The 72,089-nt window shown below is 38.6% G+C and overlaps 1 protein-coding gene across 1 annotated transcript; it reads right to left on the bottom strand.

The window, feature by feature from the left end:
• Nucleotides 1–4,639: 4,639 nt before the first annotated feature.
• Kcnv1 (potassium voltage-gated channel modifier subfamily V member 1) lies at nt 4,640–12,912 on the bottom strand. The gene is made up of 4 exons (XM_052747785.1): nt 12,590–12,912; nt 10,973–12,196; nt 9,541–10,070; nt 4,640–6,338 (listed from the first exon to the last, which is right to left on the bottom strand). Exons 2-4 carry the CDS (start codon nt 11,440–11,442, stop codon nt 5,827–5,829), a joined length of 1,512 nt encoding a protein of 503 aa, XP_052603745.1. The 5' UTR covers nt 11,443–12,196; nt 12,590–12,912; the 3' UTR covers nt 4,640–5,826.
• Nucleotides 12,913–72,089: the final 59,177 nt, after the last annotated feature.

Genomic DNA, 72,089 nt, shown 5'->3' on the forward strand with positions numbered 1-72,089 from the left:
AATCCAAATGGGATTGCTGACACGAATGTAAAGAAGGGCAGGCTACAGCATTGACTTTCTGTAGAGGGACAGATACAACTAGGCTTTGGAATGGATTGAACTGGGATGGAGCATCCCTGATTGAATGTTAGAAAAGCAGGTCAGTGGAAGTGAGGGAGAGAATTAAGAACTGACTATAATATGTGTGAAGTTAGGAAAAGGGAAGTGTCAGTATCCATCACTTTTCAAGTATTCCATGTAAATAATTGCCTATGGGGCTAATTGCTAAAGTTATTCTTGTAAGTTTTTCTTACATATATAATCATGGTTTACAAAGTGGATTGGGGATACTTTGTAAATGACAGTCATTAAGGGAGGCATTGGAACACAGCATTTGTCAACCAGTTCTTGGACTGAAATTGAAGACCTGATAAGATAAAAATTAATGCCTGATTTTTCAGAGGACCAGGATTTTCATCTTAATGAAATAAACTTACCCAAAGATAATGTTTTGTTTAGACATCTTGAGTCAACATATATATTTTCTGTAAGAGCTAGTCAAAGGGTTATGATGAAAATAATACTTTTGTAGAACAAAGATTTTGACCTTCTTGAACTCCTTGTGAATTCTACATTCTGCATATTACTCCCATACATTAAAATAATAAACAAACCATCCCTTGCATATTTGTATGTACATATAGTAGAGAAACAACAAAACAGGAATGTGATATGACTTCTGATAGGGAGTACATTTGCTTTTTAAAATATTTAAACATTTTACTGTGTGCATTCAGACTTTTTGTTGCATTTTATTTAGTGGGGGGGCACAAGAATGACACAGAGGTATTGATGGATATAAGAACACAACCTTTGGGAGTTAGTTCTTTCTTTACATTATCAGAGTCCCAGAGTCTTCAACTTAGGTCATTGGTCTTGGCAGCAGATATCTTTATCTGCTCAGCCATCTTACTCGTCTTTCAAAAGTTTTTAATTTGTGTTCTCCAAATAGCTTAGAGAAAGACAATAATTTATCTATTTTAGATTTCTAAAAAATTCAATATTGCTCTACAACAATAATTCATAAATTTTGAAGAATGCCCAATTTTTTCATAATTATACATATAAAATAGAGTTCTCATTTGGTTAATCTTTAAAGTTAATCGAGTTTGCTTATATGCATATTTATTGAATAAATTCATTGGTATTTTGTGAAATAATAAGTTCACCTAAGCAATTGTATTGTAAAGTATTTCAAACTTTTAAATATTTTTGAAATGTCTGTATCTTGACAAAATTTATATAGTTAATAAATCATACATGTAGAAAATATTTTAGGATGCTTTGTGTTCATGAAAATTGCTGTGTGGACGTATACATATAATTTTTATGATAAAATTTCAACTCTTGATTATTCTAAAGACAGTTTATATTTGTGCTATAAAAGATAAGAGTTCTCCCACAACTGTTTTTGGAACCATGGTCCCACATCTACTTAGGTTTCTTTTAAGGCATAGCGAATGTACAGGAAAAACCTGCTATGTGATTTTAGGGTAATCTTTTTTAAAGTCAGGTAGATTAATGTTTCCTTGACTTTACCATATGATTCCTGTGTGGACTTAGCTAAGTTTTGGTCTCTCAATATCTCATTTTTTTCCTTTGTCTTATCTGCATGTCTTTGGACAGGGTATTAAATACAAGAGAACGGGACTTGTTTTTGATTAGCAAAAGCTCTCTAGTGCTCAATACTCACAGGATTTTAAGTAAATATTTGTTGAATTGATAAATAAGTATAAAATAAGGGACTAGGGGGAAAGATTGGATTTCCCTAGGAAGCCGAAATGGAATAGATAGGTATAGATGGACTGGGTGGGGCAGGAATGGGAGGACCAAATGAAGGGAGGGAGGAAGACCTGACTAGGCATCTTTCATCAGTAAACGAAGACAGAAATGGATTATATCTAATTTAGTTGTTGGCCAAAAGGACCCCATGGGAACCTCCAATAACCCAGGCTATTGCCAGCATTATTGGCTGCTCTCCACAAACTGACAGCAAGTCCATGTTGCTCAAGACAACACCTACACAATTCATTGAACACAGAGAAGTCAAGCTGGTTCCTACCTAGAGCCTTTACCACTATGCACTAGTGTCTGTACTACTGGAAGGTACTCTGTGTACTACCAAAGGAAAAAGGTAAACATCAACCCTTCAATCTACAATGGTGATCGGCCTGCAAGATATGCTAGTGCAATAGTGGCACAAAGCTTATGGGAGTAACCAACCATCTATGATTTGACTTAAAGCCTACTCCATGAGATAGAAGCCATCCCCAACACTGCTTGGTTGGCCAAAAACCATGAGACTCCAGAGCTCAGAGAATTAAGGGGAACACCAAATACTTCCGTTCTGAATAAGGACTGTAGAAAAAAAAGACTCCTAATGATATTCTGCGATATTCATAGATCCATGCCTTGCTCCAATCATCATTAGAAAAACTTCCTCTTGCAATGGTTTGGAACAAATACAGAGACCTACAGTCAGACACATGTGCACAGTGTGAGAGACCTTGCAACACTCAGTCCAAGTTCTGAGTGGGATTTAATGGAGATATCTTATCAAATCCCGCCCCCTTCTCAGGGCTCAGAGAACCACATAGAAACAGGCAGAAAGAGTGTAAGAGCCAGAGGGGATGGAGGAACCGTGGCCCTTTATGCACAGCAGGATTGGTGCACATATGAACTCACAGAGACTGTGACAGCACACACAGAGTCTGCCTGGGTCTGCGCCAGATGAGGTCCCAGAGCCAAGAGGCGAATTTAAAACAAGCCCCATTCCTAACCCAGAAGATATCGCCAGTTGATAACCACTCACAAACGAAAAACCAGTTCTCTCCATTGTAGTCTCACGGGAGATACAAACACAATGCCCAGCAGCAGATAGCTAACACAAAACAAATTCAGTGGTATCTTTGGAGGTTCTTTGTCTCACATTGTCCTGCCAAAGCTTTTTTTTTTTTTTTTTGTAACCTTACAGGTACTTTATGTATATATTTTGGCTTTCATTTTGTGTTTTTATAGGATTCCTGTGTGTGCAAATGTGTGTGTGTGTGTGTGTGTGTGTGTGTGTGTGTGTGTGTGTGTGTGTGTTTGTACATCTGTATGTATTTCCTGTGGGTTTTTTTGGGGGCGCTTATTTTCTTCTGTTTGCTTTATCGTATTCCTGTTGGATTTTTGTTTTTGTTGTTGTTTTTCGAGACAGGGTTTCTCTGTGTAGTTTTGATGCCTGTCCTGAATCTTGCTCTCTAGACCAGGCTGGCCTCAAACTCACAGAGATCCACCTAGCTCTGCCTCCCAAGTGCTGGGATTAAAGGTGTGCACCACCACCACCACCAGGCTTCTTGTTGTTTTTTTCATCTTATTTTATTATTATTCTTCAGATGCCCATTTGTTTTCTAAGGGAGAGCAGAAACGATGTGGAAATGGTGTGAATTTGGACGGAAGGGGAGTGGGAGAATCTCAGAAGAGTTGGGAGAGGGAGAACCATAATCAGAATATATATTATGTGAACAAAATCTACTCTAAAGTAAAATATTTTAGAAGAATATAAGAGTAATTATATAATTGTGATATTTGAGGAAAACTACAGACTATACTCTAGTAAAAATTATTACTGGAGAAATTTCTAGAAAGTCCAGAGTAAATTTGTTTTCTATGTCTGACATCTACTACCCATTCAGACAATGGATAGTTTTATGTTATGGCCAGTGGTGCCCAGACTTTCTTTAGGGTCCATGCCTTTTTGTATGATAAATATTACCATATATGGTGGTGCACAAGTTTAATACTAGCACTTGGGAAGCAGACCTTTATGAGTCTGAGGACAGCCTCATCTGTATTGTGAGTTCCAGGCTAGCTGGGCTACATAGTAAGAACCTGTCATTAAAATAAAGGACATTTATTTTAATATTATTCACTTTTTGTAATTTTCTTAAAATATTTAGGAGAAGTACAAACAAGCCAAGTAAATTTAAGTACCTAAGGATGTAATTTAAAACTCATGCCATGGAAATTTGTTCAGAATTTAAGCATGCACACCAGAAAACAGGAGGTATTTCCTTACTTCTGTGGTCAGTATTAAATTTATATATATATATAAAATAGGAATTTATTTATAATCCATGGCATCTTACAGATGATTGGCACCTTTCTTGCTTGATTGGTAGTTTGTAATATAGTAGGATGCCTTAAATACCTTGGGTGAAATATGTAGCCATATAATAGCATGTTACAAATTATCAAACCATATATTAAGACAAAGGATTATCTTTTTCTTTTTGAGACAGGGTCTTACCCTGCCTTCCAGGTGTCCTTGAACTTGGTATTTGGTCAAAGCTGACCTTGAATGTGCTATGCAGTCTGTGCTGGCCCCAAGCTTATATTTCTCCTCTTTCTGCTTCGCATATGCTGGGATGATGGGATTGCATTTCAATCCCAGGATTTAAAGCAAAAGGTTCTGCAATGCTCATTACCATCTACTTCAGCAAAATAGTGTCTGTTTTTCCTAATTCTATTGCCCACAAAGTTTTGATATTGTAGTTATTCTGTATGTATGCATATGCATTTCATGTATATTTGTTTTATAAATAGGAAGAGTAAGATCTCTGTCTCAGTACCAATTTTATTTTCTTTAGGAACTTTATTGCATACATCAAGAAAGTAGGCAATAAGGGAATCCTTTGTCAGGCGTTTGAAAATATTACTTACTATTATATTAGAACCAGGGTTATTTCTTAACTTTAAAAACTTTTGGCTTTAATTATATACCACAACATTTAGGCTTTGTATTATTACCATAAATACTGTCAAAGTGCCTGCAAAGTCTGAACATTTGTTATTTACCTCAATAATCAGAAAACTTTCCACAATATTTTTTAACAAATAAAAAGATTTTCAAGTTCATCTAATGATGCCATTCAACATATTTTTCACTCATAAAAAGGCTATCTAATCTTTTCAATGAATAAATTTAGGATCTTAACAACTTCACTTTTACATATTCATGGTTTCATGGTTTTGAAGGCATAACTTAAATAGTTCATCCATAATGAGACATTTTACAAACCATCTAATTTTCACAAAGACCTGTGCTGCTTTTTTCTTCACACATCACACTCAGCTGGGATGATGAAGCTGTCTAGGCACTTGAAGCCTCACTTACTGCATCCTTAGCAGTCTGAGGTCACTTGCAACTGGAGTGATGAAGGGCGGAGCTCTGTCCATTTTGGCCCAGTGATTTGCACTTGATGGAAAAAGAGGTACCTTCTAAGACCACAAAGTTTGAGTGTTTGCTTGCAAAGCTTATCATTATACTCAACAGAGTATAATGTCTAATTTATGGAGAAAAAAGTAATTTATTTGGATAATATTTTTAAATAGCAAAATGATGTTTAGTGTATTTTCAAATGTTCACTAATTTTTTCCCTGTGGGCTGTGCAGTTCAACTTCCATTAAAAAAAGTAAACCCAAAGCTGCAAAAACCTAAAAACATTAACACATAAATCTTTAAACTTTTAAAGTTTGAAATTATATTTTGTATGAAATTATATTCATTAATATTTGAAAATTCAGATATGTATTTCTTTTCCCAAATCATTTTGGTTGTATTAATTAGCTATGTTGAAGACATGTGCATCAAAATAATAAGTAGTTGCTATAGCAGATGTTAAATATTCTAGGAAATCGATAGACCAGAAAGAAGATGAGAATCGTTCAAGAAACTCATCATCAATATACAGATATCCATAGTAGCAAGGCTTCATCAATCCAGTCAAATGTACATAGGTAAACTTAAAACCAGAAATCATCTCCACCACTGCTTCTAGTACTTGCTCTTTCCCTGCCCTTTAATCGAAGCATCTCCATGATGCTCCGGGCATAGACATCTCTCAGGTTAACACTGATATATGAGTCAGTGGCTATATTCTTGGTAAGCTTCTTGAGAGCTTCCCGCTGTCTCACGGCTGCTTCCTTGAGTTTCAAAGTGAAGTAGCAAGCAGAGAAGCGATCGTTAATAATGGCAATAGGCAAGGCCAAGACAAGGATTCCTGATAGGATACACATGAAGGCCACAATTTTGCCTGTAGTGGTGTCTGGTCTAATGTCCCCATATCCTACTGTAGTCATGGATGTCGTGGCCCACCACCATGCACAAGGAACACTTGTGAAGGTTGTGTCAGGAATGCTTTGCTCTGCAAAGTATTCTATTGTTGAAAATATAGAAATTCCCACAGATAGAAACAGGAGCAGTAGGCCAACTTCTTCATAGCACTGGGTGATTGTCATCCCGAGAGAGCGCAATCCTGCAAAAGAAGAGCTGCTGTCAGGCATGAGCATCTTTCTTCTGCTTTCCTTCTCTCCTTCCTCTCTCCCTCCTAGAAATCCACCCACAAGCATGTTCTGCATAACTAATATGCCGAGCAATGTTCTGGGGATACAATGAAGACTAAATCATGATCTCTGTTTTCAGGAAGCCTTACAGTCTTGCTGGTGGGGCCAGGTTTGAAAGATAAAGAGAAATGTAACTATATTCATTCATTTACTTGTATAATCCTTGGGTTCATGCTATTTCTGTCTTTTTAATTTGAAAACATGAGACTGAAAGACAGACAGAGACTGTCTTACAGGAGTTTATCACTTCATGTTATCAAAGTCCTTTGCCAGGATGTATGTGGTGGGCTCACATGATCAAAGCTCCTTTTCAATATGTATTTCAGACACTTCTTTTTTTCATTATTTTGATGTTGCTCTCATATATTTTTGCCTCTTATTTTCTGACTCATGATAAAGATTAATACAATCAGAGGCTTCATTGACTGAAATCTAGAGATGAAGAATGTATTCCACGGCAATGAAGTGAAAACACAGAAGTAAGTTAGGCACCAGTAACACCACAGACATCAAATGTATATCCAGAACACATTCTTACTAGTACATAAGAAGGTTCTAGAATTCTCAGAATACCCATTAAAATTCTAGTCCTTATCTCCCTTGACCATATAATGTTTCTGATTCCCTGTAAGAAGATAAAAACTAAGCAATATATTTTTTACATTGCCAAAATGTGTGAACAGAAGAACTAGAGAAATTTACCAACTATGAGGAGATCCACACCTATGGGAGTCCTGTAACACCTGTAAAAAGCCTATGTGCTAAAGAGAGCAGCAAGAACTCATTGTAAACCAGGCTTTGAACTAACCAGTGAGAAACCTTTTCCAAGGTTAGACAAATGTTTCTAAGAGTTTGTCTTTTGAAGTCATACCAACATGACAGCACAAATAAATTGCCTTGAAAGCCCAAATCAATAAAAAGAATACTTTTCATTTTTATTTACCCTTAGAGATTATTTGAAATGCATTATTAGAATACTACCCACAGTCTATTTATGTTGAAGTTTTCTCTTCAAATATTGAGATATTTTGGTCTTATTATCACCTATTTTAAAAGAACAATGCACATTAACTTTGAAGTTTAACTTCAAAAGAATATCCAGAACAACTTTGTAATATCTCATTAGAAAAATTGTCTTTAGTGTGTTTATATAGAATGACAGTTTAGAAATAAATTGACGTAAGTATAGTGTTTAGAACAATTGATTTCACTTAAAATAAAATATTATCCACATAACTAAATTCAGACACTCCTCAAAAATACCATGTGACAGATGCTGCCACTGTTGTGTCACTTTACAGATGAGGAGTTTGACATTCACAGGGTTGGTGTGTCTAGTACATAGCTACAAGACTGGATTTACACCAAGACTGTCAAGGATCCTAACCATTATTATATAGTATCTCTCAACAAATGTTCCAAACATGTGGAGACTCATGTCATATTTTCTAAATGTTATATTTGACATAAAACTATCAAATATTCATGTATTTGTCATATACTTTAAATAAATTAAGGCTTTGTTAATACTTTGTACTTTCTTTCGAATTGAAAAAACTTTTGAAGGTGACAGTGTGGAAATTACTATTATTTCCCTTTTCCTTTCTTTTGGGAAAAAAATGTAGCTCTCAGTGTTTTAGAAATTGAATCCTGGGAAGAGTTTATAAATACTCAAAGAAAGCATCCCATTATCTGTGTCAGGAAACAATGAGTGTTACTTGTAAAAGTTCTTGGAAACCCCATCATCAGATCCCTGGTGTGTAAGACTAGCTAGGAAAATACACAAGTAGAATTTTGTAGGGAGTCTTAATTACAAAGATGTAGGAAAAGAAATTGCAGGTTAATTTCTTCCTACGTTAATAGGCAGACATAGCTACCACCACCCTTACAGTGGTCATTCAGATATATCTTTGTGAACATTCACTGCAGTAGTACTCTGTAAACACATTGTTTGTGTGTATATACATTTGTACTGTATTATTATGCATGTTGCTCCAGAGTTTCTCAAAAACACATGACTCCCCAAATACCTAGCTCAAAAATAATTGCATACCTACTAAAGTGCACGGTCCAGAAAGTAATCCACATACTAAAATTTTACCTTCTGACAGATGGGGTTGAGAATTTACATTTCAACAAACTCAGGCAAATATTCTCATTTTCATTTAAAGTATAACTTTATAACCCTAGAATATTCATTAGTCAGAAAATCAACTGCTGAGCACCATTACTTTCAGAAAATAAAAGTTCTCTTTAATTGCTCTATTCAATTTCCATTGGCATTGGCTCTAATTTTCAAGGTCAGGTTAGTGTGTGTGTGTGTGTGTGTGTGTGTGTGTGTGTGTGTGTGTGTGTTTATGTGTTCTAGAAAATATTCATTTGATCTTTCAAAGTTTAAGAAAATTCTCAATAACTAAGTAAGGCATTTAGTTACTGCCATCTTTTCCTTCCAAAGATTAATGATTCTACTTACTCATCAAAAACTAGAGGAAGGCCATCAACACCTGGCCATCTCTTGTCTGCCATGAATAAGGACGACTCTTCTCTGAGTCAAGAATAAAATTATATATACATTTATTTTTTGGAAGTGGAATACAAAATAGCTAATGGCCCAATGTATAGCATATAATTTATATGCCATTTATGTATGTTGTATGTTTGACCTTTGAGAGGAAAAATGTATTTATGTATGTGTATATATGTGTGTGTGTGTGTGTATATATACACAGCACTGAGTTATAATAAACTGAAGTTAAAAGTTAAAAGATGATCAAATTGTTCCACAATGCCCTGTAAACAGAAAATGTGTGAGAGATAGATCTATGTCTCTGATAACATCTTGAAGATTTTGCTTTCTAGTACTTTTTAAGAGGTGAGGGTTGGGTAAAGCTGGAAGGTGGTGATGTGTTCAACTATCTAAAGCTTGTTTTTTGTTTGTTTGGTTTTTTTTTTTTTCAAGACAGAGTTTCTCTGTGTCCTGGCTGTCCTGGAACTTGCTTTGCAGACCAGGTTGGCCTCAAACTCACAGAGATCCACCTGCCTCTGCCTCCCAAGTGCTGGGATCAAAGCTTTTGAACAAAGGGAAATTAAAAGGCACCAATAAAATAGGAATACCTGTAGAATGCCTTCCCAGTTTTAGCATGCGAAGAGCCCTGAGGAGCCTCAAAACCTGGACCAAGCGCCCCACATTTTCCAGCTCCTGTGTGGTATGGCTGCCACTCAGACTTTCCACCAGAAGAGTTATGTAGAAGGGCAAGATGGCAAGGAGGTCTATTATGTTGGGCACCTTCCTCAGGAAGCGGCACCTGTCCTTCACACACAGGAAGCGCAGGATGAACTCCCCAGTGAACCAGCTGATACACACATATTCCAAGATCTCCAGCAGCTGTAGGTTGAGCCAGCTTAACTCAGCTGACATCAGGGCCATGTTGACGATGGACACTGCCACAAAAATGATGGAGATTACTCCAAAGATCCTGGCTGCTGTGGAAGACCCAGGTTTCTCCAGGATATCCCAGAGCTTTTGGCGGACAGTGGGACAAGGTCCTTGTGAGAAGTCCTGTTCACTCTCATGTTGACTTTCCTGGTCATCTGTGTCCTTCTTAAAGTCAAGCGTTTCACTCAGCTCCTTTCTTCTGAAGTATCTTTCAGGGAAGACAACTTTGTAATTAATTAAGCACACACACACACACACACACACACACACACACACACACACACACAGAGAGAGAGAGAGAGAGAGAGAGAGAGAACTACAAGAGAATTAAATTTGACAAAGAGGTCATACTTACATAGTGATAAAATATAGAAATATATTCATATTTTACCCAGGGTGGTCCCTGCCAGATTTCCCACGTCTGACTTTTTAAATGACAGTTTCCTAGTAGAAATTTATGCAAGCAGGATTTTTTATACATAACTAGGCAATTTTGGATCAATAAACTTTTGTGACTTATTTTCTGGTGACAAGAACATCTGTTTGCCACCTGGAACATTTGTGTGTACAAAAGAAAAACATCCATGAAGGAGTGATAGTAGTGACAGGTCAACAATAAGTCACTGTCAGAGCCTAATAATAATCATCCGAGAAATGAACTCTCCTTAAGGGCCTGAAGAGGTCCTTCAAGCAAGTTTTTCAGAGTTCAAGTTCTGATATGATGAATGATAATAATCCAAACCCTTCCATTCCTGTGTATCTTTTCAGACATAGGTTTTTTTTTTTTTCTTCTGACTCAGCTACTTAATTACCAGGTGTTTACACAAAGTCTGATCAGCCTGGGCTTTCATAAGAAGTCAGAGTATTAGTCTCTGGAAGAAATTGGGCAAGGAGTTTTGTTGTTGTTGTTTTGCTTTTAAAGTTCAATGCACAAGTTGACTTTAGGATTGATTTCTGGCCTCACACAAACACCTTACCTTCCAGTCAAGAGGCGGACACATCTATTCACAAGGCTGGAGTAGGCAAGTTTATACAAAGCCTCAGTCTTTGCCTGTGCCTTCTAATCACCCTCTCCTGCCTTCCCACCCAACTGCCGCGCCCTGTGGGTACCTGTCCCTGCAGCAGGAGTCAATGCTGAGTTCGTCGATGCCCCAATACTGGATCTCCTGAAGAAAGGAGAGAGCGCACAGCTGTTCCATGACGTGCAGGCGGCCGGTGCGGTAGTAGTGCAGGACATAGCGGAACGCCTGGGAGCTGCGGTCGAAGAAGTACTCGTTGTCCACCGGATTGGCATCATCACAAAGCTCCAGGGGACTGGGAGCGGCAGCCAGGGCTCCTAGGCGGCGATAGGAGGCCACCACCACGGCTAGCTTGCCCAGGCGCGTGTGCGGGAAGCAGGACAGAGCCTGCTGCGAGAGCACGAAGCGGCTGCCGCCCACGTTGACCGTGAGGCAGTCCCCCAGAGCCAAGGGTTCCCCTTCGCCCTCGCTGCAGAAGACGCTGGAGTCCAGCGAGGTCAGCGAGGCGCTGTCCAGCGACGACGAGTCCAGCAGCGGCCGGCGGCGGGGTGACAGATCCATCCTGACCACCTTGGGCTAAGAGCACCGCGAAGTTGGGAAGGCTCTGGATGAAAGCTTGGGTTCCCGCGAGGGCGGTGGCACGGCCCCTGCTGGCGGCAGGGATCTCCCAGGCTCCCGAGGGAGAGGCCTCCCACTTGTGCACCCCGACTCTCTCCACCCCCCAGCTTGATGGCTGGTGTCGCTAGGGAGCTGCGAGTGCGCGGTAGAGCGAGGAGGCTGGGAGAGCAGGAGTGGTCGCGCGCACAGGGAACCGGTCATGCAAGCATGGGTCGTCCAGGGAGGAAACAGCCCCAGGACACAGCCTGTCCCGGTGGCTCTTCCTAGATACAGGCAGAGCTTTCTCTCAAGTTTGTAATTGAGACCCCCCAGGCTACACGGTTGTATGGATTGTATATCTGGCGACGCCGGTAGAGGAGCTGGCAAGGGAGGGAATGGGAAGATCTGGAGGGCACAAGCAGAGAGAGGAGGACTCTGTCAGGTGCTAGGAAGCAGGATAGTGACTCTCGCTGTTGCCCAGTTGCAGATTAAAAGTTCTGAAAACAGGCTGTGATAGCAGGATCTGAGTCCCAGCTTGAGCAATTATAACCATCCCTCTTCTATTGTAAGGTATTCAGTCTGCGATGTTCTCTAGGGCTGTGAACATGTGGGGGAACATGTCTGGGGTACCCGACTCAAGATTTCCTCCCACTTCTCTCTGGTTCCCATCTGTCATTCATGCTAGATTTTCTCCTCTCCTCCCTTAGGTTTCCAGCTCCTAGTTGAAAAAAAAAGGCTAGTTAATGCTTCCAGTTGAAGTTCCAGTGGGTCATTAAGAACTGGGGGACTCCAGTCTACCAGGTGCCCTTGAGCACGGGGATACTGCACACTTCTTAAATTTTCTCAGAAGAGGCATTCTAGGCGCGTTCTCCAACACAAAGGGGAGCTCTCACTTTAGGAAAAGGAGGAAGGCAGAAAGACAAGGAATAGAACAAGCGTGGGCTGAGGCAAGGGTTTAAATAACAGCGACCCCACGGTTAAAGGAGAAGCCAAGTTCAGGAGATCAGCTGAGACTGGCTGAGCGCCTACCAGCCTCTTAGAGCTGCGTCCCCTGCCAACCTGTTGGACACAGGGCTGGGAGGGTGGGAAGGAAGGAAGAACAGTGACTCACCTGTAACTTCTGACACTCCTGGGAGTTGCTCAGCCACTGTAGCTGACATTGTAGAGTTCTTTAATCCTTCTGACCTACACGTGAGAATTCTGACTTCACCAGTCAAAAAGGGAAAGCGCCTGCTTTGGCTGCTTCGCTCTGCCTGTACCCACATCCTGGCTCCTGGCCTCAGGATTCTGTTGAGAGTTTCGCCCCGGCCTTGCTCAGTGCTCCTCTGTAACCCGTGTCCTGAGGTGGCCAGCTCCTTAAAGAAGAGTAGAAGGCGAGGAAAGAGGGAGGAAAGGAGTGCTTAGTGACACTGGATGTTGCATCTGTGTGAAGACGCTTCAAGAGTTGTTGCGCTTGATTTTCATTCCTCACCATCTGCGTCTACAAAATGTTGCAACATTTCCAAACCGGTGAAGTGCTGTGTAGCAGGGTTAGGACAGTTATATTTTACTTTCCAAACATGGATAAGGATTTATCATTATGTCTAGCAACCACTTAGGCTCCGTATTTCCCAGTGTTCTCCAGGGAAAGTGAACCGGACTTTTTTTTTTTTAGTAAGTAGTTTCAGAATTTATACAGCTTATTGTAATGAGAAAAGCTTTTCCATAGATGGGACAGACACTTGGTTGTCTAGTTCAGACTTTGCCACCTGACTCTGGGACTCTTCGTTATTATTTACTTTGCAGACCTGAGTGCCTTAGCAAGATATCCAGTGTTAATAAAGATGACCAAAAATTTATTGGCTGCTAACTTTATACCAAGACATTTTGTAGGCACTCTACTATTGCAATATCTTATTTAGTCATAACAACACCACGAGATGTCCATGTGCTCATTTAATGGAAGAAGAAATGGAGACAGGGAAGTTAAATGTTTATACCCATCCAATACATATTCAAGTATAGCAATAAATGTCAAAGGGTGCCTCCATAAGTTAAACGTGGAGACGATCATTTTTGTTGGTTTTCAAATAAATCAAAGTAGGATGTAGCTAGAGTTTTCCTGCCTGACCCATAGTCAGGACAAATCTCTCTCACCTGCCAGTCCCACAGCCACTCAGACCCGACCAAGTAAACACAGAGACTTATATTGGTTACAAACTGTATGGCCGTGGCAGGCTTCTTGCTAACTGTTCTTACAGCTTAAATTAATCCATTTCTATAAATCCATACCTTGCCACGTGGCTCGTGGCTTACCGGCATCTTCACATGCTGTTTCTCATCGTGGCGGCTGGCAGTGTCTCTCGGACTCAGTCTTCCACTTCCCAGCTTTATTCTCCTCCTTGTCCCGCCTATACTTCCTGCCTGGCCACAGGCCAATCAGTGATTTATTTATTGACCAATCAGCAACACATTTGACATACAGACCATCCCACAGCAGTAGGATAACTTTTGTTTTATGTTTCTAATGAAGGGCCAGAGTTAACGATGTGATGAGCATATATTCTAATATAGGCTTAGTATACGCTGGGAAGAAAACAGGTTAGATTGTGGAATGTTCAGCTAGGCAGTGAGAACTGCAGAGCAATTTCACTAAATTCTTTTAACTCTCGTGTTTCTAGGTCATAGTTCTATTCGTAGCTAGCCCTTTGATTACCTTTTACTTCTCTAAAGAACTCTTTCAAGAGAAAATGTACAGACATAATTATCCCAGCAAACAGTTCATCAATATGTTTAGATAATGTGTTTTTTTTGCATGTCCTTTTATATTGAGGATAAAATTTCATTTCAATTATAGATGATGTAGGTATTGAAAGAGGAAAAAAGTTCATAGTTCTGTTAAGCCTTATGATCAGTAGTAAAGGACTACACTAGCCTTATGGATCCTAGCAAGGAAACAGGTAAAATTTTACAGAACTACTATAGATGTGGATAGTGATGGGGTCTTATGGGTGACACTGGCAGATCCCTGACCCTCAGTTGTGATGAATAGTGTTCTATGCAAGTAATTATAATAATAATAACCATCTTTGGGAGTATGAAGGTGTCATTTGGTGGGTAAGAGCACTTGTTGTGCAACCATGAGGACCCGAGCTCAAATTTCTAAAACCCATTTAAAACCCTAAGTTGGTGGCCTGCCTACTCCAATGCTCTACAGGGGCAAAGAAAGAAAGATTATTGGGGCTTGTTGGATGCCAATATAAATCTGGGTTTATAGTAGATCCTCTCTCAAGGGAATAAGCTGGAGGGTGATAGAGCAGAACACGTCAAATTCTCTTCTGGTCCTTTGCCTACATAGGCACATGAACACACACACATGCATATATATCACATATATGCCACACATATACACATATGAATTGTGACTCTTTAAGCATAAAGCCCTTTACTAAGTATCTGAATTCTCAAAGTGCTCATATTGTCATCATGACATACTTCAAATTGTCTCTTTGATGACAATTGTGAAAATAAATAAATGTTAAAAGTCATTTGAAACACGTTGGAAATTCTATTATAAAATAAAACCATGGTTGGCAGCAGTGGCTCATGCCTTTGATCCCAGCACTCAGGAGGCAGAGCCAGGCAGATCTCTATGAGTTCGAGGATAGCCTGGTCTACAGAGCGAGATCCAGGACAGGCACCAAAACTACACAGAGAAACCCTGTCTCGAAAGAAAACAAAATAAATAAATAAATAAATAAATAAAACCATATTTTTATTTTGAAAAATAGTATTATCATATTAATTTTATACTCAACCTATCTGGAGTCCATTTGGGGGACATAATATGATGTGTCTGTGAAATTACTCTTGATATTAGTGTTTCAAAATAATGACAGCACACAGATATGATCTTAAATCATTGAAGTTTTATTTAAGAAAATATATATTCACTATTAATTTATATCCCAAATCCTTTAACTTCATAGTTTTTTATGATTTGATAAGGAAATTTGATGAGAAAGTAATTTGAATAAAAAGCTTTAAAGAAGTCAACTTGGGAAAATTCTACTTTTTCATTTTTAATCCCACCAATCTAGGCTCATATGTTTATGTGAAATCCCCTTAAATTCTATTATTCATTGACAAAGGAGATGGCATTTCATGCAGTGCATGCATCAGTTTGCCTTGTTTTTGATTTCTCAGAGGTTGACAGCTACATAAGTCAGTTATGTGGATATTTAAAAATGCCTTTGTGTATGGATAAAATGATTTTGTTCCCTTTCTCCTCACAGCACTGGGATATGTTGAAAGGGGAAAAAAATTTGATGACTTCTATGTATTCATCTTTCATGTGCCTTCTAGGTGCTTGGAATAAATCCTCCCAACTGTATGACAGCCCACTCTAATGCAGAATTTAGCTTAATGTGGGCTTGTTCTGGATTCCTTCCAAGGGGAGGCAATTATCTTTGGAAGTACCCAAGAGCTCATTTTTATAGCCTAGTCTGCTACAGGGATATCTGCATGTGCTGACAATGGTGGTGGTGACAATAACACCATGGTACAAATGGCTACTCCCTTTATGTGTTTAACTCATGCTCTGTCTTGTATTGGCTGTGTAACCTGAACAAGCTGTCTCATTTTCTTCATCTGTTAAACAGGAACAATGACCGTGCTTTATGCTATTGTTTTAAAATTAAATGAGATATAGAATGTTTCCTGCAGTTCCATGCTTCTTGTTTTTTTATGATACTTTTTAAAAGACATTTTTTAAGTTTTGTGATTATGGCATAATTACATCATTTTCCTTTTCTCTTTCTTTCCCCTAAAACCTCCTGTGTACCCACATTTTTAATGTTTTAGGAGTGCTTTTTCTGATATCCATCTCCTCATACCTCACTAAGAATTTACTATGTGATAGGCACCACACTAAGAACTTGATAACATTATCTTTCATTGTTTATATACTATGGAACCTTTTGGAACAGATAGTATTATTATGTTACAGATATAAAAGAAAGAGGAGATCTTTAAAGTAGTTTCTCATGTGTCACATAGATTGAAGATACAGATTTGACTACGTTTGTTGAATTTAAAGCCTGCATTATTTGAAAATGATTGCTATAAAGTAGCACCTTGCCGGGCGGTGGTGGCGCACGCCTTTAATCCCAGCACTCGGGAGGCAGAGCCAGGCGGATCTCTGTGAGTTCGAGGCCAGCCTGGGCTACCAAGTGAGTTCCAGGAGAGGCGCAAAGCTACACAGAGAAAACCTGTCTCGAAAAACCAAAAAAAAAAAAAAATAAATAAATAAAGTAGCACCTTATTTTGCAGGAATCAATGAAAATCTCTTTACAAATAATTTTAAAAGGAAATATTTACTTTTATGCTCCAAATAATTAAGACATTGGCTGTGTTATTCAGACAATGGCCAAAATAGTGTCTGTTAATTTCACCTTAACAATTGGATTTTTTTCTCTAAACATGCTAGATATAATGCCTGATTGGCTATTTTATGATTTTCATTATGCACTATGATCTTTAAAAGGCATACATCAAATTTTCCTGGATTATCCAGAACATGTCGAGTAGGCACTTACCGTTCACTGATTAACTCCTGTAATTACCCTTCAATTAAACTTTTGTAAACAAGATTTAGAAGCAACAGTGCAGAAGCAGCTCAAGTGCTGTGAGCCTCATACTCACGAACTGTTAATTGAACCCAACATTGAACTTGAATATTCCAATTAAAATCTCCTCCCCCTCCCCCTTCTCCTCCTCCCCCTTCCCCTCCCCCTCCTCCCCTTCCTCCTTCTCCTCCTCCTTCTCCTCCTCCTCCTCCTCCTCCTCCTCCTCCTCCTCCTCCTCCTCCTACTTCTTTTTTGAGACAGGGTTTCTCTGTGTAACCCTGGCTGTCCTAGAACTTGCTCTATAGACCAAGCTGGCCTCAAACTAGATCTGCTTGGAATTCGGCCATGCTCCGGTGAGTAGATGGACAACATAAATGGGACACTTTTTTCTTCATCTTTTTTTGGTGGGGGAAGATCACAAGGGTGGGGAATGGACCTAAGATGACTGGGAAGTGAGTGTGATCGGGATGTGTGATGGGAAATTCCCAAATAATGAATAAAAACATTATGTTGGAAAAATTCTCTCTATCCGGTTTTATCAAATTCCTTTATGTTGAAAAATCAAGAGCCACTAAAAACTGTACTTCTCATTGAATGTATGTGATTTATTGATATTAATAGTAAAACTGCATGTAGATTACTCCTTGTTCCATCCAGTGTTTCATCTCATTATCAAGGAACTCAGCAAATAACATGCAGGAGTTAGAAGAAAACCTTTGTACTTTCTTACATTATGAAGGTTTTCTCATATCGTGTTTCTTTTGTGTCCCCACAATCTACTGAAAGTTGAATAGTTTATTAATTGGCAATTCTATTCTCAGAAATTTATTTCTATAATCTGAGCTTATAGTTATAAATACTATATATGTATATATTTGTATATACCATATATTTCATGTTTCACACACATAGTATGCTCTCTACAGTGCTATAAACACATGTGACACAAACATGAGAAATCAACAATGCAGTGAAATTTACAGTGAATACTAAGTAGATCATATTGTCAATATTTTATGCAAGAGAATAGTAGGAAATCAGAAGCAGCATAAGAACAAAAAGTAGAGATACATGGAGATACACAAAGAGAAATGAAATTTCTTCTTTAAAAAATGGGTATTTGTTATGGTCTTTAGCTCTCTTAGACAGTGTCTTCATAGAATTTAAATGATATAACTAAATAAAAATATCAAGTAACTTTTTAGGTGCATATGCTGACATCTGTGCCTAAATATTTTTTGTTAACTGGATATGACACTATTTAGAACAAGTTATTCTAATACCTAATATCATTATCTTATTTCAGCACATAGTTTACCTCATATTCAGGCTTTAATAAAAGTATTTTCTGTTAAGTTCATTGCACAGAACGGGATGACCACAGTTTTCTGTACACTCAGCCAACACTTTCACAGGGTTTCTCTGTGTAGTTTTAGTGCCTGTCCTGGATCTTGCTCTGTAGACCAGGCTGTCCTCGAACTCATAGGGATCTGCCTGTCAGCCATTGCTTTTTACACTCAGCTCTGTGTTCCACATTTTTGTATCTTTTGACTGTAATAAAGAATGGAAATATGGATTTGGTCAGATTTAATTATTTCTTTAATTTTTTGTGATTATAATTATATTATTTACCTACCCTTTCACTTTCCTCCCTCAAATTTTCCCATATATCCCTCCTTGCTCTCTTTCAAATTCATGGCCTCTTTTTTATTAATTGTTTTTATATGCATGTACATATCTGTGTATATGTGTATATTTCTGAATATAACCTTCTCTGTTTATATAATGTTACTTGTATGTATGTTTTTATGATTGACCCTTTGGTATTAGATAAGCAACTGATGTCCTCTTCCCTGAAGAAGGCTATTTTTTTTTTCTGCTTACAACATTCCTGGGTTGCCTGTAGTTCTTTGTGATTGGATAAGGCCTTGTGGTTTTTCTATTGTCCACTTTGGCCTATATTGATGTCTTTGCTTACCTCATATTCAGGCAGTCATGTCGTGAGATTTCATGAGTGTAGTAGCCTCTGAAATGACTAGGAGGCACAGTCTCACAGCAAACTCTGTGATCTACTTCGCCTTAGAATCCTTCTATTCCCTTTTCCAAAATGTTTCTAGAGCCTTAGGTCCAATTTTGAGACAAGACCTTACACTGTTGTCCAAGTTGATTTCCAGTTCACAGTATTCTCTTGCCTCAGCCTCCCAAATGCTAGGGTTTTAGGTATAAGTAACCATGATCAGCTCATACTAATCTTGTTGATTTCAAAAGAAAGAAAGAAAGAAAGAAAGAAAGAAAGAAAGAAAGAAAGAAAGAAAGAAAGGAAGGAAGGAAGGAAGGAAGGAAGGAAGGAAGGAAGGAAGGAAGGAAGGAAGGAAGGAAGATTGAAGTGAATTCATTTGTTCCAGTGTGTGTTTTCTTTACACAGTAGAGAAAATTGTGATGATAGCAACTGAATGTACAATTTGTCATTCTTCCAACATGGGAAATACAGAGAGCCATATGGCTTCCCTCACCATTGCATCTGATTGACATCTCAGTTTTAGACATGGCCTCACAGTTCTCCCACAAACAGATTTCCCGGAAATCTAAAAGAGTAGGAATCCAGGAGGAAGTCAAAGCATTACAAATTTGTCATATCTGCTCTCATTTTTGTTTGATAAAATTTATCTCCTTTAGTAAGCAACTGATGATGTTTTATTTTTATAATGGCAGACAGCTTTGTTATTACTTAAAATAAAACATCATGGAAATGAAGACAACGCCCCCCCTCTCCTCTGATCTATCAGCGGCAAATAGTTCAGTAGTGAGGCACAAGGCCTCTTGAACCCTTTCTCTGTGTACATCTCTCTACTGAGAGCCCATCTTGTGCAGACCTAGTGCAGGTATCTAAAGCTATGACCTCATATTTGCCATGGCTATCTCACCTAGAAAATGGTTCCATTGGATAGTTCCAATCCAAAGGTTGTACAAATTGTCTACGATAAAAATAAATGGTTCCATGAAAAAAAACTGAAACTTATTAATCTTGGAGAGCCACTGATGGGGTTGTGTGTGTGTGTGTGTGTGTGTGTGTGTGTGTGTGTGTGTGTGTGTGTATTATGGTTGAAAGCAAGATTAGAGAGGGTATAGTGGAGAGAATAATTATATAAATGTCCTTTTTGTCAAATATTGTTAAACTGTCAAAGAACAAACAATAAAAATGTGCCTTTCAAATCATTTGTGAAAGAATGTAAATAAAATAAATAGTAATTTTGAAATGAATTTAGGAAATTGTTAATTGTGTAATATGGTCAAGATTTATAATGCATCAAAATAGCTATATCAGTACCGTATAGGCACAGTGAAAAAAAATGTCTAGGGATAATTAAAACTTTTAATTATCAAGAATATCTCGAAGACCAGCAATAACACAGCACACTTTGAGAACTGTCCCCTCAGGGTCACATGTAGTTTTACAACTTAAACAATAAGCACCCATGTTTACATCTTGTCAGGGATTAAGCAAGTGTGGGAATTTTTGATAAGGTTGCAGTCACATGTTTCCTGTACTGCTTGTATGTTAGAGGCCTGTAAACAGGTGAATGTGAACACATCTTAAACATGCAGGAGAATGTAATGAGTTTATCCCTCGTTCTTCAGCTATTTCTTCTAAATTCCTTCACAATAACAAACACTTTCTGTATTGTGGAACCATGGGGCTGGAGAGATGGCTCAGAGGTTGAGAGCACTTATTGCTCTTGCAGAGGACCTGGGTTTGATTACTAGCACTCACATGACAACTAAAACCTTCTGTAACTCCAGTTTCAGAGAATCCAATTCCCTCTACTTGCCTCCACTGACATTGCATTTATGCAAGCAAAATAAAATAAAATAAACATAAATAAACACAAAATAAAATAAAATAAAAATAAATTAAAAAATAGTTATTGTGGAATCATACATTGAACCTATTCTTTGAACATGCTGAGTAAGTATTGTATTACTCTGCTACAAACTTGGCCCTCTTCTCAATTTTTATTTTGGGACAAGGTATCTCTAACTTTTCCAGCCTGTCCTTGATCTCACTGTGGTGTTTTAAATGAGAACTGTCCCCCATAGGCTCAAGTATTTGAACCCTTGTCTCCTGGTAAATGGCACTGTTTGGGGGAGGTTTAGGAGGTGTTGTTTTGTTAAAAGTATGCCACTGAGGGTAAGCTTTGAGAGTAAAAAGTCTTGTCTACTTCCAGCTTGCCCTCTCTCTTTCATGCTTATAATGGAGGATGTGACCTCTCATGTTTCTGTACCGGCTACTATATCTACTGCTGCTGCCAAGTTTTCCCATCATGGTGAAATCTTATCCTGGAACCATAAACTCAAATAAAGTCTTTCTTCTTTATGAGTTCCCTTGGTCATAGTGTTTTATCATAGCAGTAGAAAAGTAACTAATACACTCAGTGCAGCCCAGACGGGCCTTGAGCTTCTGATCCTCTTCTTTCCAGAGAAATCTGGGATTATAGGTTTGTATCACTAAGCCTTGGTAAACCTTTCTATTATTACAACCAAGAAAACTAAATCTAACACAATGAGTTAAATCTCTCTGTGTAATACATGGTAATTTGGGAAGCAAATGGCCAGTTTGTCAGTTTTATGCTGTCTTTTAACCTTTCTACAAATTCTCAGGGTACAATGGAGGCAAGATTATCTTGACTCTTCTAAGGTGTGTGACTATACCACTGGCTAGTAGCATGGGTTTCTGAACTAATAACTATAACTACCCTGTCCATGAACCAAAGAGGCCGAAGACTGTGTTTGGTCCAAATCCCTTTCCATTTAGCTCAGGTGATAACAGCTTTGCCACACTTCCCCTGCTTCTGATCTCTGTCTCTCCTCATCAGTATAAGAGGGGCTTCTAACTTATTTATCTCAGATTTACCTGTCATCAGCCACTTTACTGCAGCAAAATATCCAAAGCTCCATGTTGACAGTGACTAGACATGGAACACCTGCTCCAGTTTCTCACTAACATGAATAAAAGTGCTCACTCCTATCACTGTCCTCCCTGTAGCATGTAGCTCCTGCCCCTCCTTGCTTGCCAGTGGTCCTTCCTAATCAATGGGCTCAAATATTTATAAAAGATACAAAGGCCCTGTAGCTGATCAACTTGATTTTCCATCTCTCCTATATCCCCTAGTGTTTTCCTATAGCTATTTATGTGTTTACCTTCCTACTGCTAGTCTGGGGTTCCCAGATTCTTTTAGGTTAGTACTCCTCACAGTGATTTGATGAAGGGATGGAGATAGATATTTCACATGTAAAACTCTGCCTTAAGCTTCCAATGTCCCAAACTCTTAAAAAGAAAGTCTCATACTTTAGCTCTGGTCTCCATAACCAAGACAGTTCTAATTACACAGACCTTCCCACAGCACTATAGGTGGATGACTTGGGGTGACTGAAGACACAGGTCATAGCCCCCCCCAAAGGAACAAAACAATGCTATGCCAACTGTATGAAATATGTTAATGTATTAGACATAAAAATTGGTCATCTTTTAAAAATTATCCATTAATATAGACACATTAAGCACAACAATGTGTAGTTACAGATGTGTATTTAAAATGTATACATAAGTAACAGTGGTCTATTGTGATACTTGTTAAGAAGATGAAGATCTGTTGTTCTTAAAACAGGGGTCAGCATGAAGGGGTATCATACACATCACAGAGAAAGCCTGTCATGTGTGTTCCAAGCTGTATTCTCAAGTTTTCTAGAAGACTCAGGGGCCAATGAAATAGTTCTCTTTAATACTTTTGGTCAGCTTGCAATGGAGTCTATCCCAAACACTCTCTTTCCTTGTACACACATGTACAAAAGTCCATAGAAGAGTCTTTACTTTCACGTCTTTGCTCTACTTTTCAAAATCTGAAGTGTTACTCTTAATTATTCTTTATCAATAAAAATTCAGGAGTCAGATATTGGGGTAAGAGCCTGAAAGATCAGAGAAGTCACCAGTCCTTCCTACCTGCTCTGTTCCTTCCTCCAGACCAGAGAGCCAGATCCCTCTCTGCTCTGCCTTACTACTTCCTCTCCTATCTGTCTTCAGTCTTCTAAAACCTCTGTGGTTAATTTTTGTTGACTAGTGTCTGACTCTGCCCTCTGACTGCAAGCAAGCTTTATCTGTCAGAACATGATAAACATATCACACAACAAGGATCCTTCACAAGACCTAATCAACTGGCCTTTTATTAGCTAAATGTCTTCAACTTATGCCCTCATATGGGAGAAAATAGTTTTTATGAAAGGATGACTAAACAGAGTATAAATTATTCATTAAATGCCCTCTATTATTTCTGGAAATGATTTATTTAGAATACTTCAATTTTTGCTCTCAACTTAGAGATATAAACATTAGATGTCTTATAGTCAGACAAAATCCATACAATTTATTTATCAACTTTTAAGCTTAGAATTCAAATTCTCTGTAAACTCTGCAAAGAATTGGAATTCTCTGTAACTTCTGAAAGCTTGATTCTTAAAATAATATACAATATTGAAAGAATCCAGATTATTCTTTCCATGTAACTATCCTTCCTATCAATTACATTTATTTGATTTTGTCATAAAATACCCCCAAATATATTCATTACTAGGAATATTTTAGTCTGACAAGACAAATATACTTAAATTATTTTCTTGTGGCATAAATTAAAGAAAGTTCATGATAAGTATTTGCTGAGTTATGAATTAATGTGAATTCAGAATTAGTGGAAGCTTTAGATAAACTTTCATTTCAGAAGCTGAAAATGATGTGAGTTATCAACCAAGCAGGGTTCAGTCTGCTACATCCTCTTTAATTGTGCTTCCTGCCTGTTATCACAATTAACTAGTGAATTAGCTCTTTGATTGACACCAGTATCAGAAGATACAATCATGTCACGGCTAAAGATTTTTATATTTGGCTGACTTTTCCTATCTAGTTCTTTTGTAAAAGGCCAAATTGAAAATTAAAATAATCTTTGCCAAGACTGACTTATGTTTTTAAATTTGTTTTGAGGTGATATTTCTTTTAAATTTTTTATTTCAACATTAACGGTTTAGGGTGCAGTTGCTCATTTTTTCCCAACTTTAATGAATTTGATAGTATTTTATAAATTATGCTTTTTGTGGCTCAAAGATACTGATAATAATATGGAGTTGCTGGCTTTTTTTTAATGCTCTGAAGTTGTCATCTATAGGAACCAACATTCATTTGCAATATAGAACTAGAGACCATATATTTTATTCTCTGTCATTTACAGGAAAGGACAGATAAGACAGCTGAGAAAGCCAGAAAAACCTTTTAAAAACTCACCAGAAAAGGCAAGACTGTCTGACAGTCGTTCTTGTGTGCACACTGGAAAAGAGCAATCAAGCTAAGCAAGCAGCTGAAATGGTGAAAAGATAATCTTAAATGGGGTGGCATGGTTAGGTTGCTAAGAGACAGCGTTCTCAGAGTTCAAGTACGTTTCCATGCATAGATCCACTGATACGGGTGTGCTTCCCTAGAGCCAAAGAGGAGAAAAGGACAGAGGGCTGAAGTCTGCACACTGGGCTGTCTATTACTTTTATTCAGATGCAGAAGGACTGGTATGTATGAGCACTGGAATAAAAATGGAAGGAGATAATGTGTAAGACAGTTTTTTTAAGTTTCAAGGTTTTCTCACTATTTCATTTCCTGGGCACAAAAGACAAAATGTAGCCACTATTTAACAACTTTCATTTGTGTGTTTGATAAAAATAAAGCACTCATTAAATTTCTCGTTATCATTTCTCTCTGGAGCACATTAGAGGCACCAAAAGCAATCATTTTCTTTGTGATTTCACCCCAATCCCAGGCTGTCTTTCACTAAAATTGATGTGTAGACACAGGAAGAGCCAGCTGGTCTCTGACTGCAGCACACCTGGCAAGCTCAGCCTCTGCTCCTTCTGAGTGTCCGGAGTGTTTTGTTCCTTGCTCAAAGCTGTGCTTCAGCACACCCTGGACCACCAGTGTCCTCACGCTGACATGGCGGCTCAGCTGCAGCTTGATATTGACCCCAGACGTCTAGACAACTTACCACATGGTTATCCTTTGGTTTTGTTTTCCTTCTATTGAAAATAGATTTTTTTTCTCATTCAATATATTCTGATTACACTTTTCCCTTCCTCGATTCCTCCTAGTTCCTTCCCATATAACCCTCCTATCCAGATCAAACCCTTTTCTACCTCTCATTAGAAAACAGACAGGCTTCTAAGGGATAATAATACAATACAATACAATAAGATAATGCAAAAATAAACACACACGTGTCTGACAAAACAAACAGAAGAAAAGGAGCCGAAGAAAAAGCACAAGGAAAAGGCAAAGATGGAGAGGTATATTCATTCATACACTCAGGAATCCCATAAAAACACAAAACTGGAAACCATAATATATATGCAAAGGACCTGTAGGGTACGAGAGAGACAGAGAAAGAGAGAGGGGGGAGAGAGAGAGAGAGAGAGAATAAATTAAATAAAAATACATGAATAAAATAAAATAAAAATAAACAACAAAAAAGTTAAAAAAAACCCAACCACCTTGACATGACATTGTAAGACAAAGAATTTCTGAAGATGCCCTTGAGTTCCTTTTCTGTGGGCTGTCTACTGCTGGACATGCAGCCTACCCTAAAGAGTAGTTTGTTTCCCTAGTAAGACTCTCTTGGAGGAAACTAACTTTTCATTTACAAGTGGTAATCAGTAGAGAAAGCTTCTGGGTTAGGGGTGGGGACATGTGACCACTTCTTTCAGCTCTAGGACCCCATCTGGTGCAGAACCATGCAGGCCCTGTGCATGCTGTCTCAGTCTCTGTGAGAGCTGATAGGTGCATTGGTCCTGTTGATTTAGGGGGCCTCATTTCCTTGGTTTCTTCTATCCCCTCTGACTCTTAGTTTTTTTCTGTATCCTCTATTTTAGGGTTCCCTGAGCTGTGAGGGAAGGATTTGATGGAGACATTTATTTTAGGGTTGAATAATCCAAGGTCTTTCACTCTGTCTATTGTTCAGCTGTGGGTCTCTGTACTTGTTCCCATCTGCTACAGGAGGAAGCTTCCCTGATGATGGCTGAGCAAGGCACTGGTCTATGAGTATGACAGAATGTTATTAGGAGTCATTTTATTGCTATTTTTTTTAAAGTAGAACAGTAGTTGGTTTTTCCCCTTGCTCCTTGAGCTATCTAGTTTCAGGTTCTTGCTCATCCAACCAGTGAGCAGTGTCTAGAAGTTTCCACATCACAGAGTAGACTTTAAGTCAAGTCAGGTATTAGTTATTCTCACAAGCTTTGTGTCACCATTGCCCTAGCATATCCTGCAGGCAGGACAGCATTGTAGATCAAAGGGTTTGTAGCTGGGTTGGTCATTATCTTTCTCCTTTGGTAGCATGCAGAGTACCTTTCAGCACCATGAATGCTAATACATAAGAATGAAAGTTCTAGGTAGGCACAACTTCCACACTCCATGTTCAATGAGTTGTGTAGGTGTGGTCATCAGCAATAAGACCTTGTCTTGAGGTTGAAGGGACTGTAACCTATAATCTTAACAACAGCCTGGGTTGCTTTGTAGTTCCCATGACACCCTCTTTGGCCAACAACTCAATTAGATATAACCCATTCTTGGTCCTGGAAGCTTCATTTGTTGACTATGTGTAGTTGGGAACTGTCTTCCTCATTATTTGGCAATTTCATTTAGATCTCTTTCATATATGTATATATTTGAAGAGGCTTCTGCTATATCAAATTTCTATACTATGCCTGAAATGCCCCTTACTTTTAGCTGTCTTGCCCTGTATTCTCTCCCCAGTTTCCCTCTTCTCTACCCCCTCCACTTGATCTTCCTATTCTAATCCCCAATCATAATTCATCCATAATTATCTGTTCTACTACTCTATTTCCCTTTTCTGGGGGGAATCTATCCGTGCCCTTCCCCCATGCTCCCAAGTCCCATACTCTCTACCTAACTTATGTGGTTCTGATTGTAGCTTAGTTATCATTAATTTAACAGCTAATATTTACATTTAAACAAATACAAATAATATTTGCTTCTCTGGGTCTGGGTAACCTCAAGCAGGATTTTTTTTTTTTTTTTTTGCTAGTTCCAGCCACTTACCTGTGAATTTTATGATTTCATTGTTTTGATGAATGAATAATATTCTATTGTGTAAATGTACCATGTTTTCTTTATCCACTCATCTGTTGAGGAACACTCACTTTGTTTCCAGTTTCTGATTATTATGAATACAGTGACAATAAACAAGGTTGAGCAAGTGTTTCTGTAGTAGGATGAAGTATCCTTTGGGTATATGCTCAAGAGGAGCTGGATCTTGAGGTAAGTAGATTTCCACCTTCCTAAAGAAATGCCACACTGATTTCCATGGTGATTGTATGAGGAGACTAATGGAAGAGAGTTCCTCTTGCTCTACATCCTCACTAGCATGAGCTATCACTTGTTTTGTTAATCTTAGTCATGCTGACAGGTGTAAGATAAAATCTTTTGATTTACATCTTCCAGATGGCTAAGGATATTGAACATTTCTTTATGTGTTTCTCAACAATTTAAGATTTCTCTATTGAGAGTTCTCTGTTTAGATTTGTACCTCATTTTTAATTGGGTTATTTGTTTTCTTGAAATCCAGTTTCTTCAGGTTTTTTATATATATTTTGGGTATTAGTCCTATGTCAAATGTATAGTTGGTAAAAACATTCTTCCAGTCTCTAGGCTGCCACTTTGTCCAAAGACAGTGTCCTTTGCCATACACAAGTTTCTCAGTTTCATGTGGTCCCATTTATTAATTTTTGTTCTTAGTGCTTGTGCTAACAGTATTATGTACAGAAAGTCTTTACCTGTGCCAATGAGTTCAAGGTTATTTCTCCTCCATCAGGTTTACTGTATCTGGTTGAATGTTGAGATCTTTGGTCTATTTGGACTAGCATTTTATGCAGGGAGACAAGTACGGATCTATTTGAATTCTTCTACATGCAGCCATCCAGTTTGACATTTGTTAAAGATGTCTTTTTTCAGTGTACATCTTTGTTCTCTTTATTAAAAAAAATAGGCTTCCATAGGTATGTGTACTTATTTCTGGGTCTTCAGTTCCATTCCATTGTTCAATATGTCTGTTTTTATCCCAATACCATGTTCTTTTTTATTACTATAGCTCTGTAGTACAACTTGAGATCAGGAACAATGAGATCTCCTGCAATTCTTTTATTTTTCAGGATTGTTTTCACTATGCTGAATTATGTGTGTGTGTGTGTGTGTGTGTGTGTGTGTTTCCATATAAAGCTGAAAATTGTCCTTTCAATATCTGCGAAGAATTCTGTTGGAATTTTGATGTGGATTGCATTGAGTCTGTAGATTGCTTTTGGCAGGATGACCATTTTTACTAAATTAATCCTACTGACTCTGAGCATGGGAGGTCTTTCTATTTTCTGATATCTTCATTAATTTCTTTTTCAATGTCTAAATGTTTTATACCATACAAGTATTTCATTTGCATGATTAGACACTGCATGATATTTTATATAATTTGAGACTATTGTGAAATGTGATTTTTCCATGATTTCTTTCTCAGTCTGTTTTTCATTTGTGTATAGGAGGGTGACTGATATTTGTGAGTTATTTTTGTCCTGTTATTTTTCTAAAAGTGTTTATTAGTTTTAGGTGTTTCCTGCTGGAATTTTTAAAGTCACTCATATATACTGTCATATCTGCAAATAAAGATAGTTTGGCTTCTTCTTTTCCAATAGTTATCCCTTGATCTCCTTCAGCTGTCTTATTGGTCTGGGAAAGACTTGAATAGGTATGGAGAGAGTGAACTCGTTCCTGATTTTAGTGGAATTGCCTTGAGTTTCTCTCCATTTAAGTTGATGTTGGCTATGGACTTGCTGTAAATTGCCTTTATTATCTTGAGGTGCATCCCTTGTAATCCTAATCTCTCTAGGACTTTTATCATGAAAGAGTGGTGGATTTTCTCAAAGGCCTTTTGTGTATCTAATGAGATAATCATTTAGTTTTTGTCTTTCAGTTTGATATATTTATCAATTTACTTGGTAGGACGTCAGCATGAATCATAGCTATCAATTTCCTCTTTCTGTAGATCTCACTTTTGTGTGTTTCTGCATGTTCTGTGTATTTGGACATGCATGCATATTCATGTCTGTATGCATAGAAACCTGAGGTCAATCTCAGAAGTTCTTCAGAAGCTGTCCATCTTGCATCCTGAGGTAAGATCTCTAACTGGGACAGAGTTCTCTGACTAGGCAAGAATGTCTGTCCAGTAGACCCAGGATGCACTTATCTCTGCCTTTCAAGTGCTGGGATTACAAGATCACTTACAATGTCCCTAGTTCTTTTTTCACTTTTATTTATAATATTTTTTGAAAAATTTAATACAATTGCATCATTTCCCCAACTTCAACTCCTCCCACACACTCTTTACTCTCTCTCTCTTTCAAATTTATACTTCTTTTTCATTAATTGTTGTGAGATACACACATATACATACACACACACATTCCTAATAATCATTCCTCTCTGTAGTACACTGCAGACACAAAAGGCAATCATTTTTTTTTCATGATTCATTCCCAATCACAGTCTGTCTTTTTCTAAAATTGATGTGTAGAAAAAAAGCACCAGTTTGTTTTTAATTACTGCATACCTAGCATGCTCTCTCTCTATTCTTAAATATATAAATACTACCCACTCAGTCTGTATCGTTACCTATGTGAATATGATGTCAGGGATGATTACTTCATATTGAAGTTTAAGTGGGTTCCATGGGGATTCTCAGCATTCCTAATTTGCTGGTAGTTCTTGTTTCATGATTGAGAACCCACAGCTTTCTCCCTTACATGTTAGCATGTCCATTCATTTTTGTCTTTGTTTTGGAAGCTGTGTTGATGAGACTTCATGTGTGTAGGCTCTCTGCCATTTCTAGGAGAAACAATCTCCCATTAAATTTCCTGTTCCTCTAGTTCTTACAAATATTCCACCACTTCTGTTGCCTGGAGCATTAGGTGCAGGAATTATGTTGTAGACTCATCAGTTGAGACTATGGGCCACACAGTCTCTTATCCTCTGTATTTTGTTTCATTGTGCTTTTCTGAAATTTCCTTGATGAGGGGGGGTGAAAGCTTTACTTTTCTGTGAGTAAAAGGATAAATATTTAGAAGGTAGTTAGGAATTATACTGGTTTAACAAAATGGAAGCTGTAGGTTCTCCAAGATCCATTGACTTCATTGCCTCTGGTGGTTAGCTGGGGTTCCAGTATCAGGCATAATTTCCCTCTTGTTAAGAAGGCCTTAAGTCTAATTAGAGATCTGTTAGTTACCATAAAGGTATGTGTGCCACTATGGCACTCTTAGGATTATGTAATGTTGATCATTTGTAGGAGTTCATAGACATCATATCTGGGTAGGACTATTGCTTGCTTTACTCCCTTGAAAAATTGCATGGTGTCTTTTTGTATCATGAAACCCTTTCCTCAGGGAGGAGGGTTTCAGATCAGATCCAGTTTTGATCCTCTGGATCTTGTGTCTTAAGTTCATGGTATCTTCAGCACTAGAAAGTTATCTTCTACATCTGAGAGGCAACTGAGGGCAATAGTAATATCTCATAATGGTTTGGATTGTCTTGGACAACCCTAACCAACCCAAAGGGGGCTTTTCATACCTGATGTTGCCCTTTTTGTTGTTGTTGTTGTTGTTGTTAGTCTAAGGTTCTTGTGGTGTGCATTGCCAGCCTAGATGAGAGAAATTCCTTTAAACTATATATGGTTATGTATATGAAGACATATGCATTATGTGTAAATTTAGGTAGATAATAATATGATTCCTTATGATCTTACCAGACATTCTTACTGACCTTTTTTCAACCATTTTCCTTCTTGTATTTATCTCCTTCCCCACTCCCTAATTAAAATGACCCTCTTCCCCACATTCCTCTCAAATCAGTTGTACCCTGTCATTTCTCTCTATTATTCCTCACCATGACCCTTATTTCACTTCCCTCACTTTTGCAGTGACTCCAGGGTATATACTCATATCTGAAGACTTGGAGCTGGGAACAGCAGATGAGACAGAACATGCAACATTTTTCTTTCTGGGTCTGTGTTATCTCACTTGACATGATCTTTTCTAGTTCCAACACTTTACCTGCAAATGTCATGTTTTCATTTTTTATTACAATAGCATTCCACTGTGTATACATAACACATTTCATTATCTATTCATAAGTTAAAGGACATTTATGTTGTTTCCATTTTCAAGCTATTGTTAATAGAGCAGCAATGAACTGAGGAAGTGCTTGTGGAGTGAGATGTTGAGTCCTTTGGCATGCTCTGTTTTTAATTTTTATGCTTATAATTTTTTGAGAAAGGATCTCTCTATGTAGTCTTATTTTTCCTGAAGCTCACTATGTAGACCAGGCAGGTTTTGAATTCACAGAGATCCTCCTGCCCCTCCTTCCTGAGTTCTGGGATTACAGGGGAATGCCACCATGCCTATTTGCACTTTCCTTTTTTTTGGTGTCGTACAGAAGGATTATTTTTTTTTTAATTTTATAATTTGATTTAACTTTACATATCAGCCACGGATTCCCCTGTCCTCCCTCCTCCCATACCCCCTCCCTCCATCCCACCCCCCATTCCCATCTCCTCCAGGGCAAGGACTCCCCTGGGGGCTCCTCAGCTATTGGTTCATAGTTCATGTGTTTCCACTAGTTTGGCTATTTGTCCCTGTGCTTTTTCCAATCTTGGTCTTAACAATTCTTGCTCATACAATCCCTCCTCTTTCTCTCCGATTGGATTCCTGGAGCTCCACCTGGGGCCTGGCTGTGGATCTCTGCATCCTCTTCCATCAGTCATTGGATGAGATTTCTAGCATGACAGTTAGGGTGTTTGGCCATCCTATCACCAGAGTAGGTCAGTTTGGGCTTTCTTTCGACCATTGCAAGTAGTCTATTGTGGAGGTTTCTTTGTGGATTTCTGGGGACTCTCTAGCACTTTGCTTCTTCCTATTTTCATGTGGTCTTCATTTACCATGGTCTCTTTTTCCTTGTTCTCCCTCTCTGTTCTTGATCCAGCTGGGATCTCCTACTCTCTTTCCCTTGACCCTTGCCCTTCATTACCCCCACTCATGTCCAGTTTGCTCATGTAGAGCTCATCCATTTCTCTGTCACTGGGTGATCCCTGTGTCTTTCTTAGGGTCCTGTTTTCTAGGTAGCCTCCCTGGAGTTGTGAGTAGTAGTCTAGTCATATTTTGTTTTACATCTAGTATCCTCCTATGAGTGAGTACATATTGCTGTGGGATGGTCTGTATGTGCTCTGATTGGTCAATAAATAAAACACTGGCCAGTGGCCAGGCAGGAAGTATAGGCGGGACTAACAGAGAGGAGAATTGAGAGAACAGGAGGTAGGGGGGGAGACACTGCCAGCCGCCGCCATGACAAGCAGCATGTGAAGATGCCGGTAAGCTACGAGCCACGTGGCAAGGTATAGATTTATAGAAATGGATTAATTTAAGATATAAGAACAGTTAGCAAGAAGCCTGCCATGGCCATAGAGTTTGTAAGCAATATAAGTCTCTGTGTTTACTTGGTTGGGTCTGAGTGGCTATGGGACTGGCGGGTGACAGAGATTTGTCCTGACTGTGGGCCAGACAGGAAAACTCTAGCTACAACATATCATGTTTGTCTTTCTGAGTCTGGATTACCTCACTCAGGATGAATTTTTCTAGATCCATCCATTTGCCTGCAAACCTCATGATGTCATTTTTTTTCTCTGCTGAGTAGTACTCCATTGTGTGTATCTACCACATTTTATTTATCCATTCTTCAATTGAAGGGCATCTAGGTTGTTTCCAGGTTCTGGCTATTACAAACAATGCTGCTATGAACATAGCTGAGCATGTGCCCTTGTGGTATGATTGAGCATTTCTTGGGTATATGCCCAAGAGTGGTATAGCTGGGTCTTGGGGTAGATTGACTCTCAATTTTCTAAGAAAGCGCCATATTGATTTCCAAAGTGGCTGTACAAGCTTGCGTTCTATTTGCACTGTTTTTTTAATGTGAGTTCCACTTCAGGTCCTCATGCTTGATAAATACCTCTTAATCTCAATTCTCTCTCTCTCTCTCTCTCTCTCTCTCTCTCTCTCTCTCTCTCTCTCTCTCTCTCTCTCTCTTTCTCTAATTTTTTGGTTGTTATTTTTGGGACATAGTCCCCAATATGTTACTCAGTCTGGCCTTGGACTTGTGATTTTCCTGCTTCTTGTATCCTAGGATTACAGACATATGAATAATATCCAGCTCAATTTCTCATTTCAGAATTAGATCATATAGATCATTTTATTAGATACAGAGTGGACTCTCAGAATGGCTAGCTCTTCCTGCTTGACTTTGGTGGTTATGGTATATGGGAGATATAATATGAAAGAAATGTTCCCATCAACTTTTTCTGATCTCTGGAACTCTCCCATTCTACAAAGAAGTGTTTTGCAAATGGTATTTTTTTAAAATTAAATACATTTGTATTTTTTTTAAAAGTAATGAGGTTTATTTTATATCAAAACTTTTAAAATTTATTTCTCCTCTGCATCCTCACTATTATTCTACTTAGATCTGCAGCTTGTAGTGCTCATCACATGCTTCCTTTTCTCTTTGTTTCTACTTCTGATTTTTCTAGGCTCTACCATGACATTTAAGCAACTTACATCATATAACACTCATTTCTTCTTAAAAGTCTCAAATCCTCTTTTACTGCATACAGAATAAAATTTAAATGTCTTTTCATGGCCGTCAAATCTTCTGCCCTTTCCAGTGACTTCTCCCACACCTCATTTGTGAGTATACAGGCTGTGCATCTCAAACTGCTGTTGCCTGTCTTCTGTGTCTTACTTAACATCAGTTGTGGGGGCGAGGAGTGTGGGTTTGCAGCTCTTTATTCTCATCTGTCTTCAGGATAGCCACGTGCAGTCCTCAGGACAGTGGTCTTGTTCTTTATTACACATTACTTCATTCTCAGGGACTAATTTGGGGCTTATTATATAACTTAAATCCAATAAAATGTTTACTAGTTATGTAAACATGTATTATCTTACCATGATACTGTAAAATATAAAAGTCCTCAAACTTTAATTTAGAAATACATTCATACATAAATAAAAATGTCTATGCTATCCAAGTTTCTGTACATTTTCTATAAATTAAAACTTGAACTGAGGCTGTTGCCTTCTTGTCGATGGACTGATGTTGGGACTTCTTCACAGAATATTTTTTAAAAGATGTGACATCTTACCTCTGTCTGGTAATACTGACTTTGGTGATACCTATGAGCTTTAGACACAGGCTTTATATTTCATCTCTTTCCAGAGAGAATAGACTCCAGGCTAGACTTCTTTGTCTTTTCTTAACCTTTTATTGAAAAAAAATTTTTCCTCACATAATACATTGTAATTGTAGTTTCCCCTCTCTCTTCTCTTCCCAGCTCCTACCCATGTCTCCTCCCATAAGGATCGACTCCCTTTCTGTCTCTCACTAAGAAACAAACAAATAAGATAAAATAAAATATAATATAATGAGATAAAACAAAATCTAACACATTTCAATGGAAAAAAATCAAACCAACAGAAGGAAAAGAGCTAAGAGAAGGCACAAGAATATGAGACCCACTCGTTCACACACTCAGGAATCCCATAAAAAATATTAAACTGGAAGCCCTAATATATATGTAGAGAACCTGATGCAGAGGCATCCAGGCACTGTGCATGCTGCCTCAGTCTTTATAAGTTCATATGAACTTTGATGACATTTTAATTTTTAGGGCCTTGTTTTCTTGGTAACTTCTATGCCCTCTGGCTCTTACACTCTTTCTGCCTTCTCCTCTTCAGAGTTTCCTGAACTCTGAGGGGAGGGATTTGATGGATTCATTCCATTTTGTGCCAAGTGTTGCTGCCACATACTGGGAAACATATTTGTGTTTTGTGTAAAAGTTATTCAACACTTCAAACATGCATTTATTTAAGTGTGTATGTGAATGTGTGTGTGTGTGTGTGTGTGTGTGTGTGTGTGTGTGTGTGTGTGTGTGTGTGTGTATAGACTTGCAAGAGTTTGTGTGTACCACATGCATGCTGGAGCCTGTGGAGACCAGAAGAGGGCATCAGATCCCCAGGAATTGAAGTTAAAGACAGTTGTGATCAATCATTTTGGTGCTGGGAACCAAACCTAAGTTCAGCACAAGAGCAGCAAGTGCTCTTAACTGAACTTTCTCTCTTGAATCTAAATTTTATACTTTAATCTAGTCAGTCAATTACCCAGATATTCACTAGGATTGTGCTAGATTGTCAAATATTGTCCTTTACTTTTAGCTGAATTGAATTTTGATGTGTCTTTTCTGAATAATGTCAATGGACCATCTAAGAAATAGCCTTCTACATATTACTTTTGCATTTATTTAAAAGTCATTATTGAGCATGATATGTTCTTGTCATAGAGATCTTTACTATGAAATGTTCTTTACTTTCCATTAGAGGAAAAATTGGCATCAGTTGATTTATTTTACACATGGACCTCAGAGTATAGAGGATTTATTTACATACTGTTCTAGGGAAACATTGAAGTTAAAATCATTAAAATTTGTCAAGGAATAACTATGGGCATAAACTATATTTTTCTATGCTATGTGGTATACTCCACTCAATTTTTCCAACCATATGTTGTGGTAGCTATAAAAAAAAAAATAGGATCCCTAGCATCATGTATTTGAACCCTCAGTCCCGAGACAGTGGTGCTGCTTGGGAAAGTTATGTAACTTTTGAGAGATGGAGGCTTGCTGGAGAAAGTCCATCACTGGGAGTATGGATGGACTTTGAGGTTTTATAGACTGGCGCCACACGTCCAATTGTCTTTCTGTTGTCTCTCTGTGGATGGAGTATGAACTCTCTGCTTCCTGACTCCCAAGCCAGCCTCATGCTCTTGTTTCCATGCTCTCTTCTGCAATGAAGGTTGTATTCCTCCCAAAACGGTGAGCCAAAATAAAACTTTTTCTTCCTAACTTGCTTTTTTGTCAGGTTATATCACACCAAACAGAAAAATAACTAATCTGCTCTAGGCTTTAGCTATTTTTATTATTCTAATTTAAAATGAAAAAAAAAACTGGAAGAGAATGGCTAATTACTCAGGGTTCTACAAGTAGAAAATATTGGAGTCAACTTCCGAACACAGCTTAACATCAGTAAATAACTGATGTTTCTATCAACATCTGCTCCTGTCAAAATCTTATTTGTCTCCTTTGTTGTATTTTAATCTGCTCAAGGGATCTTAAGTGATTTGGAAAAAAAAAACATGAAACATAATAAAATTAAAAATAAGATATAAATATGCTTTTACTAATGCCTTGACCTGTCAAAGAACCCTAATATGTGTTGGCAAGATGTCAAATAGAAAGTATTAGAAATGTATTTGTGTTATATAGTAAACTGTTCAATAGTCTTTATTCTTTTTTTAGAAGAATGACTTATATAAATTTTAACCATTTGTCTCTCTCTGTGTGGGGGAGGGCCTATGTGTGCTTGATTACAAGAGACCACAGAGGCCAGAGCCTTGAAGCTATAATTATAGTTGGCCGTGAACTGTCTGATGTGGGTGCTGGGAACAAAACTCAGGATCTTTGCAAGAGCAAAATGCATTCTATCCATTGAGCCATGTTTCCAGTCTAATGATATATTTTAAATGTGTATTTCATCGAGGACTATTTCATAAATTAACTTTCATTTCTCTTGGGTTATTTTCTAAAACTATATCCATAGGAAAACTAATTTGTTACATTAATGATGACTAATGGTATCTTATAGTCTTTTATATTCAGTAAATTATGATACATGGTAGGCTATTTTATAGACTTTATTTAAATCAACAATAAGTAACAATATACTCTAAAAAGATAATTATCTTTTCAATTTATATTTACAATTAGGCCCTGCATCCAACATTTAGGATTTCTTATTTTTACGAGTATACAAGTCACAAATTTTAATTACATGCATTACATATGTAATTTGGTTCTAAAACAGTTTGTGATATGAAAGTAATACATAAAATACACAAATAACTGTAGTTCCAATTCCCTAAATTGCTGCTAGAAAGCTTCTTTAAATTGTCAATAAAGCAACTGCTGCTTAAACTTTTAAAAGGTCCATTTACATAAAAATTCCACCAAAATTCTTATTAGCTATAATGTATTGAATCTTCATATTATTTTAATAAAAAAACAAATGTCAGCTCACAGATAGATTATGTCTGACTAAAACAATCATGAAAGCAGTAATATAAAATTAAGAAAAGGAAGAGTAAATTTCTCTCCATTCTACCACCCATTGTCAACCATCTGTGTTAAGATTCTACTATATCTTCCATGGAGTATTGTGAATCTCCTAATAATTTCTTCATTCAAAATCTCAAATCTCAGTTATTTCTCATTTCCATGACATTTTTTAGTAGCTTGAGTGATCTTTGTCAATAGCTCATTTGCCTTTGACCTTCAAAGTCTGTTTCTAAGTTCTTTCTGAGGCTATTTCTATCCACAACCATTCCTGCTTCTGAGAATGAGGCCCCTTTCTCTTGTATTCATGTCTTCACACTCTTTTATTTATAACATCTTTCCCACTCAGTTTAATTTGCTATAATCTACCACATCTTTTTGAGATTCTGTCTAGGTATTTTCTCTATAGAGTTAAATTTGGATTCTATCCCTTTGTTGTACCATGGCTCCTCAGAGTTTATTTTACTAGTTTTCCTATTTGTCCATTCATTGTTCCCATGGGAAAGTACAACCCTCACTTGTGAGAAACAGTATTTTCAGCTCATCATCTTGCTCTCTGTCCTAACCTTAGCAGTCTGTCTTTAATAGACATTCAGCAGGCCTTCAGCATTTTTCAATAACTGAGTATTTTCTGATATTACAAATATATCATTTTATAACTTTTTGTTTTTAATACATCAGATTCTTAAAATAGCTCACAATTTTTCTATATCAACATGAGTTCAAATTTAATTCCCTATTTAGTATCTGAGTGTCTTTGGACAAATTAAGTAAAGCTTTAGTGTTCCCATTTTAAAATTTGAAAAGTAGTTTTATAACAGGATTTCAATGAATAGTACTTGAGATAAAGCACAAAACACTTTGTATAGTGCTTGAAACTAAGCACTTCTTATTACTGTGTACTTTGATAGCACCAAATTTTTGTGAAACCAAAACTCAAGAGTGATGGACAGCTCAACTAAAATGCTGCTGTGGATATCGCTCTATATAAATAAAACACTGATTGGCCAGTAGCCAGACAGGAAGTATAGGTGGGACTAACAGAGAGGAGAATTGAGGGAACAGGAAGGCAGAGGGAGACACTGCCAGCCACCGCCATGACAAGAAGCATGTGAAGATGCTGGTAAGCCACGAGCCACGTGGCAAGGTATAGATTTATAGAAATGGATTAATTTAAGATGTAAGAACTAGATAGCTAGAAGCCTGAGCCATTAAGCCAAACAGTTTAAATAATATAAGCATCTGTGTGTTTATTTTATAAGTGGGCTGTCGAACTGCCGGGGCATGGTGGGACCCAGAAAGAAAACTCTCCAGTTACAAAATGATGTTTCAAGACCTCACAGATGCTAGCTATTATAAGAAAATACTACGTTCTGTGACAAGATCTTACAACTGCCAGCCACAGAAAGAGGGAGCAGCTGTCAAACACCTGGAGAACTGACTTAGAACATGTTTAAAATAAATGTTGTGAAAGCAAGGTGTTGTGAAGCCAGCTTAAGATATCACAAAGCTTCTGTAGTAAAGCTTCCTCAAAGACAAGTCTGTTGCCTCTGGAGTCACTGGACTGAGCTGACTGGGAAAATTAAAATGATGTCAGCCTCCTAGCCCCTATGATGGGATTCAAGTCAAGGTTTCAACATGAACTGCCTTTCTGTTGTTTTACTGTTGCCTTCAGCTGTTGAATCAGTTCCCTTATCACTTCCTCTTCTTCAGCTCTCTCGTCTTTTCAATCAATTTTAGGATGTCTAAGTATATTTTCTTTATCATAGTGCATATAACTTAGCAAAGGCCATAGAACTCTCACTTTGGAGACTATGTGAACTTAAATTCTCACATGGCCTCCCTTAATATGTGACCTTTGAGAGTTATTTCCCTTTTTAAAAGTAAAATGATGATGATGATGATGATGATGATGATGATGATGATGATAATGATGATACCATAACAGATTGCTCTGAGGCTTCAAAAGATAATATAAATAAAGCCTTAACATATTGCCTTATGTACAGTGGCAGTTTAATAAATGCTCAGGCTATTCACTGAGGTCAGTCTATGCCTGTCCTTAGTTTCTCTATATTGTGTGAAACAATAATTTTTAGGTGTACTTTGCCATGAAAGACTACATTTTGAGACTGGACAATGATTTGTTCCTGGTGACATGCGAGCAGCATCACCTCATGGCACTGTACACCCAGCACAGACTCATAAAAGATTTATTCCAAGAAATAGAAGGGAGTTCATGCTATAAAATTGATTGGAGTAAATTAAGACAGTGGAGATACATGGATATATTGAAATCGTATCAGCAAAATCAGCCTGAGAACTTATAAGACATGTCAAAGGAAGGAAAGGGCACTGATCGCTCATTTGGACCCCATCGAGAGAAGGACACCTGGCACTGAAGTGGCAGTGATGAGGACCTTCCACCAACCTGTCATCTGACTACTCAGTATCTGTATCAGAGGATCCACAAGATGAGAAACATTGATAGTCACTGACTCTTCGTTTTGGCTCAATGCCCACTGCTGTTGCTGCCTACTCAAATGGCCTTCTGTTTGTCCTGCTCAGCCACCTGGACCTGCTGTTCATAATCCATTCACTCACCTGGACTTGGTCCTAGTCTTGGCTGCATCTCACTCCTTAAGCTCCTTTCTGACCCAAGCCTGGCTTCCGAAGACCAGTCAAGGCTTCTCTAGCAAGACCCCCAACTCACTTATTCTCTGTTTTATTTTATATCTATCAGTATAGACTCTTGCATTTCTATCAGCTTCCCAGTTTCTCTGGACTTCTGAAAACTCTTAAACTTTTCTGTGGCATTTTAAAACTTCAGAGTCATTTTGTAACATCCCTAATTTCCATTAAAGACATACATATGTTTACTGTGTAGTGCACACTATTATCTGTGGATTGATATTAGTAATTAAGATTGTAATAAAAGAATTGACATTCACTTTGGCCAGGGCTACCAAGAAAAGTGAGAATAGCTAAGAAAATGCTTTCACTGAAGCTGCCATATCTTGTGTACCTACTGTTATTCAATAAATTCTGACATTGTAAAAAGAAGCATACCTATTCATCATTGTTTCTGACTGTTCGCTGAAATTGTAGATATAGTTTAAAAATATCACTCATTTTTGAATTCTAATCATCAGAGTTTTCTGTTGGTGTCTTATTGTAGTGTATTTAATGTGCTTAAAAACATCCCAAGAAGCCCTCTTGTTCATTGTCACTGGACAATAGCAATTTGAAACAGGGGTATGCTAGAAACAGAAGCAAGCAAGTTAGAAGGTTTTAGTTTTAGAATGTGTGGACATTTCAAATGAAGAAGAACATACTTCATGATGTCTCAGAAAATAGAGTTAAGAGCTGAGAAAGAAATGCACTAAAGCTGATCAGTCAAGGCACAAGGATAAATTTAACCTGGTTTTTAATTGTAGCCATGCTGGACCTTGGGTTTAACTGTGGTGCTAACAAAAGGAAACAGAAAATGAACAAAACAAAACCCCAAACATTTATTGTTTAAGTAAGCTAACTATCTGAATTCCCAAGAACAAGATAGTTTGGTAAAGGGGCCAGGATCATTCATTTCATTTTATTTTTTTCGGATCTGAGGTCTATCTGCATAGACCAGAGACCCAGAGGAATATGCATTAATTAGTAAGCTTCCAGAGTTAAATTGCTGCTAATTTGGGTCTTGTAATTGAAAGGAGCTAGCAGACAGAATGGTACTGACAGCACTCTGGGAGAGGAGGAAATTTAAAACAGCTCTTCTGTAACTCATCTTCCTGTGATAAGAGACAGTCTATTTCACTTGACTGAACTAATTTTGTGACTTGAACCTACTGTCTCTCCTTAAAAATGACAATTTTGTGTGAGATGAAAGGGAATGAGAGCTCTTCACAAAGTTCCCTTTTGGATGCTCCTTATGTGTAAGTGGTTTACAAGAATGCAAAATACTTTCAAATATTACAGGCAGGTGAAAGCTGATGGTTTTGTTTATTTAATGTTGCCTGATATGAAAATTGAAATATTTCTTGACGTTAAGGCCAAAATGCCTGCCAGAATCCAAGCACAGCCAAAAGTTCAGAAGTAAAGAGAATAGCCCAGTAAGTCTCTCTCCTTTTCTTGATTGTTGATATGTCTGGTCTTTGTAGGTCAAGTGCAGGTCACTTCAGTTGATGTGAGTTAATGATTTTTGTATCCATCTGTAGAGTGGAACTTTGTAGATGTTACCCTATTTTCTAGCTTTTAAACACTCCCTCCCTTCTCTTCCATAAGGTTCCCTGAGCTTTGTAGAAGGTGGTGTAAGTCACTTGTTTAGGGTTAGGACCACACCCAAAGCTTCTTTTCTGTATCTTCAGCAGCTGTGAGTGTCTGCATGGATAAGGAAATGCTTCTCTGATTAGCATAAGGAGGTGCTTTTGTCTATGGGTGTAAGAAGAGTTATTTAAAAGTTTGCGGCTCTATTCGTTTAATTAACCATCAGAAATGCACTCCACAAATGGGCCTACTACATCCTCAGACCTAGGTTATCAACCAGATTACAGTCCTAGCCACTGGTCCTGGGACCTCATGGAAAGGTCTTGAATCCATTCAGAAGACCACTGTCTACCCACACCTTGCACCACACATCAGGTAAGTCGCTATTGCAAAGGTGGCCACATCCTGTTTTCCATGTTGATTTTTCATTCTCTCTTCATCCCAGTTAAAATTCACCGGTCTCATACCCTCAGCTTCCTAATCTCCCTCCTCCCTTCCTTTAACATTTCTATTGACAGTATTCTCCTTCTTTACTTTTTTTAAATCTCTGCTCTATACCTTTCCTAAGGTAACTCTTCTGGTGGAAGATCCACCTCAATTCCCCTCCCCCATCTCTTTCCCCAAACCTGACTGTCAAAGCCCGACAAACAGAGCTCCTCCCCCAGAGAGGCTCAAGACCACTCCCACAGGGTATTTAAGCTGCATCCCAGAAAACAGACATGTGGTTTTCTGGTCTCTTGTCCCCACCTCCTCTCTAGGGGGCTGGAAATGCTTTACCCATTAACCCAGGGCTTTTCCTAATTTGGTCTGATTTGGATTGCTGTGTCAGCAGAGAGGCTTATTGGGGTGCAAAAACTTATCATTTGGAGGTCCCATCAAGCGGGAGTTGAATTTTCCCCCACTGGCCTGAGGCCACATGGTAGAAAAACACTCCTCTCCCCCACACCTGGTCTCCACCAGACTAAGATTGGCTTTTGGCTGGGTAAGTTGTCCTTTCCAAGTCATTGCCTTAGAGGCCCAGGGCCTCCCTCAATTTTTGGGGTGTCCTGCCAAAGATGCGGCCACACCAGTCCCCCCCATTCCAGAGCAAACAGGTGCCTTTGTTCCATGGGACCCCTTCTCCAGAAGACCTTCTGTTGAAGGGAATTTCCCACATACCCCCATTTTTTTTTGACCCAAGGCCACAGTGGATGCATTGTGCTAGGCTTCAGGTTCCCAGCATGGACTTGTGAAATGGGCACTTGCCATTCAAAGCCTGATCCCCAAACACCCCTGCAGTGTTCCAAAATCTATTCAAATTGGGGCTATCTAATACCATCTGTAAGGCCTGGCCACAGTATGCTCTCGATAACCCATCAAGTTGGCTTCCTGAGGATAACCTTAGAATTTTCCATCCTCTGCAATCTTGAAAATTTTTGTCAGCTTGGAGATAATTGGACAGAACTGCCCTATATCCATGGGTTTGGGGTTCTGTATTCTTGCCCTCCCTACAGCACCAGTCTTGTTGGCTAGGGTCATGGCACCTCCAGATTCCCACCTATCTGGGAACTGGGACCCTGAAAATTCCACTCTGACCATGCTGCAGGGACACTGACCCCTCTCCCACTCCCCCAACCCTCTCTACCCACCCCCCTACACTGCCACATGCTCCATTCAGTGGCCAGCATTCCTCACATTCCTCCCTCTACCCACCCCTCCCCACTTCTTCCCCTGGGGGGAATACCAAATTCCTCCTCCTCACCCCTTTCCTGCTCTCCCCCTCCTACCACTCCTGCTCCTCCATCCCCCAATGCCTCAACCTACATCCAGGTGCCCTTCTTTCTACACACTGGACTAATGCCCCGAATTTTCCCTAGTTTCTTCTCATTCTTGGTTTCACCAGTCTCCTGCCCTCTCCAAGAGGTAGCTGGAACTGATGGAATTGTCCAAGTCCACACACCCTTCTCCCTTCAGGACCTCTCACATATAGAAAAGTGATTGGGTTCCTTCTCTGTTAATCCTTCCATTTATATCAAGGAGTTCCGTTATCTGTCCCAGGCCTACGATTTGACCTGGTATGACCTTTATGTGATCCAGGCCTCCACTCTCACTCTCAAGGAATGAACTTGAGTTCAGGCATCAGCTAGGCAGCATGCAGACCAAACCCATCTAGTGTACAATACAGTCCCTGTGGATGAGGTGGCAGCTACAGAGCCCCACTGGGATTACCAACCAGGTCAAAGGGCTACCAGAGAAGAGAACTCGTGGCTTGTTGCCTCTCCCGAGGTATGGAAATGGTCTCGGGGAAAAAAAATGTTAATTCTGATAAACTCTGAGAGATTACATAGCTAGCTGACAAAAACCCAGCTATTTTTCTAAGCCGGTTACAAGAAACCATGGTTCAGTACACTTGCCTTGACTCAGCCCCCTCAGCAGAAGTCATGGTCCTGGCCACCCATTTCATTTCTCAGTCAACATCAGATATTAGAAAAGAAATTTTAAAAGGCTAAGGAGGGTCCTCAAACTCCCCTACCGGGATTGATGAAAATGGCTTTTCAAGTTTTTAATGCTTGAGAAGAGATAAATGAGTCATTCTGACAGACAAGGCTACAACAGAAGGCTATGACCCAAGCCCAAACTTTAGCAGCTGCCCTGAGACCACCTGATACCCCACAAGGGGGACAAGGGAAGTCAACCACAAGGCTCCATGCCTTGGGAACTCAGCCCAAGTTGCCTCCGCCAGAAACCTGCTTCAAATTCGGCAATCAGGGCTACTGGTCATGGTATTACCCTGACCCCCAGCCACCCAGGAGGCCATGCCCTCTCTGCCAACAGCCTGGGCACTGGAAATCAGAATGTCTCCCATGCAGGCTGGTCCTCTATGCCACTCCATGAAGGTCCAGCCTCACTGACACCAGCAACTGAGACTCTGTCAGCCTTTGAACTCCTCAGCCTGGTGGAGGACTGATGCAGCCTAGACTTGCTGTTTCCCATTGCCCTCTCTGAGCCTAGGGTAATGCTGCAGGTAGCGGGTAAGTCTATTGACTTTCTTTTGGACACGGGAGCTACCTATTCTGTTTTGACATCTCACTCAGGTCCTATAGTTCTCTCACCGATTTCTGTCACTGGGGGCATGGACTGGACCCCTTCCTCTCCACTTAAGACCCTGACACTTCCCTGCATTCTTATAGGGCAATTCTTCTCACACCCTTTTTCTAGTCATACCTGCTTGCCTTGCACCTCTGCTTGGTCGCAATATTCTCAGCCACTTTGGGGTCACACTCACCTTGGCCACCACACTCTCTCCTGAGTATTTCACAGGTCCATTCACAGGGGGCACTCCAGATATGTCAGCCTCTGCACCAGCTTTGAGGACACCAACCCCACAAGGATTAGCAATGTCATGGAGCACCTGTTGGATGCTCTCAACATTTCCTGGAAGCTCCACATTCCCTATTACCTACAATCCTCCGGAAACATTGAGAAAGTCAATGGACTCATCAAATAGCTCACCAAGCTCTCCACTGAACTCAGGTTATCATGGCCCTCCCTTCTCCTCATTGCCCTTACCTGCCTCTGGGCCACCCCATTCTCTCCTTCAGGCTTGAGCCCTTTTGAGCTCCTTTACAGAAGGTCCTTCCTCCTTAATCACCAACTTCCCAGCCCAAACTCCCCCACTGGCCAGGTACTTCCCCTATCTCTCTCTTCTGAGGTCCCTTCTCCATTCAAATGCTGACAGCTATCTCCCTGCCCCCACACCAATAGACCCATCTGCCCTGGAGCTGTCACACTCTCCCCAGGGGACGGCGGCGTACTCTGCAAACAGCTAGCTCCTAAGTCTCTGGAGCCCTGATGGGCAGGACCTTATACTGTAATCCTCACACCCCCTCGGCTGCCAAGCTCCTGGAACATCCATGCTGGTACCATCTCTCCAGGCTCAAGTGGACACCCATTCAGGATACATGGTCTGTCCAGAAGCTGGGACCCTCCACCCTCTGGTTTCCCAAGATGTCCCAATGAAGGGCCTATCTGCTCTTCTGTCCTGTGCATTCATCTTTGCAGTACAGCTAAGGCAGATGTTAATAATCTATTTTTTTCCTAGAAACTTGCCTTCTTTGCTTCCTCAAGAAACAGATACCTGAGGTCTCCAGGATGACAATTAACTGGATGTTTCTCCACTCATACCTCCTGCTGAATGTAAGCCCACCGACTCCCCTTTTCTCATGTGGCCCCATGCCCGCAGGAAGTAGCCAGACTTGAACCAGCACCCCTATACCCATAGACTTTGGAATGTTTTGGTGGGAGCTCTACCTCAACCCCTGGCACCTTGGCACCCATATACCCAAAGAGTCTGGAATGTTCTGGTGGAAGATCCACTTCAACTCCCCTCCCCCATCTCTTTCCCCAAACCCACCCCTCCAAAGCCAGCCAAACACAGCTCCTCACCAGAGAGGCTCAAGACCACTCCTACAGGGTTTTTAAACTGCATCCCAGAAAACAGTCATATGATTTTCTTGTCAATTGTCCCTATCTCCTCTCTAGGAAGCCAGAGAATCACCTGGGAATGCTTTAACCGTTAAACTGGGGCTTTTTCTAATTTGGTCTGATTTGGATTATTCCTTCGGCAGAGAGGCCTATCAGGGTGCAAAAAACTTATCAGTAACCTCCCCTCTCTCTTCCTGTTCTTTCCTTGTTTCCTGACTTCTACACTACTCCCTGTTAGTCACCATATTCATAAGTCCAAGGTTGCATCAGGACCAGGCAATAGGAGATGGACACATACAAGCCCTTCCAGAGCTGTTTGCTCCGGGTGGGGAGGAGAGACCAAGGGCCTGCCCAGTGTCCAGAGCCATTATGGTGAGCAAAGATATGGTGGGGTGTGGGAGAAAGAGGGAGGCAGAGTGGCTCATGTCCCTTGGAGAGAGGCAAATCTGGAGAGGCAAAGGCAATGAGAAATAGGCTGATGTGGGAGGCCTGCTTGCCAATGGGGCCCTGGTGCCATCCAGTCCTGGGCTGGTGCAAAATGCTATGTCTGGGTCTACAGTCCTGCAGCAGCTGTCTGTGTTCAAGAACCATGGGGATGTCCGTGGTCTGGGCCACCACATGTGGCCATGTTGGTGCGAGAGGGCCATGCCACCACAGGGGTCATCCTGATCTGAATGACCTGAGCTTCCTCCCAGGGCCATAGAGATGTCTAGGCATAAGCTGCAGCCAAGCACTACATCTAGGTCCATGGTCTTACCACAGCCAAGATCTGTGTTGATATCCATGGCATCTTACACCATCAAAGGTCCTGTGGATGCCTGGGGTCTACACCTCTGCCTTGGGCCATGTTGTCTGAGGTCCACCTTGCAGCCAGGGCAAATGCCAATTTGAGTGGCCTACATAGCCACCCTAGGCCATGGTGACATCTGGGTTCAGGATGCTATCAAGGACCATGTCTGAGTCTGTGATCCTACTTCAGCTGAGGTCTGTGTTGATGTTCATGGCCTGTGTTACCACCAAAGGTCACAAAGGATGCCCAGATTCTGGGCTGCCACCTGTGGCCAGGTTGGGGTCTAAGGGATGTGTGCCACTACTGAATGGCCTGTGCTGCCACTCATGGCCACAGAATGATTTTGGCCCAAGCTGCTGCCAAGGCCCATGTCTGGGTCCATGACTCTTCTGTAGCCAGAGTTTGTGTTGAGGTCCGTGGTTCCTGTTTCTAGCAAAGGCAGTGTGACTGCCTGGGGTCTGAGTTGCTGCCCGGGGCCATGTTGTTATTGAGGTCCATCTTGCAGTCAGGGTGATACAGATCCCCCAGTGACTTCAGCATCTCTCTGAGACACAGAATCTGACAGCTCTGATTGTACTAAGAGTGATTTCCTGAGACACAGACACAGTAAGGACAGATTGGACCAAGAACAGCTCCCTCAGACAAAGACACCTCTTACACCAGCTGGAGGAAGAGATGGGTAGACACCAGTGCAAAAATACAGTCAACAACATAAAGAGCAATATGACACCACAATAAAACACCTAGTGGTTCTATAAAAGCAAGACATGAACATCATAACGTAGAAGAAGCAGAAGTAAGTGGCCTTAAAAATAACTTTATGGAGATGATAGAGGTCTTTAAAAATGAAATGAAAATTTCCTTTAAAGAAATTGAGGAAAAGACAAACAAAAATTGGAAGAAATCAATAAATCCTTAAAGAGAGCTTAGAAAACTAAGAAAAAGCAATTAAACAGATGAAAGAAACAGTTCAAGACCTGATAATTGAAATAGAAACACTGGAGAAGATACAAACTGAGGGAATGCTGGAAATAAAAAAAAGAAATAAGAGTAAATGAATAGGAACTACAGATGCAAGCATAACCAACAGAGTACAAGATATGGAAGAGAGAATCTCTGGCATGGAAGATACAATAGAGGAAATAGATTCATCAGTCAAAGAAAACACTAAAGCCAAAAAAGTTACAACAAAAAAAATATCCAGGAAATCTGGGACACCATGAAAAGGCCAAACCTAAGAATAATAAGAATAGAAAAAGAAAAAGAATACCAATTCAAAGGCATAGAAAATATATTCAATAAAATCATAGAAGAAAATTTCCCCAACTTAAAGAAGGAAATACCTATAAAGATATAAGAAGCTTATGGACACCAAACAGACTAGACCCCCCAAAAAAGTCCCCTTGCCACATAATAATCAAACCACTAAACATACAGGATAAAGAAAAAAAATATTAAGAGCAGCAAAGGAAAAAAGCCAAGTGACTTATAAAGGCAGACCCATCAGAATAACCCCAGATTTCTCAATGGAGACTCTGAAAGCCTGGATAGATGTAATGCAGACACCAAGAGACCAAAGATGTCAGTTCAAACTACTATACCCAGCAAAACTTTCAATCACCATAGACAAAGGCAACAAGATATTCCAAGACAAAACCAGATTTAAACAATACCTATCCACAAATCCAGCCCTACAGAAGGCACTCGAAGGAAAACCTAAGGAATTTAGATGCACCCATGAAAACACAAGCAATAGATAACACCACAACAGCAAATAACAAAGAAAGGAAATACACACTCACACTACCACTAAAAGATAGCAGGAATTAACAATCACTGATCATTAATATTCTTTAAAATCAATGGACTCAATTCACCTATAAAAAGATACAGTAACAGAATGGATAGGAAAACAGGATCCATCCTTCTGCTGCATACAAGAAACACACCTCAACTTCAAAGACAGGCACTACCTCAGAGTAAAAGGCTAGGAAAAGACTTTTAAATCAAATGGACTCAAGAAGTAAGCTGGTGTAACTAGCTTAATATCTAACAAAACAGACTTCAAACTAAAATCAATTAAAAGAGATTGGGAAGGACATTGCATATTCATCACAGGAAAAATTCACCAAGATGAAGTCTTAATTATGAACACTTATGCCCCAAATACAAGGGCACCCACATATATAAAAGAAACATTACTAAAGCTTAAATCACACATCAAACCCCACACACTAGTAGTGAGAGACTTCAACACCCCACTCTCACCAATGGACAAGAGTGCCAGACAGAAACTTGAAAGAGAAATAAGGGATCTAACAGATGTTATGACTCAAATGGACTTAATAGACATCTACAGAACATTCCACCCTAATAGAAAAGAATATACCTTCTTCTCAGCACCCCATGTAACCTTCCCTAAAATCCACCACATCCTTGTTCACAAAGCAAATCTCAACAGATACAAAAATGTGTAATAACCTCCTGTATTTTATTGGACCACCATAGCTTAAAGTTAGGTTTCAACAACAATTACAGAAAGCCTACAGTCTCATGGAAACTGAATAATTCTCAACTGAATCACCAATGTGTCAAGGAAGAAATAAAGGAAGAAATTAAAGACTGCCTAGAATTCAATGAAAATGAATGTACAACACACGAAAACTTATGGGACACTGTGAAAACAGTGCTAAGAGGAAAATTTATAGCAGTAAATGCTCACATGAAGAAGTTAAAGAAATCTCACACCAGCAATTTTACAGCACACAACAGCTTTTTCTACCTGAAAGCTCTAGAACCAAAAGGAACAAACTCACCCAAGAGGAATAGACACCAGGAAATAATCAAATTGAGGGCTGAAATCAATAAAATAGAAACAAAGACAACAATACAAAGAATCAATGAAACCAAGAGTTGGTTTTTTGTGAAAATTAACAAGATAGACAGGCCCTTATCCAAACTAACCAAAAGGCAGAGAGAGAACATCCAAATTAACAAAATCAGAAATGAAAAGGGAGATATAACAACAGACAATGAGAAAATTGAGAAAAATCATTAGGTCATACTTCAAAAACCTGTACTCCAAAAAATTGGAAAATCTAAAAGAAATGGACAATTTTCTGGATAGGTACAACATACAAAAATTAAATCAAGACAAGATAAACAATTTAAGCATACCTATAACTACCAAAAAAATTAGAAACAGTCATTAAAAGTCTCCCAACCAAAAAGAATTCAGGACCAAATGATTTCAAACAGAATTCTATCAGAATTTCAAAGAAGAGATAATACCAAAACTCTTCAAATTGTTACACACAATAGAAACAGAAGAAACATTATCAAACTCTTTTTATGAGTCTACAGTTACACTGATACCCAAACCACACAATGATGCAACAAAGAAAGAGAATTATAGACCAATTTCCCTCATGAACATTGATGCAAAAATCCTCAATAAAATCCCAAATGTAAGAAGACATCAAAAAAAGTATCCACCATTACTGCGTAGGCTTCATCCAAAAGATGCAGGGATGGTTCAACATATGAAAATCTGTCAATGTAATACACCATATAAACAAAGTGAAAGAGAAAAACCACATGATCATCTTATTAGATGTTTAAAAAGCCTTTGACAAAATCCAACACCCCTCATGATAAAGGTTTTGGAGAGATCAGTAATACAAGGAACATACCTAGCCTATTATAAAGGCAATTTACAGCAAGCTGACAGCCAACATTAAATTCAATGGAGAAGAATTCAAAGCTATTTCACTAAAATCAGGAACAAGACAAGACTGTCCAGTCTCCCAATATCTATTCAATATAGTACTCAAAGTTCTAGCTAGAGCAATAAGACAACAAAAGGAGATCAAGGGATTACAAATTGGAAAGGAAGAAGTCAAACATTCACTATTTGCAAACAATATGATAGTATACATAAGTGACCTCAAAATTTCTACCAGAGAACTCCTACAGCTGATAAACACCTTCAGTAATGTGGCAGCATACAAGATTAACTAAAAAAAAAAAAAAAAATCAGTAGCTCTCCTGTATACAAATGATAAATGGGCTGAGAAAGAAATCAGAGAAACATCATCATTTACAAAAGCCACAAATAATATAAAATACCTTGGGTTAGCTCAAACTAAGCAAGTGAAAGACCTATATGACAAGAATTTTAAGTATCTGAAGAAAGCAATTGAGGAAGATATCAGAAAATGGAAAGATCTCCCATGCTCATGGATAGGTAGGATTAACATAGTAAAAATGGCAATCCTACCAAAAGCAATCTACAGATTCAATGCAATCCCCATCAAAATCCCAATACAATTCTTCACAGACCTGGAAAGAACAATACTCAACTTCATATGGAAAAATAAAAAACCTAGGATAGCTGAAGCAATCCTGTACAATTTAGCAACATCCAGAGGCATCGCGATCCCTGACCTCAAGCTCTAATATATAGCTATATTAATAAAAACAGCTTGGTACTGGCATAAAAACTGACATGTGGACCAATGCCTGACATTGATTCACACACCTATGAACACCTGATTTTTGACAAAGAAACCAAATGTGTAAGCATCTTCAACAAATGGTGTTGGCATAACTGGATGTCAACATGTAGAACATTGCAAATAGATCCATACCTATTGTCATGCACAAAACTCAAGTCCAAATGGATTGAAGACCTCAACGTAAATTCAGTTATATTGAACCTGATAGAAGAGAAAGTAGAAAGTAGCCTTGAATGCATTGACACAGGAGATCACTTCCTAAGTATAACAATAGTAGCACAGGCACTGAAAGCAACCATTAATAAATGAAACCTCCTGAAACTGAGAAGCTTCTGTAAATCAAAGTACATGGGAAATATGACAAAATGACAGCCTACAGAATGGGAAAAGGTCTTCATCATCTCCACATCTGAGAGAGGGCCGATCTCCAAAATATATAAAGTACTCAAGAAACTAGACATCAATATACCAAACTATCCAATTTAAAAAATGGGGTACTGAGCTAAACAGATAATTGTCAACAGAGGAATCTCAAACGGCCCAAAGACATTTAAGGAATTGCTCAACATCCTTAGTCATCAAGGAAATGCAAATCAAAATAACTCTGAGATACCATCTTACATCTGTCAGAATGGCTAAGATCAAAAACACTGATGACAACTTAGGTTGGAGAGGATATGAAGCAAGGGGCACACTCCTCCACTGTTGGTGGAAGTGCAAATTTGTCCAGCACTTTGGAAATCAATATGGTGACCTCTCAAAAATTGGGAATTAATCTAACTCAAAATCCAATGATACTACCCTTGGGCATAGACACAAGGGATATTCAATCATACCACAAGGGCACTTGCTCAGCTATGTTCCTAGCAGCATTGTTCATAATAACCAGAACCTAGAAACAACATACATGGCCCTCAACTGAAGAATGGATAAAGAAAATGTGGCACATATACACAATGGAGTATACTCACTAGGAAAAAATAATGACATAATGAAATTTCCAGGCAAATGGATTGGACTAGAAAATATCATCCTGAGTGAGGTTACTGAGACTCAGAAAGACAAACATGGTATATATTCACTTGTAAGTGGATAATAGATGTAAAGCAAAGGATAACCAGACTACAACCCACAGCCAGAGAAGCTAGCTAACAAGCACAACCCTAAAAGGGGTTCATGGATCACCCTGCGAAGGGGAAATAGATGAAATCTCCTTGTGTAACCTGGGACTGGGGGGGGGGGGCAATAGAGGATAAGGGATGGGATATGAGAACATAAGGGAACAGGATGGTTGAGCTGGAATGAGGATGGAGTGTGAGAGCAATGAAAGAGATATCGTGATAGAGGGAGACATCATAGGGATTAGGGAAACCTGGTGCTAGGGAAGTTCCCTGTAATCAACAAGGATGACTCCAGCTTGGACTACTAACAATAGTGGAGAGGATGCCTGAACTAGCTTACCTTGGTAATCAAATTGGTGAATATCCCAACTGTCATCATAGAGCCATCATCTAGTAACTGATGGAAGCAGATGCAGAGATCCATAGGCATGCACCATGCTGAGCTCTAGTAGTACAAAGTGAGAGAAGAAGGTTTCTCTGAGCAAGGGGCATCAAGATCATGATGGGGAAATCTACAAGAAAACTGAACCAAGCTAGTGGAAACTTTAGACCAACAGCTGTGGAGCCTGGCAGTAGGATCTTGAGGTGGGACACCCTGCATAGCCTTATGCAGGGGGAGGGGCTTGGACCTGCCTCAACTGAATATACTAGGCTTTGATGACTCCCCATGGGAGCCCTCACCTTGTCAGAGGAGGGAATTTGGGGGAGTGGGAAAAAGGAAGAGAGGAGAATCTGGTTGCTATGTAAAATGAATAAAATTTTCTAAGTAAAAAATTGTTTTTAGGGCAGTGGTGGTGCACACCTTTAATTCCAGCACTTGGGAGGCAGAGGCAGGCGGATCTTTGTGAGTTCAAGGCCAGCCTGGTCTACAGAGTGAGATCCAGGAAAGGCACAAAGTTACACAGAGAAACCCTGTCTTGGGGGGAAAAATTGTTTTTGTTGACTTATTTACACTGGCTTGGATTTCTCATAAGATAATGACTAGTATTGAAGAGTGCCAATGTTTTTTAAGTTGGTTTTTCTGTTTGTTTGTTAATTTTGAGAGAACATCCAGTATTTCACTACTGAGACAATGGCAATTATAAATTTTGATTGTGTGATACATTGTATTATGTTGAGGATGCTATGCATTTTATAGTTTGCTAACATGGTGTTTTAGTTATGATTACTATTGCTGTGATAAAACACCATGACCAAAAGCAATTTGGGGAAGAAAAGTTTTATTTCACTTATTGTTCCTTATTACAGTCCGTCATCTAAGACAGGCAAGTTCCTCCTCTTAGATGACTTCAGCTTGTGTCAGGATGACATATTCTAAACACGACACACAGTTTCTCACTTGTCTTTTTCTAACAATATATTGTTGGTTGTTATTTTTAATCAGAGGAAGGATTTGAATATTCTTCTAATTTCTGTCTAACTAAATTGAAATGATCGTGGGAGTTATTTTCATATATATGTATTATTATTCTCTCATACAATACATCCTGACCACAGTTTCCACTTCTCCTAGTACCCCCATTTTTGTCCTCCAGATTTACTTATCCTCTATTTCCCTGAGGAAAGAGCAGCCCTCTCAGGGATCTCAAGTGAACTCTGCATAACAAAACACAAATACAAATACAAAAAGACTAGGTAAAAAAGTTTATTATCAGAGTTGAGTGAGGAAACCCAGTAGGAGGAAAAGGGTCCCAAGGGCAGGCAAAAGTCAGAGACACCCCACTCCCACCCTTAGGAGTCCACAGAAACACCAAGCTAATAACCACAAGATACATACAGAAGAACTAGCACAGATCTAGGCAGGCTCCACGACTGCTGATTCAGTGAGCCCCTGTGAGCCCTGCTTATTTGATTTTATGGGTCATGTTCTCCTGGTGTCATCAACCCTTATGTCTCCTAAAATTCTTCCTGCCCCTTTTCTACAGGGTTCCGTGAGTTCCAAGTGGAGGGACTCAAAGGATATTTTCAATTTGGGCTCTGTCTCTACCTATTGACTGTAGCTCTCTGCATCTGCTCTCACCATCTGTGAAGGATGTCTTCAGAAAGACATCTGACCTAGACACTGGTCTATTAGTAAAGAAGAATATCATTAGGAATCATTTCATTGATTTCTTTCCTATCCTAGGTCTCTGGGCTATCCAGCGTCTGGTCCCTGATCATTCAAGCAGTGTCAGACATGGGCTCCCTCTTATGGAGTGGGCCTCAAATTAGACCGGTCATTGGCTGGCCACTCCTACAAGTTCTAAACCTCCATTTCCCTAGCACATCTTGCAGGCAGGGTGTATGTTAGAGGTTTTGTGGCCAGGTTGGTGTCCCAGTCCCACCGCTGTACATTGTATGGTTACAGAAGATGGCTGGTTCAGTCTCAATATCTTTTATTATTAGGAGTCTTCATTTGGGTCACCTCATAGAATCCTGGGAGTTTCCACTGCGCTACATTTCTACACTGGCCTCCAAATGCCTCCAATTCCAGTTTTTTCTACCCATACTCTCTTTCTCCATTCCTCCTCTCATCTAATCCCTCCTGTTCGCATTCCCACCAGACCCCAGTTCATCCACAAACTCTATTCTACTTCCTTTACCAGGAACCCTCTCTTAGAACCCTCCTTGTTACTTAGCCATTCTGGGTCTGAAAATTTCAGCTTACAGAATGGGAAAAGATTTCACCAATTCCACAACCAATAGAGAACTAATATCCAAAATATATAAAGAACTCAATAAACTAGCTATCAACAACCCAAATAATCCAATTAACAAATGGGGTACAGATCTAAACAGAATTTTCAATAGAGGAATCTCAATTGGCTGAGAAACCAAGAAGTGGCCAACATACATATCCATCAGGGAAATGCAAGTCAAAACTACTTTGAGATTCCATCTTGCACCCATTAGAATGGTTAAGAACAATAACAGAAGTTGACAGTTCATGCTGGTCAAAATTTGGAATAAAGGGAACACTCCTCCTTTGCTGGTGTGAGTATGGTGATATTTTATTTGTATTAAAATGTTATTTGTATGTTAATAAATAAAGTTGCCCGGGGGTCAGAGCTATTAGCAAGCCATAGGAAAGCCGGGCAGTGCTGGCGTACGCTTGTAATCCCAGCACTTGGTAGGCAGAGCTAGGTAAATCTCTGTGTGTTCAGGGATACAGCCAGCATTGGATACACATGCCTTTGATCTCAATACCAACCATAGAAGACGTGGAGGTCTGAACAGACAGGCAGTGATGAGGCAGTCATGTGGTTGGGTTTACAACCAATGAGAAGGCAGAATAGAAAGTCTATATAAAGACTTTAACACAGGAAGTAGCTCTGTTTCGGAGAGGTAGGACCACCGCAGGAGGAAGGGTAAGGTTTTTGCTCTTAGCTCTGACCTCTTGGCTTTCTTCTTTGCATTGGTTCTGTGTTTCTTATTTAATAAGATGGTTGGTTACATCTACAGTGTGAGTGCAAAATTGTACAGCCACTATGAAAATCAATATGATAGTTCCCCCCAAAACTGAGAATTGATCTACTTTGAGACACAGCTATACCACTCTTTGCATATACCCAAAGGATGCTCCATCCTACCACAAAGGCACTTGCTCAGCTATGTTCATAGAGGTTTTATTCATAATAGCCACAAACTGGGAACAACTTAGATGTCCCTCAACCAAAGAATGGATAAAGAAAATGTGGTACATTTACACAACGGAGTGTTAGTCAACTGTTAAAAACAATATCATCAGGATAGTTAAAGGCAAATGGATAGAACTAGAAAAGATCATCCCAAAGTGAGGTAATCCAGGTCCAGAAAAACAAACATGGTATGTACTCACTTATAAATGGATATTAGCTGTTAAGTAAACGATAATCATGCTAGAACCCCAGATCCTGGGACTTTTTAAGTTTAGTAATTTAATCTGGTGAGCCACACTGACTGATTTTTTAATAGCAAACCAATTTCACATTATTGTGTTGATTTTCCAGTTTTGTGATACACTTTTCATTTTTGTACTGATAGATTTGATGTGATTTGCTTTCTCTGTGCCAAGCTCTGTCTTGTTCAGCACAAGCCAAGTTTCATTTGGGGTTTCCTGCCGTGCATCATAGTCTGGAAATACAACCATAAACTGAGATACACCTTATTTGTTTTCATCTTTCATGAATGACATCTAAGAAGGATGCAAAATTTTATGAAGAATAGAAATGTTCTCAATTCCTATTGTAGAAGTGGTATTGAGAGCTGAAATATTTCTAAGTGGTCCAAAGATCCTTAAGTGTGTTGAGTGAAAAACTGTACTGTTTATAGGATGTCATGCTGAGTTATTTGATTATGTGGTGCTTGTGGTTTTCCATTTTCTCTGAACTTTATTTCAACTCTGCAAATTGCTAAAAACTAACAGTAGAACAAATCTAATTTATGGAAATGTATGTTTGTCAAGTGGAAAGCAATTGAGTATGTTTCTGTACATATTTACCAATTTTGTATTTAGTAGCAAATTTATTGCTGGTTTGTATGTGCACGCGTGTGTGTAGTCTTAAAGTATAACATTTTTCCATTTTACGATTCTCTCACATATTATTTTGTGAGTTAAGCAAAATTTTTGACAAAAGTTCATTTTATAATATGAAAAAATGAAAATAGCATTCAAAACACACCAGATTGAACATTCAGAATGTCTGCATTTCATCTTTTGTATATCATAGCCCAATAAGTTGGAAGCATTAACTGTCAAGAAACATTTCAGTAAAATAAACAGTTAAGAAATTTGCCTCACCATCTCTGGAATTTTTCAGCAGCTGAAAGCAGTCTTGGCTCTCATGACACTAAGTTTTCAGTATTTTCCTTCAATCTCTACAGATTTCTTATTGATTTTCTCTTACATCATTACCAACATCTACTGCTTCAATGTTGGAATGATTCAGAAATCTCTCTTAGGTTATTTTCTTTGCAAATTCTGATCTCATTGCTTTCTCAAAATACAGAGCTGGACAACACTCAAAATAAAATTACACCATCCCAAAAATTAAAAATGTCTTATATCCAAAGACTGGTGAGATGGGTCAGGAGGTAAAGGCATGTGGTGTTCTAGAACCTACCTGGCAGACTGATAGAGCCAATTTCTGCAGGATGTCTTCTGACAGCTTGTGATGGTTTGAATGAGAATGGCCCCCACAGGCTCATATATTTTAATGTATGATCCCCAGCTAGTTTGGGAAAGATTAGGATCTGTGGTCTTGTTGGAGGAGGTGTGCCACTTGGGGTGGACTCCGAGGTTTTGAAAACCCACTCCAGGTCCACCCCATTTCTTTCTCTGTCTCCAATTTGTGGAGAAGATGTAAGTTCTCAGCTACTATTCCAGCACCATACATGCTTGTTGCCATGTTCCCCATGATAGCCAGGGACTCAGCCTCTGAATCTGTAAGCAACTTCAGTCCCCAATTAAATGTTTTCTCTTTATAAATTGCCTTGGTCATGGTGTTGTCTCCTTTCAGAAGAAGAAATGTAGCTAAGAAACAGCCACACATGCATATGGAGAGTGTGCATCAACATACATCTACATGAAAATACCCCCTCCCCACACACACACTTTAAAGATCTAGTAAACCATGTATTTTCCCATGAATGGTAACTCCAATGTGCTTCTTTTTATGGTGGCTTTATAGGCAAGGAGTCTACTAAGATGTGGGACATGTGGACAAACTCTTTGCTCCTTTCCATGCTCAAATTTAATTTTGACTTTTGGGTATTTCTTTATTTTGTTCACTCCTATTTAGGTATAAATTAGATACCATTAATCTGTATGTCTTTCGTGTATTTAATGTGCTTTTTTTGTGTCACGTGATTGCCTACATGCCTTCACTCATGGGTGTCCTTTTGGGACAGCTGAGCCTTCAGTCCAGTTTATACACACAGCTTATGCTAGACAAGTACATTTTTGCTGCACTGCAGTTTTCCTATTCATAGAAGAGGAAATTCAGCTTAATACTCAGTAAAGATATTTTTATAATGAAGATTCTGTAAGTATTTTGCCTCATTAGGATATAGTTAACAGTTTCTGTACATATTATAAAACAGTTTAAGCAATATATTGCCTTTTCGAACATTTCCATCTGATAAATGTAAAAAAAGTTTTCTTTTAAAAGTGACATTGCTTACGAAAGCACAATGTTTTAGAGCTGTCACCTCTCTGCGGTGTGTGAGCCCCATCTAGTGAATGATTAATGAATTCTCCAGTCCAATATCATATGAACATTTTATTTAAACTACTGTGGGAGATTAGTTGTTATATTAGTCTGTAAAGTATTTAAGTGAGTAATATGATGTGAATAATAGGAGGAGTTAAAAATCACTTCCTCAAACCTTTCCCCTAACTTTTTATCTTTGCCAAACATGTGCATAGTTTAAATAGTCATGGAATTCTTTAAAGTTAGACGTGGTAATCAGAAACCCACTGTTACTCCTTTTCTCTGTTTCCCTTTTAGAAAGTCACTTGCATTTCCGGAAGAGGTGTGCTATTATATTTGCCTCCGATGTCCGGCCTGGTTTTAGCGTTGAGTACTATAAGCTGAGATGTCTTCCTTCTCTTCTGATGATGTGTCGTGTGTACGGAGCAGATCCAAGTGGATGACGTAACTCTCACGGTCACTTCCGTCCCCACACGAGGAGTTGTCATATTGGTCGTTTGCTCCATTTCCTCTCTTTTCCTTTCGCGTTTTAACAAATAAAGAAATGTGTGCGTGTAAGTGTGTGCGTGTATTTGTGGGCATGTATGTGTGTGTGCGTGTGTGTCTGTGTCTGTGTGTTCTGTGTGTGTGCAATAGCATGCCCAGTGTGTCTGCTACCAGAGGCCAGAAAAGGTATTGAATTCCCTGGGTGTGGTGTTACAGGCTGTTGTGAGCTGCTGAGTCTTAGTGCTAAGAACCAAACTTTGAAACCCTGGTTCTCTGCCGAAGCAGCCAGGGATTTTTCTGTTGAGCTGTTTCTCTGGTTCCATAATTTTCTCTTTTGATATTAATTTACATTCAAATTTTCTGCCTATTAAAGTCAATACAGCGAATACATCAAATATCGTTTTCTTCTTTCTCCAACTTTGACTTTCTCTCATCCCTGGGATATCGCTCTTTGTCTGGTTCTTTCTCTATCATAACTTCAAGAGCTCTATTGGTCTATTTGGTTTCCTGTGCATGACTTCCTGTTTCTTCATTTGATAATATCCTAAACATTCACAGAGTAGGATTTTAAAAGTATGTGCTTTTGAAATATACTCACAAGATTAAGGAAGATACCAACTTATCATATTCCATGATGGGAAAATATCCTTTGATCATAGTGGCTTTTAGACATGTGTTAGGGTAGTAGAGGCAGCGTAGTTCAAGCCTGTTTTGGTAGCAAAGCTCTACAAAAGTCAGTATTGAAAGCCCAACCTATCTGTAGTCATTTGGTAAATTCTAATGTGGCTTAAAACAAATGATGGTGAATTCTTATTTCTATATGGAACAAAGAATGATGAATATATATACAATTTATGTGTACACAAGCATGGTTACATGTTGACTTCTAAATCTGAAATTCTTTTGTATAAACATGTTCTGTCACTGTTGTTAAGTATGAAGTTATACCAGCATCTTGTGCAAGGCTTCTCTTCTTTTCCAGGAAAACCCAGGAGCTTTTCATCTGAAAAGTCGCAATAATATGCCTTAGTTTTCCCGTTTCCATCCATCAAACTGGGCACTTTAGTTCTTTCAGCATGGAAACCCATGTTCTTTTTTGCTAGAACAGGACTCACTGATGGCTTCAGTGATTATGTTTTTCCCCCAGCTTCCACTGTTCTTTTATTTTGAAACTGCTATTTGGGAGTATTGGACATCGTGGAATGGTACACTAATTTCGTTTTATCTGTTCTTTCTTATTTTGTATCTCCTTTAGAAAAATGATGTCATAAACTTTACTTTCTAACTCTTTTATTAATATTTATAAAAGTTGCCACTATAGTTTAGTTTTTTTCCAGAAATGTTTCTCTTTAATTATCTTAAAGTATTGCTTTATACTAACTTGTTCTATTGTTGTTCTGACATATTTTATCACATATACATAGCCAGTACACTTTAAACTGCTTTTCTCTGCCCTTATTTAGCAGGTCCCCAGTGTGTCATACTTTCTAATGGCTGCTCCTTGGTATCTGTGGGGACCTTCAGGCTGATGATCAATATGCTGAGTCTCACTGGACTTTTCCTCAGTGAGCTTCACTATGGGAGCCTGGGTTAACAGCCACACTTTCACAGTCCCCAGTCAAAGCTGTTTCCTTCACAAGGCAAAAGCTACAAGTAGGTATCCTAGGACACACAACATCTTGTCCACGTCCTGAGCTAGGGGATTTGAGAAAGGGGTCCCTGGTCTGAATAGTCCTGCAGCTGGTTTACAACACATCAACCTTGTCTTACTAATACAGAGTTAAACTTCAGCATTTTCTATTCAGAGGATGTGGGCCTAAAGTTATGGCTGCTGCTGAAACAGTATTTCAAACAATTCTCCTTACTATTCATAAATCGTTACTTCAACTTAAGTTTCCAGAAGATCTGATTGTTGCTAATTCCAAAGTGTGTTAGTGATTCTCCATAGCAAGTTAAGCTGCTCTGTGGATTTCCTTGTTATAGTTTAATATTTCAGTTTTTAAAATATATTTTTTTAAATTCCACAACTGTTGTTTTATTTCTGTGCACTCCTGTCTTAATTAGGGTTTTCATTGCTGTGAAGAGAAACCATGATCACAGAAACTCTTATAAGGGGACATCAGAGGTTTAGTCCATTGTCATCATGGTGTGACATGGAGGCATGGAGGCAGACATGGTGCTAGAGCAGGAATCAAGTGTCCTACACCTTGACTTACAGGCAACAGGAAGTGAACTGAGACACTGGGTGTGGCTTGATCATATATGAGACCTCAAAGCCTTCCTCCACAGCGACACACTTCCTCTTACAAGGTCAGACCCACTCCAGCAAAGCCACATCTCCAAATAGTGCCACTCCTTTTGGGGGCCATTTTCTTTCAAACCATAACTCCTTAATTTTGAGGAGTTTGCCTTTTTAAACTATTTCCTTTTTTGTGAATCAGAGGAAGAACTGGTAGGTCGTGACAGTGAGAAGTTTGTATGATTTATACCAGCAGCTTCTTGATATAATACATCATATCATGAATAAATGCATATGTGAATAAACTTATGAGTGTGCCTGCACATACCGACTTACATCTGTCTTTCTTCTGATTTAGGTGATCAACTGTGAAATTAATGTCATTGTATACAGAGAGGAAAAGCAGTTGGGACAAAGTTTTTGATGCTAAAATGGTGATAATAAAGAAAAATAATACAGCACAAAAAGAAGTTAATGGAGTCCTTGTAAAATCTATTACCTTTCAGAGGCTTGGACACTTTTGGAAGAAGTTGCTTTCTGCTTTCACAGTCACCTGGGTCTAATTTAGTAAATTAGTCTCTTAATGTCTTTAAGTGCTTAACCTATAAAAATTCACTAAAATAGTAATTTACCAAATAGCACCTATGTGACTTTGAGAGTTAATATAGCTTCTCAGAATGTAGCCAGACCACAAAAACATCGCTTAAAAAACTCATATTTAGGCAGAAAAATTAAAAAATTAAGGTCATTATTCATTTAAATCTGGTCATAAAAGCATTTTCATATAAACTGCAGTGATGGTGATCAAGTGGACACAGGGAATGGATAGAATGATGTGGGACAAATCACATGATCACAGAGGCAAAGGGGCATGCATTTATTCACTTACACATGCCATCAGCGATACAGACTCACAAGCTAGAAAAGAGAGGTACAGCAAGGATCTAAACTGCAAAGACTATGCTTTCAGCATTGTGACAGTTAACAAGGACAGACTTGTGCAGAACGGAAAAGAAAAGAAGCTGGGTACTTCAGAGTGGCTAGATCAGAGCCTTTGGATCCATGCCCACTTTTACTCAGAAATCTAGGAAGGTCCTGAGCAGGATCCAGGCTGGTGTGTAAGAAAAATGGTTTCTGAAGAAGGGACACTTTTATCAGCCTAATGAAACCAGGTCCAACAGGAGGCAAGAAAAGAAACAATAAGAAAACAAACAAAAAGAGTCCCAAACCTTCTCAGAGCCAGAAGATGCAAAATTAGGTGTGTGTCACAGATAAAAAGGAATTAGTTTATATCACTGGATGCCCCAGGCTTTTTTTCACCGTTGTTTTCTCTATGATACCTTCCTATAGTCAAAGACTTTCCATGCAGTAATGAGATGATTATTGATGAATCAATATGCACATTTTCCTCATCTTAGTGTCTAAAGAAAAAGCTCTACCCTTTTTGGACTGGAAATGATGTCAGTCCCTCACATGAATTGTGGTTTCCCATAACATTTTTATTTATTATTTGGGAATTTTGTACAATGTACCCCAATCATACTTGCTTACCATTCCTTTCAAGCCTACCCTACCACCCTTGCTCCCCCCTAAAATAAGAGAAAAAACCTCCACCAAATCCAATTTGTGTTGCTCCTATAACATAAAATACATTTTTTGTGGATTCTAGAATCACACATATTCTTACTATACATATTTTAAAAATAATGTTGAAAAACCTGGTCCTAGTGTAGAAATGGTTATATGTTTCTATGAAACAGAAGAAAGAGAAAGAAATATCCAGTATTGCAAAGAGTGTAATTTTTTTTGAGGGGGACTAACATATATGCAAGCAGTACAAGAGGTGTGATGTGGATCAGTGGGAGCAGATATACATACACATATACATACATATATAATATAATATAATATAATAATATAATATAATATAATATAATATAATATAATATAATATAATATAATATAATATAATATAATATAATAATTGGGACACAAGTGACTGCATCAAGCTGGCTTATCTCAAAGCAGCACCAAGGACACTGGCCATATTTTTTAGGTGCTGAAGACATGGATCTGCATTTTAAGCCCAACACCACATTTTATTTATATTGTTATATTATTTCCTATAATTAAAAATATTTCAACTGGATACCAGGAATGCTGGTATATATGCCAGGCCAAATGTATATAATTATGCTATTTGGGGGAGGTTTAGTTATGCTTTTGGGCTCTAGACTGAATCTATTTTTCCATGTTACCAAGGGTAACTTGGTAACTACTGTGTCCTTTAGAATAAAACATGTTTGGATATTCCTGAAGTGAAGAAGTATTAATGCATATTGTAATCCATTTTTACTTCCCATTCATTAAGACAATGTCAGTCACAACACATAGAGATTCTGGTAGTTTATTTTCTGAGGCATCTCTTGGTTTTCAGTATGACTGCATTCTTATCACCTTGAGCCTCTTTTCCCATTAACTTCAGTAGGGATTACAAACTTGTGAATGGCAGGCAATTTGTTCAAAGGTATGTGGCTTTGTGCTAATGTAGGATCAAACATATCTCTGTGAACACCTGATATTTGGTGAACACAACAGATTCAGGTCACTTTTTTGAGCCTGTAAAATTTCAGTGTCCTGGAAGCTCATTGCACGTGTGGAATGAAGACAGAAATGGATGGGAATATGTTGTCAGGAATATGTCTCTATATTAGGTCTGGATGGATGAAGTGTCACCAATCACATTTCTCCTGTTGATATGGTCATTATAATAATTCAGTATAAACAATATGCTGGTGTTGCAGATAAATCTCCTTTGTAGAAGCATCTATTTAGTGTTTGAAAGACATTTTACAGCACTTCACTTCTTGGTGTTCTTCAGTTAGGAATTCCTGGGGTCTATGTTGAAGGACATATATTATCATAAAGCATGATGGAATTTTAAAAAATGATGAAATGAATGTTGCTTAAGTGAAAATGATCAGGAAGATTGAACACTTCCCTTTTCCGACCTTGGCTGGTTCACTCCTTCTTAGCCAACCTCTCCCAAGAGGTCACAATATTGATGTCAAACTTAGCGTGGACACCTGACTGGCATAGCACTCTCCTTCACAGAACTCCTGAATTCAAGTGATCCTCCTGTCTCAGCCTTTCCAGTAGCTGACACTATAGGCATGTGACACCACCAAATGCTTCCCTTGCATACACAAGACTCAGGCAAATCCATAGCATCACGTCAGAAGTCTGGAATTCTGCTTATTGTTTGTCCCTCACTTTATAGGATTCTATTATCCATCTTAATACAAACTGGTTTGTCCTGTAGCAATAAGAATTACTTCCTTATATCCTCCTTAGAGTGGTTCTTTTTGTAAGGTGCTAAAGGTCATGCCTGGAGCACAGGGTGGATTTCCATCAATAGGTTTACAACAATGCTTATTCTCTCAGTCTATGAATGAAAAGCTAAAAATTGAGCCAAGAGGTTATTTAACTTTTCATGTGTATCACATTCATCCACTGAGTCATCCATCTGAACTTGTACACACCATTGGATAATAAAGTGAAATTTTTGAGATGTTGGTAACAGTGACCTTTAACTATCCCAATATCACTCTAGGCCTCACCTACCCATACCCCCTATCTTTCTATTATTCAGCAACCTGAAGATTACGACTTTGAGGTCTGTAAACTAGGTAAGTCATGTGACAAGTGAGATAAGCAGTATTGGGAATGGATCATTCTTGACACTATGGGATCAGTCTGTAATACTTTCTATGGGGTGCTTTGTAATCCGTGTAGAGTTTTAGTCTTTTAAAATAAAAACAGATCTGAGGATGGGTGGTGGGTTTAAAACACCAAATTCTTAATGTGTGAGCTACATACAAAAAGTATTTTAGATGGTAAATTTTGAATTAAAAGTATTTTACCACAATTCAAAATAAAAGAAAAAAATTCCTTTGAGCTTTTTTTCTCTTCTTTTCTTTATATGGAAACCATTCAAAAAGCATTGTCTGAGCTTAACATCTAGTCTCCTCACTGTAACTAGAGTTTTCTCCAATCCTGCCTGGCCTGCGGTCAGGACAAATCTCTCTCACCTGCCAGTCCCACAGCTGCTCAGACTCAACCGAGTGAGTAAACATACAGAGACTTACATTGCTTGCAAACTGTATAGCCATGGGAGGCTTCTTGTTATCTAATTCTATCTTAAATTAACCCATGTCTATTAGTCTATAAGTTGCCACATGGCTTGTGGCCTTCTGATACCTTACTTCTTGCTTGTCATGGTGGCGGCTGGCAGCATCCCTCTAACTCAGCCTTCCTGTTCCCAGAATTCTCTTCTCTGCTTGTCCCACCTATACTTCCTGCCTGGCTACTGGCCAATCAGTGTTTTATTTATTAACCAAGCAGAGCAACACATTCAACATGCAGAACATCCCACAGCACCTCACCGACTATTTTACGCCTCTGATCTAGAGGGGCTTTTGTCCTGGTCACACTCTTGAGAATGCGCTTGTCCAGAAAAATAGTTGCCTTTCTCTGATGGTTGATGTTAAGTCTCATCTCACAGGGGTGCTTAGTGTCTTCCAGGAGAGTTGCTCATCAAGTCTTTGGAACATTTTTTTTTCTTGTCACTTGTTTTTTGTGGCACAAAAACCTTCACATATAAGTTAACTTTCTGAAAGTGTTGGCCTCTGACTCAGAGACTTCTCCTTCCCTCCTTTTATACTCCTTTTTTGAGAATCCAATTTTTTTACTTTAAGAGGCTGTGCTTAGATTTCTTATTTTCCCCTCTTTGGGAGGGATCTTAGTTAAGCCATTGAGTGAAAATGCTCACATTTTTGGCCTATGGTCACTATCCAACCTTTAGGCATGCTGTATATCCAAGCAAAGTGTTGTGTGCTTGCTCTTCTTGAAAATCAAGTATTTAAAACTAAGCCTTTCTGCAACACTCTTCCATTCAAAATGATGCTAAGAGTTGACTAGCATTCCTCGCAATTCAGCTGAGCTCTGAATTTGGATCTTTGATTCTGCTTTTTTCTCACAGTCTGCATCAAATGTATCAGTAAGTTTGTGTATTTTTCCTTTGATATTGACATTGAAACTCATCTGCTCCATTACTGCCAGATTTCCTGAAGCCATCTTGCCTGACTTACAGCAGCATGTGTCCTTCTGTGGTAATACCCTCTTTTCTTCTACTTTGGTCCATTTGAGTCTATCTTCCATTCACAGGGGCTTGGGTGATGCAATCGCTTACAGCTCAATGTTAGTTCACGCAAAGTATTATGATTTTGGTCATCATGTGCTATGTAAAGAAAATCCATAGCCACATGCAAAATGAAGCTTTATATTTTACAGCACCTAACATCTCACAGTGTGTAACAGTTGAGAAAAGCGATCATAAAAACGGGGGCAGAAAAGTGAAATTACAGTGAAGGTTTACATGGGCCTTAAAAAGAAATGTTACATGACCTAAGAAGTATGTCGCAAATTTTTGAACTTAAGATTTAGAATTTTAAAATGAGGGCACAAAAGAGAACTATAGCTTTTAAATTAATACTTATATCAGGAAACACTTTGCTTTAGAATTTGTGCTGAAATGGGTTCATATTAGTGTGGTGCCCTACCCCCACCCCCCGCCCTTCTTTCTTACTCTGTTCTGGTCACTCTAAAAACAAAACACTAGGTGAGTCCTTTTAAGTAATAGAAGCTATTTTTTACACAGTGCAGGAGCTGGGAAATCTAAGACCAAGCAATCGACAGTTTCAACGTCTGGTGAAAGCCTTTTGGCTCAAGGATGAAACTTTTTATTTTCTACCTTCATGACTTAGGACAGGCAAGGCCAGTTCCCAGATCCCTTTTCATGGGACTAAAGTTCTAATGCTGTTCATAGATTCTGCCTTCACAAGTTAAGCACCTCTTAAAGTCCTCCTAAATACCATCGCCTCTGTAAGTCGGCTTCAACTTTTGAGCTCCTAGAGGACAGAGACATTTAGATGGAGGCACTGCAATCTGCTCTTGCTAAACAGAAACCTATTGATGGACGATTGCATCAGAACACACATAGACCCCCTTTTTCTTCAATATTAAAACTACTGGGAGCTGGACATGGAGGTACATGTTTATAATCCCAGCTGAGGCAGGGTAATTGAGAGTTCAAGGCTAGCCTGTGCTCCTTAGACAGACTCTGCCTCAATTAAGCAAAATAAAACCCAAACAAGATTGATAGAGCTGTTTGGAATCTCACATTGTTGATATGTGCCAGATGTGGTTACTCATCTCTTCCTCATTCTATGCTGTCTCAAAGGTCAGCAGGTTAGAGCGTGTCAATATAGTGAAGCATGGAGAAAGTAAAACAGAAAATTAACTATAATTAAACTGAAAGCTTAGTCAAGCCTCCGAGGAAATCTAGACATTGAACAAAAAGACTGATGTGTAGCTACTGTGAAGAAAAGAACACATTTATAATAAAGATACCTTGTGTGCAACAAATGGAATGAGTTAAGCTATTTAATTCTGAGACAAAAAGGTACAGCCATTTCAGGAGTTATTTAGGGCAGAGGAAAAGATTTTTTTTTTTTAAATGCTAAATGGTACTACAACAAAATATTGTTAGGAAACCAAATTCATTTTGTGTCAAAGTAAATGTGAGATGGAATTATTGGCTTCAGGGGGAAATTAAATTCCTTTTGCTATCTGCAACTTGGTATCTATTAAAGAGATGTTTTTGTGTTTATAGGCACTCAGAAGCCTATTACTTTATGAGTGGGAATTTAATAAATAAAAGTTCATGAGTTGAAGGAGATAGCAAGGCTGTTATGCTTTTAAAAGGGAAGTTTGACTCATACAAGCTAAGATTTCTTGCTCTCTAGATGTGGTTTAGTTTGAGATGAACTTGATTTGTGAGACTCTCAAACTTCGTTATAGAATACTACATGAACATTGGAAACAGAAAACAGCTTCAGAGTGGAAAGCACTAGCTGTCATTTATTAACTGCCTACTATTCAAAAGCTTTAGAAGGGGTGACTGATAGCATATTTAATTTTAACCACATTTAATATGTCATCTATTCTGTGGTTTTATTGAAAAGAACTGTTGGCTTGTAAAGCTTATGGCTTTCTCAATTTCAAAAGGAAAATGTGAAGAGTGGTAAAATTCAGATATGCTGGACACTGTGGGCCCATCAGTCAAATATTTTATACTTGAATCTCTTAATGTCTTAATTTATCTTTGTTGAGTATGTATGGCTTTCCTTATGACTTCCACAAAATAACTGTAAAAAGAAGTTGAAGTTTGATGAGAAAATATTATTTGTGATGCCAAATAGTATCATGTGAATATTTTATCAGTGTTATGTATATATATATATATATATATATATATATATATATATATATATATATATGTTCATATACACCCAGGCAACATATGTTTATATACAAACTTTATGTTTTGTCTATATGTTACAAAGAAAATTTTGTTAAGTAGTATTATTTTAGAGCTTTATAAACTAGTAACTCATTTTGGCTGATAGAATATGTAAGTTTTCAATTTATAATTTTTTTTTTTTTTTTTTTTTTTTTTTTTTGGTTTTTCGAGACAGGGTTTCTCTGTGTAGCTTTGCGCCGTTCCTGGAACTCGCTTTGGAGACCAGGCTGGCCTTGAACTCACAGAGATCCGCCTGGCTCTGCCTCCCGAGTGCTGGGATTAAAGGCGTGCGCCACCACCGCCCGGCTCAATTTATAATTTTATTACCTTACTTTGATGAGGAAAATGTAAGAAAGTTTCCTTCTGGACTTCTCCATTCACAACCAGAGAAACACCTATTTTTGAAACTTATGTAGGGATAGAAATTTATGTAAGATCCAATAACTGTGAGTCTCTAGAACAGTAGTTCTCAAACTTCCTAATATTGTGACCCTTTAACACAGTTCCTTATGTTGTGGTGACCCCAATCATAAAATAATTTTTGTTGCTACTTCATAACTGTAATTTTGCTACTGTTATGGATCGTTGGGGTGGTATATTGTATACCCCAATAAAACTTACCTGGAGATCAAAGGACAGAGCCAGCCACTAAATTAGACATAGAACTCAGGCAGTGGTGGCACACACCTTTAATCCTATCACTCGGGAGTCAGCGATCCACCTGGATCTCTGTGAGTTCAAGGCTACACTGGGCTAATGAGAAAAACAGAACCATACAGTGGTGACACATGCCTTTAATCCTGGGAAGTAATATGGCAGGACACAGAAAGGTATATAAGGTGTGAGAAATAAGGAACTCACTCTTTTGAGGCTGAGGATTTCATAGAGGTAAGCTAGTGGCTGGCTGTTTTCCTTCTCTGATCTTTCAGTTTTCACCTCAATATCTGGCTCTGGATTTTTTATCATAAGACCTTTTAAGATTTGTGTTACAGATCGTAATGTAAATATCTGTGTTTTCTGATGGTCTTAAATGACCTTTGTGAACAGGTCATTTGAACCCCCAAAGGGGTCACAACACACATGTTGAGAACTGGTACTCTAGAAGAATGTGATATTCTCCATGTTTAGTATGGTAAGAGCTGTATTCTTACTAGTATGTTAAGGACTTTTTATTCTATGGAAGGATGCTCAGACATTAACCTAATAGGAATGCAAGGGAGAAAGATGATGAGAAAAAAAAACTACTGGTGGCAGCAGGAAAGGACAGAGTGACCTTGACATTCAGGAGTATCTGTGGCATGCCTAGGCCAAAGAAAGGCAAGGTGGGCTATTCTCAGGAAATACTTGAAAGTGGAGTTGGTAGGAAGGAGAATGTGGAAGGAATTTAGAATTTGGAGGTGCTTGTAGCTTCGGGCGATAGAAGTAAATTTATTATTGATTGTGGGTGTTTGTTGGAAGAGCGAGGAGTTGACAATATCAGGTTGTCTAGGTCTGGTAAATAACAGGCTTCTGGCACCACACAAACGCACTCACTTACACATATGTATGACCACTGGCATTATGTTTACAAAACTAATTCTTTCTGACTGATGGAGATAGAATAGAGTAAAAACTGACTCCAATCTTACTAGCATTGGTAGGATTCAATCTTGTGATTTTTCAAAAACTGAAGAAGAGTGCAATGAAGTAAAAATTACATTTTATAAAAATGTTTTAAATATTTTAATTGATAAACTGTAGATATAATGATGTGCTCTGCCATACAATTTGAAATGATGAACCCAAGATAATCAAGTCCATCTTCTTTATTAATCTTCCTAATGGTGAGATACTCTTAGTTTACTACTTTATTGATGCTGAAGCATTTATTTTTACTAACCACGGCAACTATCTGTGCCATAGATGCAAAAAATTTACTTCTCCTTTCTGAAATTTTGTATCCTTGAACTTAAATCTCTCCTTTGTTGTCTCTTTCCTCCAGATTTTGGTAACTAGTGTTTTACTCTGCACATTCTATGAGTTTAATATTTTTAGGTTCTGTATATATTCTATAGAATTGAAATCAGTATCTGTATTTCTATGTTCTTTGTAGCAATCACAAAGATATAGAATCAATATAGATTGTCATAATTATTTTTACCTACCAGATTTCATCATAGACATTGTATTTCTTATTTGTCATTTTCTCCAAAATTATTCATCAAATCTGTATCAACTTTGGTGTTTTTTCTACAACGGCCATTCACACCAATGCAATAAATCAGTTATCTGATTTTATTAATATCATTATGTTTTGTCAAAGATTTCAGTCTTAGACATAGTCTTAGCAGGACTATGTTTTGTATAGCATGCTGATTTCTGATATATAGTATGATATAATGCAATCTCATTAATTTGAAATCAATGTGTAATTTATACATATTTCTCTTGGATCAGTTATAAAGATAAAAAATTACTACAAATTCTTTTTCTCTCACTACCCTTCCTTCCTGAGCAATCCACATGAGTCACAAGCACACACTATTTGTAACTAAGAGATTTAACAAACATCAGTCAAACAAAAAGTACATTTTCATGCTTATGGTTGGTCATCAGCAGAATAAATGCAACTAAAATATATTGTAATGAACTGGCTTCCCCGTAAATCCCATAATTTCATTGAGGATACTGTGCATCTTCTAATGACTACATAGTAGATTAAATGTTTATTAAGCTGGGTTCTGTAATATTGTTATTTATATTAAAAAAGAAAATGCTTTTCACTATCATGAAAACAACATTAGTGGTGAAAGACGTTAAGACTGTTTTATCATAATGCAGTCACAGGGACAGGATGGTGTTCAAAGATTTAATGGAAGCTAGTGTGATCTGACTCAGGATTTGTCTTTAGAGTCATGACACTTCTGAATTCCTAATTGAAGTGCCTCTGTAGAAATCCCTTTCAATAAGTACATATGATTGTTATTCTTCTTCTATTTGGAGATACAAAGGGCTTTAATTACCAGGACAATTTTCTGCCACGTTAGTTTCTTTGGAAATATCGCTTGGTTGTTAAAATAGTGTCATTGGTAAAAGAATCTTATGAGTTCATAGAAGAGAAGAAAGCCTGTTCCATTCTGTTTGGAAACATTAACAGATATTTCGCAATTTAAAGAAATTGACTTTTTGAGCCTAATTCTGTTGGGTGAAA

This window comes from Peromyscus californicus, unplaced genomic scaffold (genome assembly GCF_007827085.1).
Source record: "Peromyscus californicus insignis strain IS unplaced genomic scaffold, ASM782708v3 Scaffold_20__1_contigs__length_68692818, whole genome shotgun sequence".
Taxonomy (NCBI): domain Eukaryota; kingdom Metazoa; phylum Chordata; class Mammalia; order Rodentia; family Cricetidae; genus Peromyscus; species Peromyscus californicus.

Excerpts from the sequence above, each read along its gene's own strand:
- Kcnv1 (XM_052747785.1), bottom strand. The coding sequence starts at position 11,442 with ATGGATCTGTCACCCCGCCGCCGGCCGCTGCTGGACTCGTCGTCGCTG. Across the intron at positions 10,071-10,972 it reads GACTCCTGCTGCAGGGACAG|ATACTTCAGAAGAAAGGAGC; the intron begins GTACCCACAGGG and ends CTTCCCTGAAAG. Across the intron at positions 6,339-9,540 it reads ACTGGGAAGGCATTCTACAG|GATTGCGCTCTCTCGGGATG; the intron begins GTATTCCTATTT and ends CTTCTTTTGCAG.